The sequence below is a fragment of the Heterodontus francisci genome, chromosome 48 (genome assembly GCF_036365525.1).
Source record: "Heterodontus francisci isolate sHetFra1 chromosome 48, sHetFra1.hap1, whole genome shotgun sequence".
Lineage (NCBI taxonomy): Eukaryota > Metazoa > Chordata > Chondrichthyes > Heterodontiformes > Heterodontidae > Heterodontus > Heterodontus francisci.
This window is the reverse complement of record NC_090418.1, coordinates 13,345,736-13,417,824: the sequence shown is the minus strand read 5'-3', so window position 1 is coordinate 13,417,824 and position 72,089 is coordinate 13,345,736. Positions and strand designations below refer to the sequence as shown.

The following is a 72,089-nucleotide window of genomic DNA, read 5'->3' as shown; positions in this document are numbered from 1 at the left end:
AGACACCGCACTTTTAATTGTTCTCTTTCTGTGCCAGGGAGGTTGATGGGCAGTCATTCACAATAATCACCTTGCTGAAAGGGTACTTACGTTATTAAGTACAAGACTTAACTTTCTGTGATGTGTTTGATGGGTAATTAATGTGCAAATGCAGCCATTCCGGTTTTGGCCAAATTCTGGTCCACTGTTGGTCACTTTTAAAATTTCCTTTGACTATTTCTCCGTTGTAAAAATATTGGAGACGGGATAATAAAAATGGCATTTGACAGAGAATGCCGCATCGTCCATCCAATCAGGTAAGAAAGAGTCTCTTTACTGTCCAATCAGTGAGGAGAAGGGAGAGTCCTGCCAGGATTGACATGTTGTGCGGCCAATGGCAGGAGTGCTTGGGGGGCGGGGGGGGGGGTTTTGTTTGCAGTCAGTTGGTCAACCCTGGAGTGACATTAATCTTGAAATGCCATCTATTGCATGCAGGGGGATCTCAAGGGGTTTTGCAAAGCAGTGCTGAGCAAAAGGTCACCCATTGTCACTGCAAGCCATCCACCCATGTTGAGGCACAGCCTCAGGGGCCATGAGTTATGGCCCCTGACTAAACGAATTTGTGCGATTCGCTGTCACTGGTGAGGGATTCTGTTTACTCTGTGGGAACGAATAGTCCCTCAACCATTAAATGAGTTCTCGAATGAACAAGTGCGGCTGTCGGGTATTAAATGATAATAATCTATTCCCGACAGTGACAGTTCCTCCAATTTGCTGTGTCTGCAAAAAAATACATAGCCTGATAACTCTTTCGATTTTATTGCGTATATTCCACACTCCTTCAAGTCCTCAATGACTTTTTTTTTAATTCGTTCCTGGGATGTGGGCATCGCTGGCTAGGCCAGCGTTTGCTGCCCATTCCTAACTGCCCTTGAGAAGGTGGTGGTTGGCCTCTTCTTTGAACCACCATTCATGTAGCGATGATGCTACCACGATGGGGAAAAATTGTCGGATTTTGACCCAATGGTGAGACTGGCAGCAAATGGTCCAATACCCGGAGGGTAGCTTTGTCGTGATTAGGGGTCATCATAGAGTCTTATAACGCAGAGGGAGCCCATTCGGCCTATCTTGTCCGTGCTGGCACTTTGGTTGGGCTATCCAATTCATCCCAGTGCCCCATGCTCTTTCCCCATCGCCCGGCAATTATTTTTTTCCTTTTCAATTATTTATCCAATTCTCCTTTTGAAAGTTCCTGTTGAATCTGCTTCCACCTTTCAGGCAGCACGTTCCAGCTCACAGCAATGCACTGCGTACAAACACTTGCTCCGCATCTCCCCTAGTTCTTCTGCGAATTATCTGTGACCTCTGGTTAACAGCCCTTCTGCCCCTGCAAACCGTTTCTCCTCATTTACTCTCTAACTTTACAAAGTTGTACCAGATTCAAAGATTTGTGTCAAAGTCAATGAAAATGATAATCAGCAGAGACGTTCAGCGAGAGATTCATCTTTTTATGCCAGTGGCCCAAGACAAAATGAACCCCCCCTTGTGGTCCCATGGCTGCCCTTGACCTCCTTGCCAGAGTGAGGACATGGGCCTGGTAATCTAACCTGCGGAGCTGCTGCACTGCCTCCAGTAGATAGTACGTGTTGCAGCTTAATGGTGGTGATGCGTGAGAGGCGGTGGTGTAGTGGTATTGTCACTGGACTAGTAACCCGGAGACCCAGGGTATTGCTCTGGAGACATGGGTTCAAATCCCACCACAGCAGAAGGTGGAATTTGAATTCAATTAATAAATTTGGGATTAAAAGCTAGTCTAATGATGGCCATGAAACCATTGTCGATTGTTGTAAAAACCCATCTGGTTCACTCATTCCCTTTAGGGAAGAAAATCTGCTGTCCTTACATGGTCTGGCCTACATGTGACTCCAGATCCACAGCAATGTGGTTACTCTTACATGCCCTCTGAAATGGCCTAGCAAGCCACTCAGTTGTATCTAACCGCTACAAAGTCAATGAAAAGGAATGAAACCGGACGGACCACCCGGCATTGACCAAGGCACCGACAACGGCAAACCCAGCCCTGTCGACCCTGCAAAGTCCTCCTTACTAACATCTGGGGGCTTGTGCCAAAGTTGGGAGAGCTGTCTCACAGACTAGTCAAGCAACAGCCTGACATAGTCATACTCACGGAATTATACCTTACAGACACTGTCCCAGACACTGCCATCACCATCCCCGGGTATGTCCTGTCCCACCGGCAGGACAGACCCATCAGAGGTGGTGGCACAGTGGTATACAGTAGAGAGCGAGTTGCCCTGGGAGTCCTCAACATCGATTCTGGACCTCATGAAGTCTCATGGCATCAGGTCAAACATGGACAAGGAAACCTCCTACTGATTACCACCTACCGCCCTCCCTCAGCTGATGAGTCAGTACTCCTCCATGTTGAACACCACTTGGAGGAAGCACTGAGGGTGGCAAGGGCACAAAATGTACTCTGGATGGGGGACTTCAATGTCCATCACCAGGAGTGGCTCGGTAGCACCACTACTGACCGAGCTGGCCAAGTCCTAATGGACATATCTGCTAGACTGGGTATGCGGCAGGTGGTGAGGGAATCAACAAGAGGGGAAAACATACTTGACCTTGTCTTCACCAATCTGCCTGTCGCAGATGCATCTGTGGGCCATCAGCAGCAGCAAAATTGTACTCAACCACAATGTGTAACCTCATGGCCCGGCATATCCCCCGCTCTACCATTACCATCAAGCCAGGAGGTCAACCCTGGTTCAATGAAGAGTGCAGGAGGGCATGCCAGGAGCAGCACCAGGCATATCTCAAAATGAGGTGTCAACTGGTGAAGCTACAACACAGGACTATCTGCATGCCAAACTGCGTAAGCAGCATGCGATAGACAGAGCTAAGCGATCCCACAACGAAAGGATCAGATCTAAGCTCTGCAGTCCTGCCACATCCTGCCGTGAATGGTGGTGGACAATTAAGCAACTAACTGGAGGAGGTGGCTCCACAAATATCCCCATCCTCAATGATGGGGGAGCCCAGCACATCAGTGCGAAAGATAAGGCTGAAGCATTTGCAACAACCTTCAGCAAGAAGTGCCGAGTTGATGATCCATCTCGGCCGTCTCCTGAAGTCCCCAGCATCACAGATAACAGACTTCAGCCAATTCGATTCACTCCACGTGATATCAAGAAATGACTGAAGGCACTGGATACTGCAAAAGCTATGGGCCCTGACAATATTCCGGCAATAGTACTGAAGACCTGTGCTCCAGAACTTGCCACGCCCCTAGCCAAGCTGTTCCAGTACAGCTACAACTTTGGCATCTACCCTGCAATGTGGAAAATTGCCCAGGTATGTCCTGTACACAAAAAGTCCAACCCAGCCAATTACCGCCCCATCAGTCTACTATCAATCATCAGTAAAGTGATGGAAGGTGTCATTAACAGTGCTATCAAGCGGCACTTGCTTAGCAATAACCTGATCAGTGACGCTCAGTTTGGGTTCTGCCAGGGCCACTCAGCTCCTGACCTCATTACAGCCTTGGTTCAAACATGGACAAAAGAGCTGAACTCAAGAGGTGAGGTGAGAGTGACTGCCCTTGACATCAAGGCAGCATTTGACCGAGTATGGCATCAAGGAGCCCGAGCAAAACTGAGGTCAATGGGAATCAGGGGGAAAACCCTCCGTTGGCTGGAGTCATACCTTGTGCAAAGGAAGATGGTTGTGGTTGTTGGAGGTCAATCATCTCAGCTCCAGGACATCACTGCAGGAGTTCCTCAGGGTAGTGTCCTCGGCCCAACCATCTTCAACTGCTTCATCAATGACCTTCCTTCAATTATAAGGTCAGAAGTGGGGATGTTCGCTGATGATTGCACAATGTTCAGCACCATTCGTGACTCCTCAGATACTGAAGCAGTCCGTGTAGAAATGCAACAAGACCTGGACAATATCCAGGCTTGGGCTGATAATTGGCAAGTAACATTCGTGCCACACAAGTGCCAGGCAAAGACCAGCTCCAACAAGAGAGACTCTAACCATCTCCCCTTGACATTCAATGGCATTACCATCGCTGAATCCCCCACTATCAACATCCTCGGGGCTACCATTGACCAGAAACTGAACTGAGGTAGCCATATAAATACCATGGCTACAAGAGCAGGTCAGAGGCTAGGAATCCTGAGGCGAGCAACTCACCTCCTGACTCCCCAAAGCCTGTCCAAGGCACAAGTCAGGAGTGTGATGGAATACTCTCCACTTGCCTGGATGGGTGCAGCTCCAACAACACTCAAGAAACTTGATATCATCCAGGACAAAGCAGCCCACTTGATTGGCACCCCATCTACAGACATTCACTCCCTCCACCACCGACGCACAGTGGCAGCAGTGTGTACCATCTACAAGGTACACTGCAGCAACACGCCAAGGCTCCTTAGACAGCACCTTCCAAACCCGCGACCTCTACCAACTAGAAGGACAAGGGCAGCAGACGCATGGGAACACCACCACCTGCAAGTTCCCCTCTAAGTCACACACCATCCTGACTTGGAACTATATCGCTGTTCCTTCACTGTCGCAGGGTCAAAATTCTGGAACTCCCTTCCTAACAGCACTGTGGGTATACCTACCCCAAATGGACTGCAGCGGTTCAAGAAAGCAGCTCACCACCACCTTCTCAAGGGCAATTAGGGATGGGCAATAAATTCTGGCCTGGCCAGCGACGCCCGCATCCCATGAATGAATGAAAACAAAATGCCCCAACTTGGGACAGGAGCATCATGGGCAAGGCCAGCATTTATTGCCCATTCCTAATTGCCCTTGAGAAGGTGGTGGTGAGCCCCCTTCACTGCAATCCATGTGCTGTGGGTTTACCCACAACTGAGTGTCTTGCTAGGCCATCTGGGGTCGCATGTAGGCCAGACCAGGTAAGGATGGCAGATTTCCTTCCCCTGAAGGGCATTATTTATTTTAGTTATTTAGAGATACAGCACTGAAACAGGCCCTTTGGTCCACTAAGTCTGTGCTGACCATCAACCACCCATTTATACTAATCCTACATTAATCCCATATTCCTGCCACATCCCCACACCACCTACCCATACTAGGTGCAATTTATGATGGCCAATTTATCTATCAGCCTGCAAGTCTTTGGCTGTGGGAGGAAACCGGAGCACTCAGCAGAAACTCACATTGTCACAGGGAGAACTTGCAAACTCCACACAGGTAGTATCCAGAATTGAACCCAGGTCGCTGGAGCTGTGAGGCTGCGGTGCTAACCACTGCGCCACTGTGCTGTACCAGATGCACTTATTATGAGTTTAGTAGTCTCACAATTAATGAGGCTTGCATTTTACTTCGGATTTTTGAAAACTAATGACATTTTGGGGAGTCAGGAGGCGAGTTACTTGCTGCAGAATTCCCAGCCTCTGACCTGCTCTTGCAGCCAAGAAATTTATATGGCTGCTCCAGTTAAGTTTCTGGTCAATGGTGACCCCCAAGATGTTGATAGTGGGGGAATTCAGCGATGGTAATGCCATTGAACGTCAAGGGGCAATGGTTCGCTTCTCTCTTGTTGGAGATGGTCATTGCCTGGCACTTGTGTGTCGCGAATGTTACTTGCCACTTATCAGCCCAAGCCTGGATGTTGTCCAGGTTTTGCTGCACGAGGGCATGGACTGCTTCGGTCGCGAGCAGTCACAAATTGTTGAGAAAACTCAAATAAGAATCTGAGATCTACTTCTGCTATGTTGTACTAACTCAGTTCAACACTGCTGCCAGGAAAAGGTAGGAAAAGAGCATAAAGAATAACTTTATAACAGAAAGGGAGCCGATTAGTTAGTTGACACTTCAGGAGCAAAGGATTTGGATTCTGTCCCCAGAGGGGTATCCCCTTGGTGAGAGCAAGCACTGGCTAGCAAGCTTGTAACTTGTCTTAGATTTGTATCATAGAACTAAGATCTGTCTGTGAACATAATGTTTAATTAAGTTTGATTGCGTTTTGGACGGAATGAAGTTAAGCACTGTCTTGTGAGATTCCTGAATTACTGAGAAAGAAAGATTTGCGTTTATGTAGCGCCTTTCACTACAGCCTCAAAGCACTTTCCAGCCAATCAAGTACTTTTAACGTGCAGTCACTGTTGCAATGGGGGAAACGTGACAGCCAATCTGTGCACAGCAAGATGCCACAAGCAACAACATACTACTGGACAGATCAGCTATTTCGTTCTACTGTCGGCTGAGTGATATAGAGGGACCAGGACTTCATATCCGACTCGAAATGTCAACTCCGTTTCTCTCTCTCTACAGTTTCCGCCAGACCTGCTGAGTATTACCAGCACTTTCCTGGTTTATTTCAGACCCCCCCCCCCCACCCCCAGCCCTTCTCTTTGGCTCAATAGTGCCCTGGGATCGTTTGCATTCTCCTGCGAGGGAACGACAAGGCTGCATTTAAATATCTCATCTGAAAGACATCACCTCTCTCAGTGCACTGGGTCAGGCTGGATTACAGGGGGTAAGACTTGAACTGACACCCTGTGCGAAGAGTATGACCCACTAATGCATTCCTGGGCCAGGGGGCTGGGATAGGATAGAACAGAAATGCATTTAGTCTGGACATGTGCAAAGGAGATAGGAGGGAGAGGAACAGTGAGCAGAGGAGATTGAGAGCACAGTGGAGCTCAAGTCTTCTTTGGCCTCCTTGTCTCGCGAGACAATGGGTAAGCACCTGGAGGTGGTCAGTGGTTTGTGGGGATCAGGTAGTGGGGAGCAAGGTTCTTAGTGGGGGGGGTGGGGGGTGGGTACGATGAGAAATAGGGATTGAGAACATAACATATAATATATCCGATAGACCATTGGACATGGCAGCTTTTTGCATGGCAAGACTGTTAAGGGATAGGGAACCAAGGAGACTGGATGGAGTTAAGTACATATCAACCATGATCTAATGGGATGCTTGAAGGGCTGAATGGCCTCCTCCTGTCCCTTTGTTTTAGAACCCTTGCTGGTTGAACACATAGTAATAATGAATCCATTCATAAAATAAGAAATGAACGAAGACTACAGAAGGTTGAAAAGCAATGTGCAGGAATTAAGTTTATTATATTTTTGGTCATGGGGAAACTCAAATAAAGGACCGAGGAAACGTTAGCATTGGGAAAGGCCAGTGGAGTGAGGAAAATAGATACCAAATTGGGGAAAGCAGCGAGCAACTTTATTTAGTCATTTAGTTATTTGTGGGCTCATAGTATGGTTTAGATATAGAGTAAAGCTCCCTCTGCACTGTCCCCATCAAACACTCCCAGGACAGGTACAGCACGGGGTTTAGATACAGAGTAAAGCTCCCTCTACACTGTCCCCATCAAACACTCCCAGGACAGGTACAGCACGGGGTTTAGATACAGAGTAAAGCTCCCTCTACACTGTCCCCATCAAATGCTCCCAGATAAAGCATAGCAAAGGTCAGATGCAATATAAATCTTCCTTTAATCTGTTCCAACTGTCTGTACAAATTTATTTCATATGACTATACAAATTAGGAGTAGGAATAGGCCACTTGGCCCCTCGAGCCTGCTCCACAGTACAACAAGATTTCCTAAGTTGTGCGTTCCTCACTGCAGCACTGTGAACTGACGATTCACTCCTACATGGTATTTCTCATTTGCATGCTGCACCTTGACGACATCACCTGAAAACGCAGCGTGAGTTTCCACATGTACGCTGATGCTACACACTCCTGGACGGCCTCCCTACATCCACTCTCCACAAACCTGAGGTCATTCAAAACTCTGTTGCCGGTGTCCTAACTCACAACTGGCCCAGTCACCCATCACACCCTGTGCACTCTGACCTACACTGGCTCCCAGTTAAGCAAACATTTTAAAATATTCATCCGTGTTTCCAAATTCCCCCCCCCCCCATGGCCTCATCCCTCCTCCAGCTCCACAATCCTCTGAGATCTCTGCGCTCCTCCAATTCTGGCCTCTTGAGTGTCCCTGATTTTAATCGTTCCACCATTGTGGCTGTGCCTTCATTGGCTGCCTGGGCCCTAAGTTCTGGAATTCCCTCTGTGATGAAAACACCGCCTGCCAAGAATGAAGCACATTAATTTAATCATATAGAACATTAATTTCAAACTCTTACTGGACAGAAAACATGGCTGCACCTGCATTCTAAAAGGACAGTGACTGGAAATATTTGCATTCTAAAATACAGTTACCTGGAGAAGACAATGGAACTGCTCCCTGATTCAATTAACCAAATGGATTTTGATCAAAAGACAGTGAACTTGTGCAAGTCAGCATTCCAGCCCCTACCAAGGATGTCTACTAAGATTGAAAGAATCCACAAAACCTCGCCGGGCAGGTTGTCCTAAAAAAGGAGCTAATCACATGACTGGCCTGCTGGCCCAGGTTCGGTTTGAATTACGACATAGGTAAAAATCAGACTGCAACCGAACTTGAAGAGAGAGCATCTCTCCCTGTCTCTGTCTCTCTCCCACGAAAAGAAAAAAACTGCAACTGCATTTCAAGAAGACAGAAAGCCGTCGAGACGAGTTTGAAAGTGTGTACTGGGCCCCAACGAGACGGCAAGATTTAACTGCAACCAAAGACTTTACATTGAACTCAAAAGACAGCAAATGAACTCCAGCTGTTGCTTCAAACCTTTCCCCTTGATTCTTTCTCCTTTCATTTCTCTATCTGCGTGTGTGTTTATCGCGTGTGCATGGTTGTGTTGCGTATTTTTAGTAGTTTTAGAGTTAGAGTTTTAAGGTTAATAAACGTACACCTTTCTTGTTTAAATCTAAGAAAACGTGTCTAGTTGATTTCTTTGCCGTTACAGTTGGAGAGCAGTGAACAAGGATTCACTGAGGGGAAGCTAAAAACATGGTGTTTTAAAAATTAAACCCTGTTACGGTCAAACCAGGAAAAGGCTGAGACGGAACCCCTAGACCCCTTTCTCACCTGGTTGGACCACCTCCCTATACCTCTCCGCCCCCATTCTGCCTTTAAGGCACTCCTTGAAACCAGCCTCTTTGACCAAATATTGACCTGTCTCAATATCTCCTTATTCGGCTCGGTCAGATTTTGCTTTTTTAGTGCTCCCATGAGGCACCTGAAGATGTTTTATTATATTAAAGGCGCTATATAAATAGAAGTTGTTGTTGGTACCTGTACTGTTTCCATGTTTCTCAGTATCAGTTCCTGTACTGTGTAGAGTGCATACTGGGGTGTGAAATTGCATGGTTGATCCTCATTAATGCTGAATCGCAGAGATGTGGAGAGGAAGATAAAGGTTTAAATAAAGCACATGATTGTGAAAGGTTACCTGTGATCTCCTTGGGCATTGTATGCCCATACTGATGGTGACAAGGGTTCTTCAGTGTTTTAAGGAGATGCTGGCCTCCGCACTGAGAAATCCAGGAAGATTTTCACCTGTCCTATTTAGCTTGTCAAGAGCTCGCAGTAAGTGTTGCTCTGGTTCCTGTCACATGTCTAGTTTCTGTGTTCTTTGAAGGGCATTGCTAATTTGTGAATGTTGAATCGTTTTAATAGGCTGGCAACATGTCAGGAGAAATAATATTACGCAGAGTTATATTACACAGTGATCCAGAATGCACTGCCAGAGAGTGCAGTGGATTTGTGGTGTGGAATGCGGTGAGAATGAATAATAAAGTGTCAAAGGGGAATTGGATAAATACTTGAAAAGGAAAAAAGTTGCCGGGTTATGGGGAAAGAGCAGGGGGAGAGTGGGACTTATCGGGGGTCAGCGCAGGCACGAAGGGCTGAATGGCCTCTTTCTCTTTGCTGCAGTGTCTGCCGCGATGCAGTCAAATGCATCCAGCTGCTTTCGCACCCAGCAAGGGTCCGCCAAAGAGGAAACGTGAAACTCTGCTTTCGATGGCGTTGGGCCGGGGCGCGCCACTGACCAGGAAGCTGAGAAAACATTCCCAATTCTCTGGCGGCCGATGGCGTGGGAGGTTGGGGGGGGGTTGGTGGGGGGGGAGTGTAAACCGATTGGTCCACCTGAACCCACCCATCCCCACTATTACCGAGATGGCGGCCTAGTGGTGATGTCACTGAGCTGGTAATTCAAAGGCTCAGGCTAATCCCCGGAAAAAGGGGGGGGGGGGGGGGGGACACGGGTTCAAATCCCACCACAGCAGCAGATGGAATTTCAATTCAATTAATGAATAAATTCAACGAATTAACAACAATCTGGAATTGAAAGCTAGTCTCAGTAATGGTGCCATGAAACTATCATCGATTGTCGTGAAAACCCATCTGGTTCACTAATGCCCTTTAGGGAAGGAAATCTGCCTTCCTTACCCGGTCTGGCCTAAATGTGACTCCATACCCACAGCGATGTGGTTGACACTTTACTGCCCTCTGAAACAGCCTCGCAAGCCACTCAGTTATAAAGGGCAATTAGGGATGGGCAATAAATGCTGGCCTTGCCAGCGCCGCCCACATCCCATGAAAGAATTTATAAAAATTGTATCAGTGGCGACTTAGTGGGTAGAATTCTATTATTTGAGTCAGAAGGTCGTGGGTTCATGTGTCACTGCAGCCAACTGAGCTGAGAATCCAGGCTGACACAGCCAGTGTGGTACTGTGGGAGAGCTGCACTGTTGGAGGTGCTGTCTTTCGGATGAGGCATGAATGGGAGGCCCTGTCTGCCCCCTCAAGTAGACGTAAAGTAACCCGTGACACTAATTCAAAGTGGGGGAGGGAGGGGGGGGAGTTCTCCGAGGCATCCTGAAACGATTATCTGGTCATTATCGCTTTGCATTTTGTGGGATCTTGCTGTGCACAAATTGGCTGCCACGTTTCCTACATTACAGCGACTTTGCCAGAAAAAAAATGCCACAGTTATTTGGGACGTCCTGAAATCGGGAAAGGCTCTTATATAAATGCAAGTTTATTCTTGTTTCCATTCACCAGGCAGGTTAAGTCAAAACCCGGTCTCAAGTCTAGTGTCGTGTATTGGAAAAAGAAGTGAAGGATATAATTACTCAATGATTAGAGTTAAACTAGCTGGAGAAGAGATACAGCTATCATCCCGTATCAACTCTTCAAAAGGTTCAAACAATTTCTTAATTAAAAAGGAAAAAGAAAGACTAGCATTTCTATAGCATCTTTCACAACTTCAGAATATTGTTACTGACAGGTGGTAAGGGGTGTGGGTGGTTCCAATGTTCACCTCCAAACTGATCACAATCGTGTTTTGTTTAAAATGATGGATTAATCCCTGAATGTTTTACTTGCCAAATAAACAGACTGTGGCAGGTTTTCTTGTAGGATTAAAACAGAAGATTGACAATTTACTGAACAATATTCAGCCCCTAAAATGTTCGCAACACCACTCACACACACATTAACTCTCACATGCACTCTCAAGAGAAGTCAGATAGAAGGCCTAGGGCAAGGGTTGAAGGTGTGGTAGGTGTTCATGGTTTCCAGTAAACCTGTTGAATCTTCTAAGTAGAACAGCCTCTTTTTAAAGATGCAGGCCTGGATTGTTTGTAGTCTTGACTTGTTAAGGTGTTGTAGATTTCTGGTGGTTCAGATTTCAGATTGGAGATTGTGGTCACTTTCAGTTCCCTGCTGCACCAAGTTGAGGTGTAGAATTAGCAGCAGGGCTCCTTCCTTGCCTGGCTGGACTTCTTTCCACAGCCACTGACTGAACTGCTTTTCAGTGATGTTCTTGTGATCTCCCTCTCTCTCCAGCCAGAGGGTTACATTTTAAGGTCACAATTTAGCATTTCTGTGACCTGACACATGGTTTTTCTCCCCAAGTGTGACCACACAATGGGCCAGGATGTGGAATCTATGGCCATCCATTAATGTCTGGATGAATATAATCCTGTTATGATGTGGCTACTTCACACCTTCTTTGTTTCAGAAGAACCCATTCAATTTAAGAATGTCTCTTGATAGTTTCAGGATCGGTGTAATTGATACTTCTTAACCTGGAATGTATGCATTTTTCCTTAACAAGACAGTGAGACAGTATTCAAATACACAGGCTAGGTCATCTGACCTTCAGAGGCCATCTTTTGCAGCATTGTCCACCATTTTTTAAAAGGTAAAGTCCATTTTAAGGAGTCCATCTTGAATAAAGTCAGTATCTTGAAAGTAGGAATTGGATATGTCTTTACTTGGCCGGACAATAGCCAATGAAGTACTTGTGAAGTCATAATGTAGGAAATGCAGAAGTCAATTGTGCACAGCAAGCTCCCACAGACAGCAATGTGATAATGATCGGATAATCTGTTTTAACGATGTTGCTTAAGGGATAAATATGGACTTCAGTACACAGGGGAGAACTCTCCCTGCTCTTCTTCGAAATAGAGTCCGTGGGATCTTTCACCTGAGATGGCAGATGCGGGGGGGGGGAGGGAGGGGGGGGGAGGTGAGGGCCCTTAGGTTAATGTCTCATTCGAAAGACGGCAAATGAAAGGGGGCCTTGTTGCGGCATACCTTTTCACGACATATTAAAATTCTTACATCCGCATCCTGTCAATTTTGTTGTGATAATTTACGATGTCCATATTTATAATGGGAATTGCCCATGTAATCTTTTAGGGAACGATTTTCGATGGTGTGTTCAGGAGCTAAAGAGCCTCCAAGGTGGGCAAGATGAGCAAAAGTGCTGGTTTAGCCCCTGTTTAGTGCGTGACGCCATCTTGGTAAAGGAGTTGAAACTTTCACTAGGAATGGCTGCCCAGAGGCTTGACCTCGGACGAGGTCCTCCGAGAAATTCCTAAATAAATGTTGAAAGTGATGTGGAGTCTTGACAAAGTGTCCTAGAAAGACTCCCGATATGTTTCGAAAGTCCTCTTCATACCTCCAGGAGCAAACGAAGAGTAAACGGTGACATTCCTTTAAGTAGTACTCATAATCCTCAGCAACGACTAATTTACTTCTAATCGGCTGTTCACTGTTAGGAGAGGGTGTTAATAGAAGCTCTATCCAACAAAATGCCATGCAGCCGCTTAAATGAACGCTAACAGGCCAATTAAATGGCAATCAGCTGCTTAACATGCCTCCAGGCTGCTGTCCTAGTGCAAGCTTCAACTCCTTTACCAAGATGGCGTCTTGCACTAAAACAAGGGCTACACCAGCGTTTCGGCCCAAAACCATATCTTGTCCACCCTGAAAGTTCTTTAGTGTATAAAGTATCCGGGAAAAATAGCTCCCTTTGTAGAATAGAATTTGTTCATCCGGACCACTGTTACATGCTAATGTCCACCCAGTGGCCCTGTTATCAAATTGAGCGTCAGAAGAGAAACTGGCTCATAGTGTGATAGAAATGTTTAACATTATGAAAGGATGAGACGGGGTAGATAGAAGCAGTCTGCTTCCTGTAGTTGAGGGGTCAAGAAAGAGGGGCGATGGATACAAGATGAAATGGGGGAGACTTGGAACACAGGGCGGGAAACTTCTGAAACTTCCTCGTACAGAGTTGTAAGGCTGCAGCATTGACTTCCAGGATTAAAGGTTTGCACAGAGGCTATGTATCATTGTTCAGGGTATTGACAGATATGGAGCCAAGCCATACAGATACAGATCAGCCATTGGCAAGAATGGTAGAACAGGCTAGATGGGCTGAATGGCCTCTTCCTGTCCCTATGCTAACATACGAAAGCTAGGTCTCAGCTGGAGTTTTGTGTCTTTTTCTGGCCACCTCACTTTAGGAACGATGCCAAGGCCTTGGAGAGGGTGCGGAGGAGATTTACTAGAATTGTACCAGGGATGAGGGACTTAATGTGGAGAGGCTGCCGAAGTTGGGATTGTTCTCCTCAAAACAGAGCAGGTTAAGGGGAAATTTAATTGAGACGTTCAAAATCATGAAGGGCTTTGATAGAGTAAATAAGGAGAAACCGTTTCCAGTGACAAGAGGGTCGGTAACCAGAGGGACGCAGTTTTAAGATAATTGGTAAAAGAACCGGGGTGGGGGGTGGTGAGGAGAATTTTTTTAACGCAGGGAGTTGTTGTGATCTGGAACGCGCTGCCTGAAAGGGCGGTGGAAGCAGATTCAATAGTAACTTTCAAAAGGGGAATTGGGTAAGTACTCGAAGGGGAAAAATGTGCAGGGCTGTGGGGAAAAGCAGTGGGGGTGGGGAATGAGATGAATTGGATAACTCATGCAAAGAGTTGGCACTGGTACGATGGGCCGAATGGCCTCCTTCTGTGCTGTAAACCTCTATGATTCGTGATAAGGTGGGATATGTGAATGAAGAGAAAAGGGGTTGAAGAGGGTGGGAAAACATGCTTGGAACAATTTGCTCGCAGGGAGGGGAAGCAGCATACAGGATGGACTGAATGGCCTGATTTCCTCTCTCAACTTCTGCATGTTAAATCAGAATACTGCGAAAAGTAACGACGTTAATTTCAGGACAGAATGACCTCGGCGACATTTGAGATTGTATTTTGACCCGCTTTTGTGTTGCCAGGCCTGTCCGGTTGATTTCGTTTTCAGACGACACTTTCGGATCCCGGGCAGCATTGGCCACTCTTGCTGCGGCCTGGGGGAGATTGCGTCCTCTTCCTCCTCATCCTCCTCCTCCTCCTCCTCCTGCTTTCCTCAGCTTGCCTCAGCCCCAGCAGCTTCCCCGCGGCGGTCCTGTACTTGGCCGACATGAGGTTGTAGAGGACGGGGTTGATGGCGGCACTGAGGTAAAAGAGGGCGAAGGAGACGGCATGGAGGTACTGACGGACTGTGTACACCTCCGCGCTGCCCGCCGTCAGCAGAAAGAGGTTGTGCTCGATGTGGAACGGCAGCCAGCAAAGCACGAACACCAGGACGATGACAGCTGTGGCAAAACACACACCAGTTTACATCCTTTTCAGCAATTTCTCTCATGTTTTCATACTCCCCTTGTGAAGGTGATGGCTCTCCCAGTGTCCCACTGGTACCTTGACCTCCCCACTCCCCATCCCACCCTAGGGAAACCTCATTCCCATCCTGAGGTGCCATCCTGAGGCAACCAGGAGGCAGAATGATGTCCGATTCCCCCTCCCATGAGACAGGTACACTGGGCCCAGTTATAGTGCCCCTGGCAATCACCCAGAAGAGAGGAACTAACTTCGAATAATCTGGGACTTGAATAAGGTGCATCTCAGTAGGTTAGGATTTGAGCCCTGTTCCAGAGGCTTGAGCCCGTAAGCCAGGATGACACTCCCCGTGCAGTACTGAGGGAGTGCTGCACAGTCAGAGACGCAGTCTTTACTATGAGGCATTAAACCGGGGCACCATCTGCCCTCTCAGGTGGGGCATAAAAGATCCAATGGGCACTATTGGAAGAAGAGTAGGGGGGAGTTCTGCCTGGTATCCTGGGGGGGGCCAATATTTACCCCTCAACCGCCATCACTAAAACCAATGATCTGGTCAATATCACATTGCTGTCCGTGGGAGCTTGCTGTGCGCAAATGGGCAGCTACGTTTCCTACATTGCAACAGCGACCACACTTTTAAAGTACTTTTGGGATGCCCTGAGGTTGTGAAAGACGCTATATAAATGCAACTTCTTTCTTTCATTCTGGCTCGGATTCCCACCAGGCTTTGTGCTTACCTCAGACTGTTTAATGATCGAACATGAGATGAAGTGATAGTTACAGGCCGGGAGCTGACATGACCCAAATCTCCAGTCTGCACCCTCATTGCATTGCTCTCCGCCCTCCTTTTTGATACGGATTGCTCCAGTGCACGATGTTAGAGGGGGAACTGATAATACAAAGAGATGCAAGCCGTGGCATCATGGTCCATTTTGAGAGGGAGCAACATCAATTTTTGCAGAAGGTAGTTTTCTGAACGTCAAAGCCTGGAGTTTGATCATTTACAACGGGCCCTGCGCCCTCCCCCGACTTGTTTCCAAAGCTGGCTAGAGTATGGTCACAACGATTGCCAAAAGAAAGCTCCCGCAGGTTAATTTAACCCGTCACATTTGAAATCAGCTGAAGAACAGATGCGTCCCCAAATTTTATTTTGTGCTCATTGAGGTGAAAGTCGTGTTGCCAACTCCGGTTGGATGTATTCCGGGAGCTTTCATCACATGGTTATTCCACAGCCAAATCGCCCCGCCGCCCCCCCCCCCACCCCCCACAACGCTCCCTCACGCCCACTATTGGTTGCCCCACACGCCCATCCTCATGACGTCCCACCTTCTCATGGCCAATTGGACAGCGAGCAGGCTGTTACCCGATTGGACGACAGTAAAGAGAGTCCTATTAAACTGTCTTATATCAGATCATGTCAGGGGAGCAAGCCTGGCAAGAATAATTCCTTAGCTCAGGGTAAATCTCCTTTTGCATTTTGGCAGAAGGAATAGGGAGAGGCAAAATATACTTAATGGCAAAGTTCTAAAGAGTGTGCAGGAACAGAGAGCTCAGGGGGTGCATGTGTATCGATCTTTGAAGGTGGTAGAACATATTGAGAGAGTGGTTAGTAAAGCATATGGGATCTTGGGCTTCATAAATACAGGCAATTGAGTACAAAAGCAGCAAAGTCATGCTGAACCTTTATAAAGCTCCGGTTAGGCCCTAACTGGAGTACTGCGTCGAGTTCTGCTCACCACACTTGAGGAAGGAGTTGAGGGTCCTTGAGAGGGTGCAGACGAGATTTACCAGGATGGTTCCAGGGATGCAGGGGGAAATATGAGGAAGCACTTTTTTTTTTTTTACACAGCGGGTGGTAATGACCTGGAACTCTCTGCCCACAAGGGTGGTGGAAGCGGGGATGATCAATGACTTCACGAGGAAGTTGGACGGCCACCTGAGAGAAATAGGCTACGGGGATCGAGCCAGGGCGTGGGACTGACTGCACGGCTCCCGTGGAGAGCCAGCCTGGACCCGATGGGCTGAATGGACTCCTTCTGTGCTGTAATCGACTCAATGGACTGTATGGAGTATTTTAGTTGCAAGGTTCAGTTGGAAAAGCTATCTTTGCTGTCCTCAGAACAAAGGCGATTGAGGGGAGATTTAACAGAAGAGTCTACTCTATGACCTGCCTTGGAGACAGTGCAACGGAGATTCACTAGATTGGTTCCTGAGGTGGGAGAGTTGTCCTATGAGGAGAGATTGAGTAGACTAGGCTGATATTCTCTGCAGTTTAGAAGAATGGCCTATTCCAGCTTCTATTTCTCAAATTCTCCCTCCCCATCCCTCTTCCCTCCGAGCAGCCGCTGGCCAAACATCTGTTTAACTCGGTCCGCTCGACAGTGGGGGCCTCAGTGATTCTCAAGGAGGGGTGAAGGTGGGGTGGAGCGGGCAGAGAGGTGAGTGGATCCTGATCCACGCCCAGGATCTGGGCCGTGGTCGGTGTCAGCTATTCTTCGGGGTGGCCCAGGCTGAAAGCAGCTGGAGGCATTTCATTGAGGATGAAGATAAAGTTGGAAGTGACGACTTCTTTCATCAGCTGCAGTGTTGACGCTAAGAGAGAATGGCAATGGGTTGTTGACCATTAGTAACCCACCTTAGGTCTATTCAGCAGCTCTAAGGGGAACGGATACAGTGAAGGATCTTCTATTCAAGTGAATCTACATCTAGTGGGATAGGGAGGGGTTGAACTTGACCTGATGCGTCTACAGCTCCTGTAAGTCACCTTAATCCCCGTGCAGAACCACCTCGACTGACAGTATTGTCTAATGCTGTCCCTTTCCACAAAATAGGAACACAAGCAACGTGAGTAGGCCCTTTAATCCCTCAATCCTGTTCCCATGTTGCTGAATCTGCCCTGCTTTACCATGGGCTGAACGCAGCAGTCTTGTAGCCAAAGCAGTCAACAGTGAGGGAGATGGCAACAAACCTCGGGAGGGCATAGACTGATGAAATGGGCAGACAGCTGGCAGATGAAAATTAGTGCAGAGGTGGGTGAAGGGATGCATTTCCGTGGACAGAATGAGGAGAGGCAACGTAAACCCAAATGGTACCATTCCAAAGGCGGCGCAGGAGAACAGATACCTGGGGCGGGGAGGGTGGTGAATATGTACACAAATTGTTGAATGCTGGCAGAATCCATTGATGAAGCAGTTGAAACATACAGGATCCTGGGCTTTATGACGACAAAAGCAAGGAGGTTAGGCTAAACCTGTAAGATTCACTGGGTTAAGCCCCGGCAGGAGGAACACGTCCAGTTCTGGGCACCACACTTTCGGAAGGATGTCAAGGTGTTTGGAAAGGGTGCGGAGGAGATTTACTGGAACGGGACCAGGGATGAGGGATTTCAGCTCTCTGGAGAAACTAGGATTCTTCCCCTGAGAGCAGAGACAGTTAATGGAAAAATAGAGGTGTTTAATATTGTGAAGTGTTTTGACAGAATAAATAAGGAGAAAGTGTTTCCACTGGCAGGAGGAAAGGTAACCAGGGGAACAGATGTATGATCTAAAGCAGCCATGGTGGAGATGACTAATTAACTCCAGTACCATCAATCTTTGTTCAGTCGTGGAAGGACGTGCCACAATAGACACAGTGGCACAGTGGTTAGCATCGCAGCCTCACAGCTCCAGCAACCCGGGTTCAATTCCGGGTACTGCCTGTGTGGAGTTTGCAAGTTCTCCCTGTGTCTGCATGGGTTTCCTCCGGGTGCTCCGGTTTCCTCCCACATGCCAAAGACTTGCAGGTTTGATAGGTAAATTGGCCATTATAAATTGCCCCCAGTATAGGTAGGTGGTAGGGAAATATAGGGACAGGTGGGGATGTGGTAGGAATATGGAATTAGTGTAGGATTAGTATAAATGGGTGGTTGACGGTCGGCACAGACTCGGTGGGCCGAAGGGCCTGTTTCAGTGCTGTATCTCTAAACTAAACTAAACTAGACCAGTACTGTAGGAGGCTATTTGGCCCATCGAGCCTGTGCTGGCTCTTTCGCAGAGCACATTCTAGTTAGTTCCACTCTCCTGCTCTTTCCCCCAGGTCCCTGCGACCCTTTCTCCTTCAGGAATTCATTCAATTCCCTTTTAAAATCCACCATTGCATCTCTTTCCACCACCCTATTGTAGAACCATAGAATGGTTACAGCACAGAAGGCAGCCATTCGGCCTGTCAAGCTCGTGCTGGCTCTCTGCAAGAGCAATTCAGCTCAGCCTCCTCCTCCGCCTTTCCCCTGTAGCCCTGCAAATCTTACTTTTTCTGTGCTTATCCACTTCTTGTTTGAAAGTCACAATTGAATCTGCCTCCACCACACTCTCAGACAGTGCAGTCCAGATCCTAAACACTCACTGAACCTGCCTCCACCACACTCTCAGACAGTGCATTCCAGATCCTAAACTCTCACTGAACCTGCCTCCACCTCAATCTCAGACAGTGCATTCCAGATCCTAAACTCTCACTGAATCTGCCTCCACCGCACTCTCAGACAGTGCATTCCACATCCTAAACACTCAATGAACCTGCCTCCACCACACTCTCAGACAGTGCATTCCAGATCCTAAACACTCACTGAACCTGCCTCCACCACACTCTCAGACAGTGCATTCCAGATCCTAAACACTCACTGAACCTGCCTCCACCACACTCTCAGACAGTGCATTCCAGATCCTAAACACTCACTGAACCTGCCTCCACCACACTCTCAGACAGTGCATTCCACATCCTAAACACTCAATGAACCTGCCTCCACCACACTCTCAGACAGTGCATTCCAGATCCTAAACACTCACTGAACCTGCCTCCACCACACTCTCAGACAGTGCATTCCAGATCCTAAACACTCACTGAACCTGCCTCCACCACACTCTCAGACAGTGCATTGCAGATCCTAAACACTCAATGAACCTGCCTCCACCACACTCTCAGGCACAGCATTCAAGATCCTAAACACTCACTGAACCTGCCTCCACCACACTCTCAGACAGTGCATTCCAGATCCTAAATACTCACTGAACCTGCCTCCACCACACTCTCAGACACTGCATTCCAGATCCTAAACACTCACTGAACCTGCCTCCACCACACTCTCAGACAGTGCATTCCAGATCCTAAACACTCACTGAACCTGCCTCCACCACACTCTCAGACAGTGCATTCCAGATCCTAAACACTCACTGAACCTGCCTCCACCACACTCTCAGACAGTGCATTCCAGATCCTAAACACTCACTGAACCTGCCTCCACCACACTCTCAGGCACAGCATTCCAGATCCTAAACACACACTGAACCTGCCTCCACCACACTCTCAGACAGTGCATTCCAGATCCTAAACACTCACTGAACCTGCCTCCACCACACTCTCAGACAGTGCATTCCAGATCCTAAACACTCACTGAACCTGCCTCCACCTCACTCTCAGACAGTGCATTCCAGATCCTAAACACTCACTGAACCTGCCTCCACCACACTCTCAGACAGTGCATTCCAGATCCTAAACACTCACTGAACCTGCCTCCACCACACTCACAGGCAGTGCATTCCAGATCCTAAACACTCACTGAACCTGCCTCCACCACACTCTCAGACAGTGCATTCCAGATCCTAAACACACACTGAACCTGCCTCCACCACACTCTCAGACAGTGCATTCCAGATCCTAAACACTCACTGAACCTGCCTCCACCACACTCTCAGACAGTGCATTCCAGATCTTAAACACTCACTGAACCTGCCTCCACCACACTCTCAGACAGTGCATTCCAGATCTTAAACACTCACTGAACCTGCCTACACCACACTCTCAGACAGTGCATTCCAAATCATAACCACTCACTGAACCTGCCTCCACCACACTCTCAGACAGTGCATTCCAGATCCTAACCACTCACTGAACCTGCCTCCACCACACTCTCAGACAGTGCATTCCAGATCCTAAACACTCACTGAACCTGCCTCCACCACACTCTCAGACAGTGCATTCCAGATCCTAAACACTCACTGAACCTGCCTCCACCACACTCTCAGACAGTGCATTCCAGATCCTAACCACTCACTGAACCTGCCTCCACCACACTCTCAGACAGTGCATTACAGATCCTAAACACTCACTGAACCTGCCTCCACCACACTCTCAGACAGTGCATTCCAGATCCTAAACACTCACTGAACCTGCCTCCACCACACTCTCAGACAGTGCATTCCAGATCCTAAACACTCACTGAACCTGCCTCCACCACACTCTCAGACAGTGCGTTCCAGATCCTAAACACTCACTGAACCTGCCTCCACCACACTCTCAGACAGTGCATTCCAGATCCTAAACACTCACTGAACCTGCCTCCACCTCACTCTCAGACAGTGCATTCCAGATCCTAAACACTCACTGAACCTGCCTCCACCACACTCTCAGACAGTGCATTCCAGATCCTAAACACTCACTGAACCTGCCTCCACCACACTCTCAGACAGTGCATTCCAGATCCTAAACAATCACTGAACCTGCCTCCACCACACTCTCAGACAGTGCATTCCAGATCCTAAACACTCACTGAACCTGCCTCCACCACACTCTCAGACAGTGCATTCCAGATCTTAAACACTCACTGAACCTGCCTCCACCACACTCTCAGACAGTGCATTCCAGATCTTAAACACTCACTGAACCTGCCTCCACCACACTCTCAGACAGTGCATTCCAGATCCTAAACACTCACTGAACCTGCCTCCACCACACTCTCAGACAGTGCATTCCAGATCTTAAACACTCACTGAACCTGCCTCCACCACACTCTCAGACAGTGCATTCCAGATCCTAACCACTCACTGAACCTGCCTCCACCTCACTCTCAGACAGTGCATTCCAGATCCTAAACACTCACTGAACCTGCCTCCACCACACTCTCAGACAGTGCATTCCAGATCCTAAACACTCACTGAACCTGCCTCCACCACACTCTCAGACAGTGAATTCCAGATCCTAAACACTCACTGAACCTGCCTCCACCACACTCTCAGACAGTGCATTCCAGATCCTAACCACTCACTGAACCTGCCTCCACCACACTCTCAGACAGTGCATTCCAGATCCTAACCACTCACTGAACCTGCCTCCACCGCACTCTCAGACAATGCATTCCAGATCCTAACCACTCACTGAACCTGCCTCCACCACACTCTCAGACAGTGCATTCCAGATCCTAAACACACACTGAACCTGCCTCCACCTCACTCTCAGACAGTGCATTCCAGATCCTAAACACTCACTGAACCTGCCTCCACCACACTCTCAGACAGTGCATTCCAGATCCTAAACACTCACTGAACCTGCCTCCACCACACTCTCAGACAGTGGATTCCAGATCTTAAACACTCACTGAACCTGCCTCCACCACACTCTCAGACAGTGCATTCCAGATCCTAAACACTCACTGAACCTGCCTCCACCACACTCTCAGACAGTGCATTCCAGATCTTAAACACTCACTGAACCTGCCTCCACCACACTCTCAGACAGTGCATTCCAGATCCTAAACACTCACTGAACCTTCCTCCACAACACTCTCAGACAGTGCATTCCAGATCCTAACCACTCACTGAACCTGCCTCCACCACACTCTCAGACAGTGCATTCCAGATCCTAAACACTCACTGAACCTGCCTCCACCACACTCTCAGACAGTGCATTCCAGATCCTAAAAACTCACTGAACCTGCCTCCACCACACTCTCAGACAGTGCATTCCAGATCCTAAACACTCACTGAACCTGCCTCCACCACACTCTCAGACAGTGCATTCCAGATCCTAACCACTCACTGAACCTGCCTCCACCACACTCTCAGACAGTGCATTCCAGATCCTAAACACTCACTGAACCTGCCTCCACCACACTCTCAGACAGTGCATTCCAGATCCTAACCACTCACTGAACCTGCCTCCACCACACTCTCAGACAGTGCAGTCCAGATCCTAACCACTCACTGAACCTGCCTCCACCACACTCTCAGACAGTGCATTCCAGATCCTAAACACACACTGAACCTGCCTCCACCTCACTCTCAGACAGTGCATTCCAGATCCTAAACACTCACTGAAACTGCCTCCACCACACTCTCAGACAGTGCATTCCAGATCCTAAACACTCACTGAACCTGCCTCCACCACACTCTCAGACAGTGCATTCCAGATCCTAAACACTCACTGAACCTGCCTCCACCACACTCTCAGACAGTGCAGTCCAGATCCTAAACACTCACTGAACCTGCCTCCACCACACTCTCAGACAGTGCAGTCCAGATCCTAAACACTCACTGAACCTGCCTCCACCACACTCTCAGACAGTGCATTCCAGATCCTAAACACTCACTGAACCTGCCTCCACCACACTCTCAGGCACAGCATTCCAGATCCTAAACACTCACTGAACCTGCCTCCACCACACTGTCAGACAGTGCATTCCAGATCCTAAACACTCACTGAACCTGCCTCCACCACACTCTCAGGCACAGCATTCCAGATCCTAAACACTCACTGAACCTGCCTCCACCACACTCTCAGACAGTGCATTCCAGATCCTAAACACTCACTGAACCTGCCTCCACCACACTCTCAGACAGTGCGTTCCAGATCCTAAACACTCACTGAACCTGCCTCCACCACACTCTCAGACAGTGCATTCCAGATCCTAAACACTCACTGAACCTGCCTCCACCTCACTCTCAGACAGTGCATTCCAGATCCTAAACACTCACTGAACCTGCCTCCACCACACTCTCAGACAGTGCATTCCAGATCCTAAACACTCACTGAACCTGCCTCCACCACTCTCTCAGACAGTGCATTCCAGATCCTAAACAATCACTGAACCTGCCTCCACCACACTCTCAGACAGTGCATTCCAGATCCTAAACACTCACTGAACCTGCCTCCACCACACTCTCAGACAGTGCATTCCAGATCTTAAACACTCACTGAACCTGCCTCCACCACACTCTCAGACAGTGCATTCCAGATCTTAAACACTCACTGAACCTGCCTCCACCACACTCTCAGACAGTGCATTCCAGATCCTAAACACTCACTGAACCTGCCTCCACCACACTCTCAGACAGTGCATTCCAGATCTTAAACACTCACTGAACCTGCCTCCACCACACTCTCAGACAGTGCATTCCAGATCCTAACCACTCACTGAACCTGCCTCCACCACACTCTCAGACAGTGCATTCCAGATCCTAAACACTCACTGAACCTGCCTCCACCACACTCTCAGACAGTGCATTCCAGATCCTAAACACTCACTGAACCTGCCTCCACCACACTCTCAGACAGTGCATTCCAGATCCTAACCACTCACTGAACCTGCCTCCACCACACTCTCAGACAGTGCATTCCAGATCCTAACCACTCACTGAACCTGCCTCCACCGCACTCTCAGACAATGCATTCCAGATCCTAACCACTCACTGAACCTGCCTCCACCACACTCTCAGACAGTGCATTCCAGATCCTAAACACTCACTGAACCTGCCTCCACCACACTCTCAGACAGTGCATTCCAGATCCTAAACACACACTGAACCTGCCTCCAACTCACTCTCAGACAGTGCATTCCAGATCCTAAACACTCACTGAACCTGCCTCCACCACACTCTCAGACAGTGCATTCCAGATCCTAAACACTCACTGAACCTGCCTCCACCACACTCTCAGACAGTGCATTCCAGATCCTAAACACTCACTGAACCTGCCTCCACCACACTCTCAGACAGTGCATTCCAGATCTTAAACACTCACTGAACCTGCCTCCACCACACTCTCAGACAGTGCATTCCAGATCTTAAACACTCACTGAACCTGCCTCCACCACACTCTCAGACAGTGCATTCCAGATCCTAAACACTCACTGAACCTGCCTCCACCACACTCTCAGACAGTGGATTCCAGATCCTAACCACTCACTGAACCTGCCTCCACCACACTCTCAGACAGTGCATTCCAGATCCTAACCACTCACTGAACCTGCCTCCACCACACTCTCAGACAGTGCATTCCATATCCTAAACTCTCACTGAACCTGCCTCCACCACACTCTCAGACAGTGCATTCCAGATCCTAAACACTCACTGAACCTGCCTCCACCACACTCTCAGACAGTGCATTCCAGATCCTAAACACTCACTGAACCTGCCTCCACCACACTCTCAGACAGTGCATTCCAGATCCTAAATACTCACTGAACCTGCCTCCACCACACTCTCAGACACTGCATTCCAGATCCTAAACACTCACTGAACCTGCCTCCACCACTCTCTCAGACACTGCATTCCAGATCCTAAACACTCACTGAACCTGCCTCCACCACACTCTCAGACAGTGCATTCCAGATCCTAAACACTCACTGAACCTGCCTCCACCACACTCTCAGACAGTGCATTCCAGATCCTAAACACTCACTGAACCTGCCTCCACCACACTCTCAGGCACAGCATTCCAGATCCTAAACACACACTGAACCTGCCTCCACCACACTCTCAGACAGTGCATTCCAGATCCTAAACACTCACTGAACCTGCCTCCACCACACTCTCAGACAGTGCATTCCAGATCCTAAACACTCACTGAACCTGCCTCCACCTCACTCTCAGACAGTGCATTCCAGATCCTAAACACTCACTGAACCTGCCTCCACCACACTCTCAGACAGTGCATTCCAGATCCTAAACACTCACTGAACCTGCCTCCACCACACTCACAGGCAGTGCATTCCAGATCCTAAACACTCACTGAACCTGCCTCCACCACACTCTCAGACAGTGCATTCCAGATCCTAAACACACACTGAACCTGCCTCCACCACACTCTCAGACAGTGCATTCCAGATCCTAAACACTCACTGAACCTGCCTCCACCACACTCTCAGACAGTGCATTCCAGATCTTAAACACTCACTGAACCTGCCTCCACCACACTCTCAGACAGTGCATTCCAGATCTTAAACACTCACTGAACCTGCCTACACCACACTCTCAGACAGTGCATTCCAGATCCTAACCACTCACTGAACCTGCCTCCACCACACTCTCAGTCAGTGCATTCCAGATCCTAAACACTCACTTAACCTGCCTCCACCACACTCTCAGACAGTGCATTCCAGATCTTAAACACTCACTGAACCTGCCTACACCACACTCTCAGACAGTGCATTCCAGATCCTAACCACTCACTGAACCTGCCTCCACCACACTCTCAGTCAGTGCATTCCAGATCCTAAACACTCACTGAACCTGCCTCCACCACACTCTCAGTCAGTGCATTCCAGATCCTAAACACTCACTGAACCTGCCTCCACCACACTCTCAGACAGTGCATTCCAGATCCTAACCACTCACTGAACCTGCCTCCACCACACTCTCAGACAGTGCATTACAGATCCTAAACACTCACTGAACATGCCTCCACCACACTCTCAGACAGTGCATTACAGATCCTAAACACTCACTGAACCTGCCTCCACCGCACTCTCAGACAGTGCATTCCAGATCCTAAACACTCAGTGAACCTGCCTCCACCACACTCTCAGACAGTGCATTCTAGATCCTAAACACTCACTGAACCTGCCTCCACCGCACTCTCAGACAGTGCATTCCAGATCCTAAACACTCACTGAACCTGCCTCCACCACACTCTCAGACAGTGCATTCCAGATCCTAAACACTCACTGAACCTGCCTCCACCACACTCTCAGACAGTGCATTCCAGATCCTAAACACTCACTGAACCTGCCTCCACCACACTCTCAGACAGTGCATTCCAGATCTTAAACACTCACTGAACCTGCCTCCACCACACTCTCAGACAGTGCATTCCAGATCTTAAACACTCACTGAACCTGCCTCCACCACACTCTCAGACAGTGCATTCCAGATCCTAAACACTCACTGAACCTGCCTCCAGCACACTCTCAGTCAGTGCATTCCAGATCCTAAACACTCACTGAACCTTCCTCCACAACACTCTCAGACAGTGCATTCCAGATCCTAACCACTCACTGAACCTGCCTCCACCACACTCTCAGACAGTGCATTCCAGATCCTAAACACTCACTGAACCTGCCTCCACCACACTCTCAGACAGTGCATTCCAGATCCTAAAAACTCACTGAACCTGCCTCCACCACACTCTCAGACAGTGCATTCCAGATCCTAAACACTCACTGAACCTGCCTCCACCACACTCTCAGACAGTGCATTCCAGATCCTAACCACTCACTGAACCTGCCTCCACCACACTCTCAGACAGTGCATTCCAGATCCTAAACACTCACTGAACCTGCCTCCACCACACTCTCAGACAGTGCATTCCAGATCCTAACCACTCACTGAACCTGCCTCCACCACACTCTCAGACAGTGCAGTCCAGATCCTAACCACTCACTGAACCTGCCTCCACCACACTCTCAGACAGTGCATTCCAGATCCTAAACACTCACTGAACCTGCCTCCACCACACTCTCAGACAGTGCATTCCAGATCCTAAACACTCACTGAACCTGCCTCCACCACACTCTCAGACAGTGCATTCCAGATCCTAAACACTCACTGAACCTGCCTCCACCACACTCTCAGACAGTGCATTCCAGATCCTAAACACTCACTGAACCTGCCTCAACCACACTCTCAGACAGTGCATTCCAGATCCTAAACACTCACTGAACCTGCCTCAACCACACTCTCAGACAGTGCATTCCAGATCCTAAACACTCACTGAACCTGCCTCAACCACACTCTCAGACAGTGCATTCCAGATCCTAAACACTCACTGAACCTGCCTCAACCACACTCTCAGACAGTGCATTCCAGATCCTAAACACTCACTGAACCTGCCTCAACCACACTCTCAGACAGTGCATTCCAGATCCTAAACACTCACTGAACCTGCCTCCACCACACTCTCAGGCACAGCATTCCAGATCCTAAACACTCACTGAACCTGCCTCCACCACACTGTCAGACAGTGCATTCCAGATCCTAAACACTCACTGAACCTGCCTCCACCACACTCTCAGACAGTGCAGTCCAGATCCTAAACACTCACTGAACCTGCCTCCACCACACTCTCAGACAGTGCATTCCAGATCCTAAACACTCACTGAACCTGCCTCCACCACACTCTCAGGCACAGCATTCCAGATCCTAAACACTCACTGAACCTGCCTCCACCACACTGTCAGACAGTGCATTCCAGATCCTAAACACTCACTGAACCTGCCTCCACCACACTCTCAGACAGTGCATTCCAGATCCTAAATACTCACTGAACCTGCCTCCACCACACTCTCAGACACTGCATTCCAGATCCTAAACACTCACTGAACCTGCCTCCACCACACTCTCAGACAGTGCATTCCAGATCCTAAACACTCACTGAACCTGCCTCCACCACACTCTCAGACAGTGCATTCCAGATCCTAAACACTCACTGAACCTGCCTCCACCACACTCTCAGGCACAGCATTCCAGATCCTAAACACACACTGAACCTGCCTCCACCACACTCTCAGACAGTGCATTCCAGATCCTAAACACTCACTGAACCTGCCTCCACCACACTCTCAGACAGTGCATTCCAGATCCTAAACACTCACTGAACCTGCCTCCACCTCACTCTCAGACAGTGCATTCCAGATCCTAAACACTCACTGAACCTGCCTCCACCACACTCTCAGACAGTGCATTCCAGATCCTAAACACTCACTGAACCTGCCTCCACCACACTCACAGGCAGTGCATTCCAGATCCTAAACACTCACTGAACCTGCCTCCACCACACTCTCAGACAGTGCATTCCAGATCCTAAACACACACTGAACCTGCCTCCACCACACTCTCAGACAGTGCATTCCAGATCCTAAACACTCACTGAACCTGCCTCCACCACACTCTCAGACAGTGCATTCCAGATCTTAAACACTCACTGAACCTGCCTCCACCACACTCTCAGACAGTGCATTCCAGATCTTAAACACTCACTGAACCTGCCTACACCACACTCTCAGACAGTGCATTCCAGATCCTAACCACTCACTGAACCTGCCTCCACCACACTCTCAGTCAGTGCATTCCAGATCCTAAACACTCACTGAACCTGCCTCCACCACACTCTCAGACAGTGCATTCCAGATCCTAACCACTCACTGAACCTGCCTCCACCACACTCTCAGTCAGTGCATTCCAGATCCTAAACACTCACTGAACCTGCCTCCACCACACTCTCAGACAGTGCATTCCAGATCCTAAACACTCACTGAACCTGCCTCCACCACACTCTCAGACAGTGCATTCCAGATCCTAACCACTCACTGAACCTGCCTCCACCACACTCTCAGACAGTGCATTACAGATCCTAAACACTCACTGAACATGCCTCCACCACACTCTCAGACAGTGCATTACAGATCCTAAACACTCACTGAACCTGCCTCCACCGCACTCTCAGACAGTGCATTCCAGATCCTAAACACTCAGTGAACCTGCCTCCACCACACTCTCAGACAGTGCATTCTAGATCCTAAACACTCACTGAACCTGCCTCCACCGCACTCTCAGACAGTGCATTCCAGATCCTAAACACTCACTGAACCTGCCTCCACCACACTCTCAGACAGTGCATTCCAGATCCTAAACACTCACTGAACCTGCCTCCACCACACTCTCAGACAGTGCATTCCAGATCCTAAACACTCACTGAACCTGCCTCCACCACACTCTCAGACAGTGCATTCCAGATCTTAAACACTCACTGAACCTGCCTCCACCACACTCTCAGACAGTGCATTCCAGATCTTAAACACTCACTGAACCTGCCTCCACCACACTCTCAGACAGTGCATTCCAGATCCTAAACACTCACTGAACCTGCCTCCACCACACTCTCAGACAGTGCATTCCAGATCTTAAACACTCACTGAACCTGCCTCCAGCACACTCTCAGACAGTGCATTCCAGATCCTAAACACTCACTGAACCTTCCTCCACAACACTCTCAGACAGTGCATTCCAGATCCTAAACACTCACTGAACCTGCCTCCACAACACTCTCAGACAGTGCATTCCAGATCCTAACCACTCACTGAACCTGCCTCCACCTCACTCTCAGACAGTGCATTCCAGATCCTAAACACTCACTGAACCTGCCTCCACAACACTCTCAGACAGTGCATTCCAGATCCTAACCACTCACTGAACCTGCCTCCACCACACTCTCAGACAGTGCATTCCAGATCTTAAACACTCACTGAACCTGCCTCCAGCACACTCTCAGACAGTGCATTCCAGATCCTAAACACTCACTGAACCTTCCTCCACAACACTCTCAGACAGTGCATTCCAGATCCTAACCACTCACTGAACCTGCCTCCACCACACTCTCAGACAGTGCATTCCAGATCCTAAACACTCACTGAACCTGCCTCCACCACACTCTCAGACAGTGCATTCCAGATCCTAAAAACTCACTGAACCTGCCTCCACCACACTCTCAGACAGTGCATTCCAGATCCTAAACACTCACTGAACCTGCCTCCACCACACTCTCAGACAGTGCATTCCAGATCCTAACCACTCACTGAACCTGCCTCCACCACACTCTCAGACAGTGCATTCCAGATCCTAAACACTCACTGAACCTGCCTCCACCACACTCTCAGACAGTGCATTCCAGATCCTAACCACTCACTGAACCTGCCTCCACCACACTCTCAGACAGTGCAGTCCAGATCCTAACCACTCACTGAACCTGCCTCCACCACACTCTCAGACAGTGCATTCCAGATCCTAAACACTCACTGAACCTGCCTCCACCACACTCTCAGACAGTGCATTCCAGATCCTAAACACTCACTGAACCTGCCTCCACCACACTCTCAGACAGTGCATTCCAGATCCTAAACACTCACTGAACCTGCCTCCACCACACTCTCAGACAGTGCATTCCAGATCCTAAACACTCACTGAACCTGCCTCCACCACACTCTCAGACAGTGCAGTCCAGATCCTAAACACTCACTGAACCTGCCTCCACCACACTCTCAGACAGTGCATTCCAGATCCTAAACACTCACTGAACCTGCCTCCACCACACTCTCAGGCACAGCATTCCAGATCCTAAACACTCACTGAACCTGCCTCCACCACACTCTCAGACAGTGCATTCCAGATCCTAAACACTCACTGAACCTGCCTCCACCACACTCTCAGACAGTGCAGTCCAGATCCTAAACACTCACTGAACCTGCCTCCACCACACTCTCAGACAGTGCATTCCAGATCCTAAACACTCACTGAACCTGCCTCCACCACACTCTCAGGCACAGCATTCCAGATCCTAAACACTCACTGAACCTGCCTCCACCACACTGTCAGACAGTGCATTCCAGATCCTAAACACTCACTGAACCTGCCTCCACCACACTCTCAGACAGTGCATTCCAGATCCTAAACACTCACTGAACCTGCCTCCACCACACTCTCAGACAGTGCATTCCAGATCCTAAACACTCACTGAACCTGGCTCCACCACACTCTCAGGCACAGCATTCCAGATCCTAAACACTCACTGAACCTGCCTCCACCACACTGTCAGACAGTGCATTCCAGATCCTAAACACTCACTGAACCTGCCTCCACCACACTCTCAGGCACAGCATTCCAGATCCTAAACACTCACTGAACCTGCCTCCACCACACTCTCAGACAGTGCATTCCAGATCCTAAACACTCACTGAACCTGCCTCCACCACACTCTCAGACAGTGCATTCCAGATCCTAAACACTCACTGAACCTGCCTCCACCACACTCTCAGACAGTGCATTCCAGATCCTAAACACTCACTGAACCTGCCTCCACCACACTCTCAGACAGTGCGTTCCAGATCCTAAACACTCACTGAACCTGCCTCCACCACACTCTCAGACAGTGCATTCCAGATCCTAAACACTCACTGAACCTGCCTCCACCTCACTCTCAGACAGTGCATTCCAGATCCTAAACACTCACTGAACCTGCCTCCACCACACTCTCAGACAGTGCATTCCAGATCCTAAACACTCACTGAACCTGCCTCCACCACACTCTCAGACAGTGCATTCCAGATCCTAAACACTCACTGAACCTGCCTCCACCACACTCTCAGACAGTGCATTCCAGATCCTAAACACTCACTGAACCTGCCTCCACCACACTCTCAGACATTGCATTCCAGATCTTAAACACTCACTGAACCTGCCTCCACCACACTCTCAGACAGTGCATTCCAGATCTTAAACACTCACTGAACCTGCCTCCACCACACTCTCAGACAGTGCATTCCAGATCCTAAACACTCACTGAACCTGCCTCCACCACACTCTCAGACAGTGCATTCCAGATCTTAAACACTCACTGAACCTGCCTCCACCACACTCTCAGACAGTGCATTCCAGATCCTAACCACTCACTGAACCTGCCTCCACCACACTCTCAGACAGTGCATTCCAGATCCTAACCACTCACTGAACCTGCCTCCACCACACTCTCAGACAGTGCATTCCAGATCCTAAACACTCACTGAACCTGCCTCCACCACACTCTCAGACAGTGCATTCCAGATCCTAAACACTCACTGAACCTGCCTCCACCACACTCTCAGACAGTGCATTCCAGATCCTAAACACTCACTGAACCTGCCTCCACCACACTCTCAGACAGTGCATTCCAGATCCTAAACACTCACTGAACCTGCCTCCACCACACTCTCAGACAGTGCATTCCAGATCCTAAACACACACTGAACCTGCCTCCACCACACTCTCAGACAGTGCATTCCAGATCCTAACCACTCACTGAACCTGCCTCCACCGCACTCTCAGACAATGCATTCCAGATCCTAACCACTCACTGAACCTGCCTCCACCACACTCTCAGACAGTGCATTCCAGATCCTAAACACACACTGAACCTGCTTCCACCTCACTCTCAGACAGTGCATTCCAGATCCTAAACACTCACTGAACCTGCCTCCACCACACTCTCAGACAGTGCATTCCAGATCCTAAACACTCACTGAACCTGCCTCCACCACACTCTCAGACAGTGCATTCCAGATCTTAAACACTCACTGAACCTGCCTCCACCACACTCTCAGACAGTGCATTCCAGATCTTAAACACTCACTGAACCTGCCTCCACCACACTCTCAGACAGTGCATTCCAGATCCTAAACACTCACTGAACCTGCCTCCACCACACTCTCAGACAGTGGATTCCAGATCCTAACCACTCACTGAACCTGCCTCCACCACACTCTCAGACAGTGCATTCCAGATCCTAACCACTCACTGAACCTGCCTCCACCACACTCTCAGACAGTGCATTCCAGATCCTAACCACTCACTGAACCTGCCTCCACCACACTCTCAGACAGTGCATTCCAGATCCTAACCACTCACTGAACCTGCCTCCACCACACTCTCAGACAGTGCATTCCAGATCCTAAACACACACTGAACCTGCCTCCACCTCACTCTCAGACAGTGCATTCCAGATCCTAAACACTCACTGAACCTGCCTCCACCACACTCTCAGACAGTGCATTCCAGATCCTAAACACTCACTGAACCTGCCTCCACCACACTCTCAGACAGTGCATTCCAGATCCTAAACACTCACTGAACCTGCCTCCACCACACTCTCAGACAGTGCATTCCAGATCCTAAACACTCACTGAACCTGCCTCCACCGCACTCTCAGACAGTGCATTCCAGATCCTAAACACTCACTGAACCTGCCTCCACCACACTCTCAGACAGTGCATTCCAGATCCTAAACACTCACTGAACCTGCCTCCACCATACTCTCAGACAGTGCATTCCAGATCCTAAACACTCACTGAACCTGCCTCCACCACACTCTCAGACAGTGCATTCCAGATCCTAAACACACACTGAACCTGCCTCCACCTCACTCTCAGACAGTGCATTCCAGATCCTAAACACTCACTGAACCTGCCTCCACCACACTCTCAGACAGTGCATTCCAGATCCTAAACACTCACTGAACCTGCCTCCACCACACTCTCAGACAGTGCATTCCAGATCCTAAACACTCACTGAACCTGCCTCAACCACACTCTCAGACAGTGCATTCCAGATCCTAAACACTCACTGAACCTGCCTCCACCGCACTCTCAGACTGTGCATTTCAGATCCTAAACACTCAGTGAACCTGCCTCCACCACACTCTCAGACAGTGCATTCCAGATCCTAAACACTCACTGAACCTGCCTCCACCGCACTCTCAGACAGTGCATTCCAGATCCTAAACACTCACTGAACCTGCCTCCACCACACTCTCAGACAGTGCATTCCAGATCCTAAACACTCACTGAACCTGCCTCCACCACACTCTCAGACAGTGCATTCCAGATCCTAAACACTCACTGAACCTGCCTCCACCACACTCTCAGACAGTGCATTCCAGATCCTAAACACACACTGAACCTGCCTCCACCTCACTCTCAGACAGTGCATTCCAGATCCTAAACACTCACTGAACCTGCCTCCACCACACTCTCAGACAGTGCATTCCAGATCCTAAACACTCACTGAACCTGCCTCCACCACACTCTCAGACAGTGCATTCCAGATCCTAAACACTCACTGAACCTGCCTCCACCACACTCTCAGACAGTGCATTCCAGATCCTAAACACTCACTGAACCTGCCTCCACCGCACTCTCAGACAGTGCATTCCAGATCCTAAACACTCAGTGAACCTGCCTCCACCACACTCTCAGACAGTGCATTCCAGATCCTAAACACTCACTGAACCTGCCTCCACCGCACTCTCAGACAGTGCATTCCAGATCCTAAACACTCACTGAACCTGCCTCCACCACACTCTCAGACAGTGCATTCCAGATCATAAACACTCACTGAACCTGCCTCCACCACACTCTCAGACAGTGCATTCCAGATCCTAAACACTCACTGAACCTGCCTCCACCACACTCTCAGACAGTGCATTCCAGATCCTAAACACTCACTGAACCTGCCTCCACCACACTCTCAGACAGTGCATTCCAGATCCTAAACACTCACTGAACCTGCCTCCACCATACTCTCAGACAGTGCATTCCAGATCCTAAACACTCACTGAACCTGCCTCCACCACACTCTCAGACAGTGCATTCCAGATCCTAAACACACACTGAACCTGCCTCCACCTCACTCTCAGACAGTGCATTCCAGATCCTAAACACTCACTGAACCTGCCTCCACCACACTCTCAGACAGTGCATTCCAGATCCTAAACACTCACTGAACCTGCCTCCACCACACTCTCAGACAGTGCATTCCAGATCCTAAACACTCACTGAACCTGCCTCAACCACACTCTCAGACAGTGCATTCCAGATCCTAAACACTCACTGAACCTGCCTCCACCGCACTCTCAGACTGTGCATTTCAGATCCTAAACACTCAGTGAACCTGCCTCCACCACACTCTCAGACAGTGCATTCCAGATCCTAAACACTCACTGAACCTGCCTCCACCGCACTCTCAGACAGTGCATTCCAGATCCTAAACACTCACTGAACCTGCCTCCACCACACTCTCAGACAGTGCATTCCAGATCCTAAACACTCACTGAACCTGCCTCCACCACACTCTCAGACAGTGCATTCCAGATCCTAAACACTCACTGAACCTGCCTCCACCACACTCTCAGACAGTGCATTCCAGATCCTAAACACACACTGAACCTGCCTCCACCTCACTCTCAGACAGTGCATTCCAGATCCTAAACACTCACTGAACCTGCCTCCACCACACTCTCAGACAGTGCATTCCAGATCCTAAACACTCACTGAACCTGCCTCCACCACACTCTCAGACAGTGCATTCCAGATCCTAAACACTCACTGAACCTGCCTCCACCACACTCTCAGACAGTGCATTCCAGATCCTAAACACTCACTGAACCTGCCTCCACCGCACTCTCAGACAGTGCATTCCAGATCCTAAACACTCAGTGAACCTGCCTCCACCACACTCTCAGACAGTGCATTCCAGATCCTAAACACTCACTGAACCTGCCTCCACCGCACTCTCAGACAGTGCATTCCAGATCCTAAACACTCACTGAACCTGCCTCCACCACCCTCTCAGACAGTGCATTCCAGATCATAAACACTCACTGAACCTGCCTCCACCACACTCTCAGACAGTGCATTCCAGATCCTAAACACTCACTGAACCTGCCTCCACCACACTCTCAGACAGTGCATTCCAGATCTTAAACACTCACTGAACCTGCCTCCACCACACTCTCAGACAGTGCATTCCAGATCTTAAACACTCACTGAACCTGCCTCCACCACACTCTCAGACAGTGCATTCCAGATCCTAAACACTCACTGAACATGCCTCCACCACACTCTCAGACAGTGCATTACAGATCCTAAACACTCACTGAACCTGCCTCCACCACACTCTCAGACAGTGCATTCCAGATCCTAAACACTCACTGAACCTGCCTCCACCGCACTCTCAGACAGTGCATTCCAGATCCTAAACACTCAGTGAACCTGCCTCCACCACACTCTCAGACAGTGCATTCCAGATCCTAAACACTCACTGAACCTGCCTCCACCGCACTCTCAGACAGTGCATTCCAGATCCTAAACACTCACTGAACCTGCCTCCACCACACTCTCAGACAGTGCATTCCAGATCATAAACACTCACTGAACCTGCCTCCACCACACTCTCAGACAGTGCATTCCAGATCCTAAACACTCACTGAACCTGCCTCCACCACACTCTCAGACAGTGCATTCCAGATCTTAAACACTCACTGAACCTGCCTCCACCACACTCTCAGACAGTGCATTCCAGATCTTAAACACTCACTGAACCTGCCTCCACCACACTCTCAGACAGTGCATTCCAGATCCTAAACACTCACTGAACCTGCCTCCACCACACTCTCAGACAGTGCAGTCCAGATCCTAAACACTCACTGAACCTGCCTCCACCACACTCTCAGACAGTGCATTCCAGATCCTAAACACTCACTGAACCTGCCTCCACCATACTCTCAGACACTGCATTCCAGATCCTAAACACTCGCTGCATTTAAAAGGTTTTCCTGATGTTGACATTGATTCTTTTGCCATTCACTGTAAATTGCTGTGCTCGGCTTCTTGACCCTTCCACCGATGGGAACTCTGCTCTGTCTCGATCCCTGATGATTTTGAACACCTCTATCGAATCTCCTCTTAATCTTCTCTTCTCCAAGGAGAGCAGTCCCAGCTTCTCCAATCTGTCCACGTAACTGAAGTTCCTCATCCCTGGAACCATTCTCGTGAATCTCCAAGTAAATCTAGTATTAGTTTTCTAAAGGTTCATCGAAATTTCCTTGCTCACTCTATAACCTCGATGTATAAAGCACAGGATCCCGTATGCCTTTTTAACCACTTTCTCAATCTGTTCTGCCACCTTCAATGATTTATACACATATAGCCTGTCACAAAAGCATGCTCTGCCAAATGATGATTTTTTTAAAAATTCAACAGCTGGATACTTGAATATTTAAAAAAGAAAGGAAGAAAAGGAACAGATAAAGGGGGCACAGTGGCGCAGTGGTTAGCACCGCAGCCTCACAGCTCCAGGGACTCGGGTTCAATTCTGGGTACTGCCTGTGCGGAGTTTGCAAGTTCTCCCTGTGTCTGCGTGGGTTTCCTCCGGGTGCTCCGGTTTCCTCCCACAGCCAAAGACTTGCAGGTGATAGGTAAATTGGCCATTGTAAATTGCCCCTAGTGTAGGTAGGTGGTAGGAGAATGGTGGGGATGTGGTAGGGAATATGGGATTAATATAGGATTAGTATAAATGGGTGGTTGTTGGTCGGCACAGACTCGGTGGGCCGAAGGGCCTGTTTCAGTGCTGTATCTCTAAATAAAATAAATAAAAGGTGATTGCTAGCTGCTAAGATGGCCGCCACAATTTGCATCACTGTACCCTACATTCCAATGCATCGAGGTGGCCGGCTCAGTCCCCAGCCGGAATTATGACCTGGGAATTTTGAGTGAACTACCTGTCCTGTCCCCATTAACAAGACATTGAGGCAATCACCTGGGACATTAAACTGGTGTAGACGAATCACTCACACCTAATCACTTGAACAAAGAGACCCTGGTTGAGAGAAGGGAATTCCTAGACATGAACTTATTAAGTTGTAAGAGGGGATACTCACTGGGTGACGGTCATATGACAGGCCCACCATCTGTGTGTTTAAGCTGTCTTTTCTCTCTCTGCATATCAGATAAGCAAATAGACACTGACCAGAGAAGGCACAAGTGTGGTCCCTCTTTCTCTCTCTCTCTCTCTCCAGTCCACCTTACAAACTTCAAACCCTGCCTGCTGGCCGTAACCACTTAGGTCTATCACTGCTGCAGACAGAGACTCCATGAAGGAAATTATCTGCCTCGGTGTTCTCCACAAGAATTGTCCCCTTTATTTTATATTGCTTCTCCTCATTCTGCCAAAATCTATCACTTCACACTTCTCTGTAGTAAATGTCATCCACCACTTGTCCGCCTATTCCACCAGCCTATGTCTTGAAGTCTATCACTACCCTCCTCATAGTTGGCAATACTTCCAAGTTTTGTGTCGTCTGCAAAATTCTGAAATTGTGCCCAAGTCTAGCTCCTTAATATAGATCAAGGAAAGCAATGCTCCTAATACTGACTCCTGGGGAACCCCACTATATACCTTTCCCCAGTCCGAAAAACAACCATTCATCACTACTCTCTGTCTCCTGTCACTCAGGCAAATTTGTAGCCATGCTGCCTCGATTCCTTTTAATCCACGGGCTTCAAAATTGCTGGAAAGCCTACCGTGTGGAACTTTATCAAAAAGCCTTTTGGAAGTCCATATACACCACATCACCCTCATCAACCCTCTCTGTTACCTCATCAAAAAACTCCATTATGTCAGTTAAACACAATATGCCTGTAACAAATCCATGTTGCCTTTCATTAATTAATCCACATTTGTTCAAGTGACTGATAATTCTGCCCCAAATTATCATTTCTAAAAGCTTTCCCACCACCAAGGTTAAACTGTCTGGCCTTCAGTTCCTGGATTTATCCTTACATCCTTTTTTGAACTAGGGTGTAACATTTGCAATTCTCCAGTCCTCTGGCACCACCCTGCATCTATCAGGCAATGCATTCCAAATCCGAACCACTCATTGCGTTAAAAAAAAACTTTTTTCTCATGTCACCTCTGGTTCTTTTGCCAATCTCCTTAAATCTGTGTCCTCTATTGGAAATGGTTTCTCTTTACTTACTCTATCTAAACCCTTCATGGTTTTGAACACCTATATCAAATCATCTCTTAGCCGTCTCTGCCCTAAAGAGAACAACTCATGGATCCAGTCTATCCATGTATCTGTAATCCCTCATCCCTAGAAAAATGTTAGTAAATTTCTTCTGTATCCTCCTTTGCGTCTTTCCTAAAATGTGGTGTCCAGAATTGGATGCAATATTCTAGCAAATCATTTATGAGAACAGGGTGTGCTAGCTTCGTTGTTATGTTATTGGACTTGTAGTCTAGGGGCATGGAACATCTAATCTGTAAGATTGCTGAATATAGAGACATGTTGTCGAAGCTTTTCATCTTGCACTCTCCAGGACAATTCGCAAGAATACCAATGTAAGAGAAAGCAACAACTTACATTGGTATTCTTGCGAATTGTCCTGATGAGTGCAAGAGGAAAAGCTTTGACAACATGTCTCTATATTCAGCAATACTCCAGCTCTGCACCACTAAATCACAATCTGGTAGCTATGAGTTCAAATGGCAATTTGTGAATTGAATTCATTTAATTAAAGAAACTTGGAATAAAAAAAGCTTTTATTAGCAATGGTGACCGTGAAGCTAACTTTTCTTGTAAAACTCCTATCTGGTTCATTAATGCCCTTCAGGGATGGAAATCTGTCGTCCTTACCTGGTCTGGCCTACACAGAGCCACCTCAATGTGGTTTCCTCTTAACTGCCCTGTGAAATGGCCTAGCAAGCCACGAAAGCAGCTCACCACCACCTTCTCAAGCGATGGGCACTAAATGCTGGCTTTGCCAACGACACCCACACTGGGTGTATGAATAAATTAGAAAAAAGTTAAAATAAATTCCTCAGGTTTCAACAGGTTACCGATGACAATTGAGAGAAAGTTAACCAACGGAGGTTCACCCAAACTCATAGTGAACAATCCTGGCTTCAGGATGATCTGAATCTGACCCCGTTCAGTCAAAGGGCTTGTCAAATGGCTCGGTCTCCACATACCACTTCTCCTCAAGAATACATGTGAGAGGACCTTAGTTATCAACAAAGAGAGAATTTGCCCTGCTATAACATCTTTCACAATCTCACAATGTCCCAAAGCACTTTAAAGCTAACTAAGTACTTTTTGAGGCACAGTTTCTGCTATAATGTTGGAAACGCGGCAGCCAATTTGCGCACAGCAAGCTCCCACAAACAGCAATGGAGTAATGACCAGATCATCTGTTTTAGTGATGTTGATTGGGGGATAAATGTTGGCCAGGACACCAGGGGGGGGAAACTCCTTTGTCTTTCCTGGAAATAGTGGTCGTGATCATTTAGGTCCACCTTAGAGGCCAGATGGGGCCTTGGTTTAATGTCTCATCAGAAAGGCGGCACCTTCGACGGTGCCGCACTCCCTCGGTACTGCACTGGGAGTGTCGGCCTGGATTATGTACTCAAGTCTCTGGATTAGGGGCTTAAAAATACATACAGACCAAATGACAGGAGGAGCGTGTTCATCTAATGTGAGGTAAAGGTGTGAATTCATCGTCCAGGCAGGGAAGCAGAGTCTTTCAGGTCAGAAAAACACAGTTGGATGCTGGGTTGGGAAGAGCTAGAAGGATGGGCGGCAGTCGGCCCATGACCTTAACTTACATCCTTGACAGAACCAATCCTTAGCCTGTCCTCCCTCCATTTCTACGCTCCTAGAAACTGGCTTGCGCAGCACCTGTTTTTCAGGCACGACCTGGACTCCTAAGGCCCAAAGTGGGGGGCACAAAGCTCGCTTATATTTCTAGTCATAAGTGTGCCATCCTCCATACTAAGTAAGGGCAGTCTAGAGGCGTCCTTTACCCATGCCTGGAGTAGGCCTCAGATCCTTTGCATATGCTAATAGGGGGACCTACCGCTGTTTGAGGACCTCGTTCCAATCTTGGTCTGCCTGCGCCAGTGCCCGCACTAAGGGAAGCCAGCCCTAGTGCTTGCCTACAACAAAGAAGGGAGGTAGCTTACCTCTGAATGTCGAGTTGGAATCCTTGGAACTCGCCATCCCAGTGCGGGGATCAGATCCTGCAGTCCCCGCCAACCCCTGCGCCCATACATGGGCACGCCTGGATTTCTGGGTCCTACACTTTCCAGTTGGGACAGGGTTCGGGAATGGCAACTCCATGCCTGTTCTGTTTTCCGCCTTCCTAAATTCCTGAGTGTTCAGACCAATTACTCCCCTGGTTGGCCCTACACTCATCACGGGATTGGTCTGAGGAGTTCCTGTTTGGATACGATACAGGGGGGGCTGCTTGTTTCTGCAAAGTCATCAGGATTCACTGTGCTTATGATAGAGAAATAACAGACCTCAAAGCATGCCCCAAGCTGATAATGCAAGTTGGGACCAATCATAGAAAACGAGAGCAAACCGGCCAGGCTCCTTTCTCCTGTGGCTGAGGTCATAAGTTCAAGTCCTGCTCCAGCCCATATTCCAGGCGGACGCTCCCAGTGTAGTACGGAGGGAGTGCTGGGCTGTCAGAGATACAGTCTTTCGAATGAAAAGTTAAACTGAGGCCCTATCTGCCCTCTTGGATGGGTGTAAGAGATCCCATGGCCACTGTCAGAAGCAGAGCAGGGGAGTTTCCCCCTCGTGTCCTGGCCAATATTTATTGAAAACAGCGAAGGCCTTTGAGGAGTATAGAAAGTGTAAGGGGGGTACTTAAAAAAAGAATTAGGAGAGCAAAGAGGGGGCATGAAAAAACACTGGCGGGCAACATAAAGGAAAATCCCAAGGTGTTTTATAAGCATATTAAGGGCAAGAGGATAAGTAGGGAAAGAGTAAGGCCCATTAGGGACCAAAGTGGCAACCTGTGTTTAGAACCGGAGGATGTAGGTGAGATTTTAAATGATTACTTTTCATCTGTGTTCGCTATGGAGAAGGATGATATAGGTGTATAGATCAGGGAGGGAAATTGTGATATACTTGAACAAATTGAAAGAGAGGAAGTATTAATAGTTTTAGCGGGCTTAAAAGTGGATAAATCCCCAGGCCCAGATGAGATGTATTCCAGGCTGTTATGAAAGGCAAGGGAGGAGATAGCGGGGGCTCTGACACAAATTTTCAAATTCTCTCTGGCCACAGGAGAGGTGGCAGAGGACTGGAGGACAGCGAATGTGGTACCATTATTCAAGAAGGGTAGCAGGGATAAACCAGGTAATTACAGGCTAGTGCGTCTAACATCAGTGCTAGGGAAACTATTGGAAAAAATTCTGAGGAACAAGATTAATCTCCACTTGGAGAGGTAGGGATTAATCAGGGATAGTCAGCATGGCTTTGTCAGGGGGAGATCGTGTCTAACAAATTTGATGAATTTTTCAAGAAGGTGACTAGATATGTAGATGAGGGTAAAGCAGTTGATGTTGTCGACATGGACTTCAGTAAGGCTTTTGATAAGGTCCCGCATGGGAGATTGCTCAAGAAGGTAAGAGCCCATGGGATCCAGGGCAATTTGGCAAATTGGATCCAAAATTGGCTTCGTAGCAGGAGGCAGAGGGTGATGGTCGAGGGTTGTTTTTGCGATTGGAAGCCTGTGACCAGTGGTGTACCGCAGAGATCGGTGCTGGGGCCCTTGCTATCTGTAGTGTACATTAATGATTTAGACGTAAATATAGGAGGTATGATCAGTAAGTTCGCAGATGATACGAGAATTGGTGGTGTCATAAATAGTGAGGAGGAAAGCCTTAGATTACAGGATGCTATAGATGGGCTGGTAAGATGGGTGGAGCAGTGGCAAATGGAATTTAATCCGGAGAAATGTGAGGTGATGCATTTTGGAGGACTAACAAGGCAAGGGAATATACAATGGATGGTAGGACCCTAGGGAGTACAGAGGGTCAGAGGGACCTTGGTGTACTTGTCCATAGATCACTGAATGCAGCAGCACAGGTGGTTAGGAAGGCATATGGGATACTTGCCTTTATTAGCCAACGCATAGAATATAAGAGCAGGGAGGTTATGATGGAGCTGTATAAAATGCTAGTTAGGCCACAGCTGGAGTACTGTGTACAGTTCTGGTCACCACACTATAGGAAGGATGTGATTGCACTGGAGAGGGTGCAGAGGAGATTCACCAGGATGTTGCCTGGGCTGGAGCATTTCAGCTATGAAGAGAGACTGGATAGGCTGGGGTTGTTTTCCTTGGAGCAGAGAAGGCTGAGGGGGGACCTGATTGAGGTATACAAAATTATGAGGGGCATAGATAGGGTAGATAGGAAGAAATATTTTCCCTTAGCGGAGGTGTTAATAATCAGGGGGCATAGATTTAAGATAGGGGGCAGGAGGTTTAGAGGGGATTTGAGGAAACATTTTTTCACCCAGAGGATGGTTGGAATCTGGAATACACTGCCTGAAGGGGTGGTAGAGGCAGGAACCATCACAACATTTAAGAAGTATTTAGATGAGCACTTGAAACGCCACAGCATAGAAGGCTACGGGCCAAGTGCTGGAAAATGGGATTAGAATAACTCGGTGCTTGATGGCCGGCACAGACACGATGGGCTGAAGGGCCTGTCTCTGTGCTGCATAACTCTATGACTATGACTAAGTAGTTAATCAATTATGTAATCAATGGTATATTATTAATTGTGAACTTGTGTTTTTTCCAAACGCTTCTTCCTTTTGTGCCTGTGCTGGCCAGGCCAGGACATGCACAGTTGTTGTTTTATCTAAACTACAGTTTATCTAAACAACAGTTGCTTTCTCACTGTGTAAAGAGAAGTCAGTTCTTAATAGTATTTGATGACCCTTGAACTACAAGGCAGGACAATGAATTACCTTGCACATGGGGTTGTCTACTATGGTGTGGCATCAGAAGGTGGAGTTTAATTGATGGACAGTATAACCTAATTGATGGCAGGTGAGAGACATCATCAAAGGATGTGTCAAGAGCCTGAATGGCCTCGTCGTGCCTGTGGGAAGAATTTGATGAGGACTCCTGGTTGCTGGACCTTTGTTTTTGAGGATGGAAGCCTCGGGAAGCTGGATGGAGCCAGAAATTGGACGTTGGGGCTGCAGCCGGAGTGGACCAGTCAACCACTGAAGACTATAAGGAAGGGACGTTGACGGAGTGACTGATCGGAGAGTCCGCCCCGTGCAAGGTGCTCCGGAGGCTTGGTGATTTATTTATTGAGATACAGCACTGAAACAGGCCCTTCAGCCCACCAAGTCTGTGCTGACCAACAACCACCCATTTATACTAATCCTACATCAATCCCATATTCCCTACGACATTCCCACCGTTCTCCTGCCACCTACCCTTACTCGGGGCAATTTACAATGGCCAATTTACCTATCAACCTGCAAGTCTTTGGAGTTGGGAGGAAACCGGAGCAGCTGGTGGAAACCCACACAGTCACAGGGAGAACGTGCAAACTCCGCACAGGCAGTACCCAGAACTGAACCCGGGTAGCTGGTGCCAACCACTGCGCCAATGTGCCGCCCATATACCGAGGGGGAACGGTAACATTTTAGGGAGCAGTGTGCTGTAGGTTTATTTGGCTTTCTATACTCTTTTCCTTTATTTATTTTTAACAAAGTTATCTTTCATTCCTTTTTTTTATCATTAATAATTATTTAATTACTCAATAAATACTGTTTTTGCACATTATTTGATGTTGAGCCACTCGTTCCCTGTTACGTCTGGAGTATGACTCCGAACCCGAGAGAGACTCCGCAGGGGACGCCCCACACCCTGAACCAACAAATGGTACTGGCCGTTACGACATTGCTGTCAAGGGATCTTGCTGTGCATACGTTGGCTGCTGCGTTTCGTACCTTACAACAGTGACTGCACTTCGTAGAAAGTATTCCATTGGCTGTGAAGTGCTCTGGGGTGCCCCTACTTTGTGAAAGGCGCTATAGTAATGAAAGTTCTTTTATTTCAATGGTCTTAGTGGGCTATTATCTGGGGCGACCCACTCGGATCTGTCAGATTTAACATGCAAGCTTGAGAATCTTACCGTCCCTTCAGTCTAATAACCGATAACGGTTAGGCTTTGAGTGAGCATTGGGCTCCAATGGCTGGAATCTCTCAACCCGGCAATCCCTGAGCTAGGAGGAGCGTGTGGCAGCGCGGTCAGTAACGGGGGGGGGGGGGGGGAGGGGGTGCTTACCCAACATCTTGACTGTGTGCCTGCTACTCCTGTCCCCGTGTATCCTCTGCCTCCTCCACAGCTTCCGTCCTATCAGCCCATACAGGACGGTGAGACAGCAGGCCGGCACGAAGAAGTAAAGGCTGGACATCCAAAGCATCGCATTGAGCAGGCCTGAGCGCACGCCGTACTCAGTGCACTTGCACTCGCCCGTCTCGGCGGGATCCGTGCCGTTCTCGAACTCCACCCCCACCAGAGCCAACACCGGCCCGGCGCTGGCCAGGGCCGCCGTCCACAGGCCCAGAATGACCGCCTTGACCCTGGACCTGCTGACCAAGACCTTCGCCTTGAGAGGGAAGCAGATGGCCACGTACCGTTCCACGCTCAGGGCAGTGATGTGGAGGGCGGAGCTGTACGTGCAGCCCTCGCTGACGAACTGGGGCAGCTTGCAAAGGAGCTGGCCCAAGCTCCAGGGCCTGTGCTTCCAGATCTTGTACAGGTCGAGCGGCATGCCCAGGAAGATCAGGAGATCCGACAGGGCCATGCTGGACAGATACAAGTTGGTGGTGGTCTTCATCTCCTTATACCTGGACACCAAGAGGATGGTGATGACATTCCCCACCACGCCGACAGCAAAGAGCAGAATGCAGACTGCCATCACTCCGATCAGGACCGGCCGGGGTAAGAGGCCTTGGGGAGGGTCATAGAACAGGGAGGAGTTAGCATTTTTGAGGTAGGTGGGAAATGGGCTGTTCATGCTGTCGCGAATCACCTCAGGCGATGAGTCCATCTCCGCTGAACAAGCTGCTCCCAACCTACAGTCTCCAGCTCAACGACAGCCTGTGCATTATCTGAAGCCTAATCGAGAAGGCCCGGAATGATTAAGATCTGAAGAGGCAGTTTTGTTCCACGCTTTTCAATGCTGACACATCTCCGAACCCAGACACCATCCCCGGTTTAATTATCATTCTGCAGCCTTTGGTCTGTGAAGAGATTGTTTGGATTAACATATTATTAATTCAAAAACTAAATCTAGAAAATAATTGACGTGATTAATGATTTAGCGGGTTTTACAAAGTTTCCAAGAATATATATTAAAAAAATAGGCTTGCGAAACGAATTCTGAAACAGGAAGAATTCTATGGGACCATAATGAGATAGGAGGGAATCTATGGGTCAGTGTCTGTCAGTGATTGGACAGAAGGGTATCTATGGGTCAGTGTCTGTCAATGATTGGACAGAAGGGAATCTATGGGTCAGTGTTTGTCAATGATTGGACAGAAGGGAATCTATGGGTCAGTGTTTGTCAATGATTGGACAGAAGGGAATCTATGGGTCAGTGTTTGTCAATGATTGGACAGAAGGGTATCTATGGGTCAGTGTCTGTCAGTGATTGGACAGAAGGGTATCTATGGGTCAGTGTCTGTCAGTGATTGGACAGAAGGGAATCTATGGGTCAGTGTTTGTCAATGATTGGACAGAAGGGAATCTATGGGTCAGTGTCTGTCAGTGATTGGACAGAAGGGTATCTATGGGTCAGTGTCTGTCAGTGATTGGACAGAAGGGAATCTATGGGTCAGTGTTTGTCAATGATTGGACAGAAGGGAATCTATGGGTCAGTGTCTGTCAGTGATTGGACAGAAGGGTATCTATGAGTCAGTGTCTGTCAGTGATTGGACAGAAGGGAATCTATGGGTCAGTGTTTGTCAATGATTGGACAGAAGGGAATCTATGGGTCAGTGTTTGTCAGTGATTGGACAGAAGGGAATCTATGGGACTCTTTACACAGAGGGTGGTGAGTGCCTGGAACTTGCTGCCGGGGGAGGTGGTGGAAGCAGGTACGATAATGACGTTTAAGAGGTATCTTGACAAATACATGAATAGGATGGGAATAGAGGGATACGGTCCCCGGAAGTGCAGAATGTTTTAGTTTAGGCAGGCTTCAAGATCGGTGCAGGCCTGTTCCTGTGCTGTACTGTTCTTTGTTCTTTGTTCTATGGGTCAGTGTCTGTCAGTGATTGGACAGAAGGGAATCTATGGGTCAGTGTCTGTCAGTGATTGGACGAGAGGCACTCTATTTTCAGTCAATGGTGTGACAGGACACTCCGACCACTGACATTCCAGCTCATGGGCTGACTGGTGAAATGGGCAGACACACGGCAGGTGTTATGTAATGCAGATAAGTACGCACTGATCTACTTTGTGAAGAACAGCATGGAGAGGCAGCGTAATCTCAACGGTGCTATTTTGAGGGGGTGCAAGAGGTGAAGGACACGGGGCTGCTCACAAATCTTTAACGGCAGTCCAGCAGGTCAATAAGGCGGTTAAGAAAGTGTACTGGCAACTCGGTTTTGTAAACGAGGGCATTGAGCACAACAATAGGGAACCTGCACAAATCCCTGGCTAAGCCTCAGCTGGAGGACTGTATCCAATTGTGAAATACACTCCAGGAAAGATGTCAAGGCCTTGGAGAGCGTGCAGACAAGATTTACGAGACCGGGGGATGAGAGACTGCAGTAATTTGGAGAGACCGGAGAAGCTGGGATTGTTCTGCTTGGAGCAGGGAAGGTAGAGAGGAGATTTAATCGAGATATTCAGAATTATGAGGGGTTTTGATTGGGCATGTAGGGAGCAACTGTTTCCCCTGGTAACCAGAGATTATGCTTTTAGAATAAAGGAACTGGAGGGAAAATGAGGAGAATTTTTTTCATGCAGGGTCACTATTATCTGGAAGACGCTAACTGAAGGCATGGCAGTATCAATTTCCATTGGAACCTCCAAGATGCATTGAACAAGTATTTTCAGATTAAAAACCACCAGTTCTATTTTTTTCAGACAGCAGCTGCCGGTAGTGGCCCCGCTCTTGCCGTTTACACCTCCTCGAGACCCATACGAAAGCAAAACCAATCGGAAACAAAACCAGAAGATGTTGGCATTTGCTGACCCTCCGATTATCTCCGCTTCTCCCTCCCCAGATGCTGCCAGACCTGCTGAGCATCTCCAGCAGCCACTGCTTTTATTTTAGATTGACAGCATCTGCAGTACTTCGCTTTTGCGCAAAAAGAAGACTAATTTGCAGGGCTGCGCGGTGAAGCTGGGGTGTGGGTTGAATTGGATAGCTCGGCCAATGAGCTTGCACAGGCAGGATGGGCAGACTGGCCTCCTTCTGTGCTGTGTGAGTCCGTAGTTCTATGAGGAACTCGATGGCTGGAAGTTGACATTGGGCGGGTGGCCCCATCCTGCAGCCGAAACGTCGGTGGCGTGCCGGCCTCTGCCAGGCCTGGGGAGCCAGATTTGGATTTTTCGCTCCCCAGGCCTTTAATTGGAGCTGCCGGCCAATCAGCGGGTTCGGCGGCTCTTAGGCCCAGCAGCGCCAGCGGGAGCGGTGGCCACTGCTGGGACTGCACCCAGCCATCGCAAGCGAGATGAAGGATCGCCCCGGAATTAAGGCACGTTTCTTGAACCTCACCAGGGACAATCGGTCGGGCCCTGGCGAGACGGGGGTGGGGTCGGCTCGGGGGGGCAGGGGGAGTGTTGTGCATTGTGGGGGGGGCGTTGGGGCTTCGGGTGCGGCCACAGGGTGCCTGATCAGGATGTTAACCCTCCCACCAGCCCACAAGAAGGCCGGCTGGTTCCACCAGGCGAGGTTCTTAAGGCTTTTGCCGTCTGGCTGCCGAGGGTAAAATACCCACGGCAGCAGGCGGAGGCCCTTAAGCGCCAGTTAATTGGCCACTCAAGGGCCTTAATCGGCCTAGGACGGGAGGGCCATGTCCTGCCGCTGCCAGCCCGCATTTGGAGGCCTATGGCTCAGTTTCTGTCAGTAATAATACAGGAAAGACTATGAATTTTTGCTTTCAACCTTGTAAATTGACACAAACTGACTGGATGGATTAATGATGTCAAAGGTTAGAAGCCTAAACTGTCTGGCCTGCTTCAACTGCTCTATAAAGAAACTCAAATGCAGAATTAGTCATCAGCTCAAACATTAATCCCACACAAAGATCCAGGTAGGGTGAAAATCTTGCTTTGCTAATTCAGTGCCACTACAGTCATTTGCAGCAGCCCCCCACATCACTGCATCCCACTCGCCCTTTTTTTTGTGAATGGATGTGAGTCAATTTTGGGCACTTGAGTCAGTATCAAACACTCTCAGGACAGGTACAGCATGGGGTTAGATACCCTGAGGAATAAAGGCCCCCTCGACATAAAATATATGAATGGGGCCTGGAGTATAAAGGCCACCTTGTTAAATGATACGGCATTAGATACAGAGTAAAGCTCCCAAAAAAAAAAGAAAAATGGGGTTAGATACAGAGTAAAGCTCCCTCTACACTGTCCCCATCAAACACACCCAGGACAGGTACAGCACGGGGGTTAGATACAGAGTAAAGCTCCTCTACACTGTCCCCATCAAACACTCCCCAGGACAGGTACAGCACGGGGGTTAGATACAGAGTAAAGCTCCTCTACACTGTCCCCATCAAACACTCCCCAGGACAGGTACAGCACGGGGGTTAGATACAGAGTAAAGCTCCCTCTACACTGTCCCCATCAAACACACCCAGGACAGGTACAGCACGGAGTTAGATACAGAGTAAAGCTCCCTCTACACTATCCCCATCAAACACTCCCAGGACAGGTACAGCACTGGGATTGGCTGCTCTCTGATTTGGGAGCCTGAGTGCATCAACGAGGTGCAGCTGACTGTGGCTGTGTGCACAGGTTGGAGGCTGCAGGCTGTGTGACTGCTGTAAGAGGGAGACTCAAACTGAAACAAAAGTTTTTTCCAAATTTCAACAAAGGAAGGAAGGCGAAGAACTGGAAGCTCTTTTTGTGAGTTTGCTTGGTACTGAAAGTCTTTTTCATTGATTGTTGGGGGTGGGGAAAGAAGAGACCTGAAGACCTTGGGTGGGGCTGTATTGTTCAATAGGGAGCTCCTGTGTTTAACATCTTTGGATAGGGAGCTCCCTCCCCACCCCAACTACTAAGCCTGGGACAGCTGGAGCTGCCCAGGTGAAGAGACTTATTATCTGAACATCGAAGGAGGCGTGTGCCTGGGCAGCTTACAGCTGACCCAGGTGAAGACATCACCCCACCCTCCCAACTGGAAGACCAGCTACAGGGGCGATGCCACATTGGATTTGGTACTGGGTAATGAACCCGGCCAGGTGTTAGATTTAGATGTAGGTGAGCACTTTGGTGATAGTGATCACAATTCGGTTAGGTTTACCTTAGCGATGGGCAGGGACAGGTATATACCGCAGGGCAAGAATTATAGCTGGGGGAAAAGGAAATTATGATGCGATTAGGCAAGATTTAGGATGCGTAGGATGGGGAAGGAAACTGCAGGGCATGGGCACAATCGAAATGTGGAGCTTATTCAGGGAGCAGCTACTGCGTGTCCTTGATAAGTATGTACCTGTGAGGCAGGGAGGAAGTTGTCGAGCGAGGGAGCCGTGGTTTACTAAAGAAGTTGAAGCGCTTGTCAAGAGGAAGAAGAAGGCTTATGTTAGGATGAGATGTGAAAGCTCAGTTAGGGCGCTTGAGAGTTACAAGCTAGCCAGGAAGGATCTAAAGGGAGAGCGAAGAAGAGCGAGGAGAGGACACGAGAAGTCATTGGCGGATAGGATCAAGGAAAACCCTAAGGCTTTCTATAGGTATATCAGGAATAAAAGAATGACGAGAGTTAGATTAGGGCCAATCAAGGATAGCAGTGGGAAGTTGTGTGTGGAATCAGAGGAGATAGGGGAAGTGTTAAATGAATATTTTTCGTCAGTATTTACAGTAGAGAAAGAAAATGTTGTCGAGGAGAATACTGAGATTCAGGCTACTAGGCTAGATGGGATTGAGGTTCACAAGGAGGAGGTGTTAGCAATTTTGGAAAGTGTGAAAATAGATAAGTCCCCTGGGCCAGATGGGATTTATCCTAGGATTCTCTGGGAAGCCAGGGAGGAGATTGCAGAGCCTTTGTCCTTGATCTTTATGTCGTCATTGTCGACAGGAATAGTGCCGGAAGACTGGAGGATAGCAAATGTTGTCCCCTTGTTCAAGAAGGGGAGTAGAGACAGCCCTGGTAATTATAGACCTGTGAGCCTTACTTCGGTTGTGGGTAAAATGTTGGAAAAGGTTATAAGAGATAGGATTTATAATCATCTTGAAAAGAATAAGTTCATTAGAGATAGTCAGCACGGTTTTGTGAAGGGTAGGTCGTGCCTCACAAACCTTATTGAGTTTTTCGAGAAGGTGATCAAACAGGTGGATGAGGGTAAAGCCGTGGATGTGGTGTATATGGATTTCAGTAAGGCATTTGATAAGGTTCCCCACGGTAGGCTATTGCAGAAAATACGGAAGTATGGGGTTGAAGGTGATTTTGTGCTTTGGATCAGAAATTGGCTAGCTGAAAGAAGACAGAGGGTGGTGGTTGATGGCAAATGTTCATCCTGGAGTTTAGTTACTAGTGGTGTACTGCAAGGATCTGTTTTGGGGCCACTGCTGTTTGTCATTTTTATAAATGACCTGGATGAGGGTGTAGAAGGGTGGGTTAGTAAATTTGCGGATGACACGAAGGTCGGTGGAGTTGTGGATAGTGCCGAAGGATGTTGCAGGTTACAGAGGCTGCAGAGCTGGGCTGAGAGATGGCAAATGGAGTTTAATGCGGAAAAGTGTGAGGTGATTCACTTTGGAAGGAGTAACCGGAATGCAGAGTACTGGGCTAATGGGAAGTTTCTTGGTAGTGTAGATGAGCAGAGAGATCTTGGTGTTCAAGTACATAAATCCCTGAAAGTTGCCACCGAGGTTAATAGGGCTGTTAAGAAGGCATATGGTGTGTTAGCTTTTATTAGTAGGGGGATCGAGTTTCGGAGCCACGAGGTCATGCTGCATCTGTACAAAACTCTGGTGCGGCCGCACCTGGAGTATTGCGTGCAGTTCTGGTCACCGCATTATAGGAAGGATGTGGAAGCTTTGGAAAGGGTGCAGAGGAGATTTACTAGGATGTTGCCTGGTATGGAGGGAAGGTCTTACGAGGAAAGGCTGAGGGACTTGAGGTTGTTTTCGTTATAGAGAAGGAGGAGGAGAGATGACTTAATAGAGACATATAAGATAATCAGAGGGTTGGATAGGGTGGATAGTGAGAGTCTTTTTCCACGGATGGTGATGGCAAACACGAGGGGACATAGCTTTAAGTTGAGGGGTGATAGATATAGGACAGATGTCAGAGGTAGTTTCTTTACTCAGAGAGTAGTAGGGGCGTGGAACGCCCTGCCTGCAACAGTAGTAGACTCGCCAACTTTAAGGGCATTTAAGTGGTCATTGGATAGACATATAGATGAAAATGGAATAGTGTAGGTCAGATGGTTTCACAGGTCGGCGCAACATCGAGGGCCGAAGGGCCTGTACTGCGCTGTAATGTTCTATGTTCTATGTTCTATACTTGTGCAATATTAACAAAGACTGATTCCTCTTGGCCTTCCTCTCCCTCAGCCTCTTCCCCTGTGCTGCATCCTTTAAGTGTTACATTTTTGATTTATTGTATTTGCTCTTTTTTTTTGCTCTCAACAAAGTGCTTGTAACTCTTCCACCCCATGACTTCTCAGTCCTCTCCAGTGGCGGGGCCCTCCTATGCTGCAGCAGCTGCGACAGCTGCTCCTGTGGCCCCGTCACCATTTAAAATCTTAACATCAAAGCATGGGGTAAAGAGTTACACCAATCCTAAGATGACTATTGAGGCTTGTGTTAAGGCAATGGCCGTGGTTGTCGGCCCCTCGGCCATTGTTGCAGCCTCAAAGATGTATGGGCAGGCTGTGTTCTTCCTGAAGACCGAGCGGGCTGTGTCCCTCGCCCTAAGTACTGGGCTCACAGTGGGTGGGATTTTCCTGCCAGTGGACCCTCTGGGGGCCACTGCGCATCGGGTAATCTTGTCGAATGTCCCACCCTTCATTCCTGATGAGCTCCTCCTCCCCCACCTATACCATCTGGGGGAGGTGAGGTCAGGGATCACCCCAGTCCCGCTCGGTCTTCGGGAGCACAGCCTCCGACATGTCTACTCCTTCCGCCGCCAGCTATTCATGCAGCTGGCACGGGAGGAGGTCTTGGAGGGCCACTTCGGTATCGAGTTTCCGGGGACGGCCTACCGCGTCTTCTGGACCTCGGATGGAGCGCGGTGCCACGTCTGCAAGGGGGTGGGGCATGGTCGTAAGAACTGCCCCAACCTCCCGGCCGCCAGCTCCACCTCGGCAGCCCAGAGTGGTTCTACAGCACCTCCTCCCACTCCCCCCACACATCCAATAGACACCGCTCAGTCGGTTCCAGAGGCTGTGGTTTTCACAGCCTCTGGCGGGGAGGGGAGCGTCCGTCCGAGCGGAAGGAAGACGCGGGGAAAAAAGAGACATCATGAGGCGCGTCCCCTGGACACTTTGACACAACCCGAGCCTGAGCTCAGCCCAAAGCCCATTCCCATGGAATCCACCTGTCACAGGGCTGGGCTCAGGCCCAGGGTGACTAAAAAGGTAAAAAGGGTGCGGAGGCGGAGGCCTCTGATGACATGCAGGTCTCTGAGTCTCCGCGCCCTAGTGCGAAAAAGAGGAGAAGGCACCCCTCCACAGAAATAACACAGGGCCCTGAGGTGCAGGGCCCATCTGTTGGAGGGGAGCTGTCTCCTGTTTCGGGTCCTCAGGTTCCCCCTACCGCCACCACCAAGGCTACAAAGTCCGGGCAGGAGCTCCCTATTCCTCAGGATGGAGGGGAGGGGAAGGCTCCAGTTCATGAGGCCCCTCCTGAAGGAGTAAGTGGGGCCCTGCTTGTGGTGGGGGAGCCTGGGGACGCCGCCCATTCTGCCACTGCTACTGGGTCGGGTGCCCTAAATGAAGGGGAGGGCGACGCCCCAGAGGGTCATCCATCCCAGCCGGAGTCCACCACCAACCAGGAGACACCCAACCTGGTGAAAACTGAGAATGCTGCCCCATCTGCTGGACCTGTGGGTGCTGGCGGAGCGGGAGATGGCCTCCTCTCTCCGTCTCCGGTCTCGGCTCCGGCTGGATTTCCGGTCGGGATCTTATGTCTCTCCTGGACCACTCATTGCCCTGGGGACGGAGGTGGAGGGGGTTCCTGTGCTGCTGGTGCCTACAGGCACCAGTTTCACAATAGAACCCAGAGAGGACTCCTCCGCCATCGATCCTGGGGGTGCGATCGTGACGGAGGCGGGACCAGCTGGCGCGGCTGGGACGTCCGCCCCACAGTGTGTGGTGGATGTGTCGGCCGCTGGCGGTGACGACCCGGAGGAGGATGGGGATTCGGTGTGGGCCACGGAGGATGATCTTGATTCCATCGCCAGTGAGGTGTGGAGTCCCTCGTGCCTCCCACCAAATCTCCTCTCATCCCCACGGCGGAACTCCAGCATTTCCTCGCGGCTTGCAGGGGTTGCCGCGATAAAGTTCAGCTGGCCCTCCGCCGTTGGTCGAATCTGGCGCTGATCATACAGTCCGTCCGTGCCGCCCTTAAGATAGCGGGCAAGCGCGCGGACGTGAAACTGGTTGAGAGGCGCCGTTTTAATGTGTTCCACAATGGGTTGCTGGGGGAGTTGAAGGCCAGGTGCACTTCCACTCCCTCCTCACAGTGAGGTGTTGGTGACGGGTTTTAAGTACCTTTGACATGAAGATAACCATAGCCAGCCTCAACATCAACGGCAGCAGGGGGTCTCACCGCAGATTTCACAATCTCTCAGTCCTCAGGGAAGGGAGATACGCGGTGAGCTTTCTGCAGGAAACCCACACCGTTCCGGGAGACAAAGCCACCTGGCTCCTGGAGTGGCAGGGTGGGGTCTACATGAGTCACCTCACCCCTATTTCTAGTGGGGTGGCTACCTTGTTGGCCCCGACGTTTCAGCCAGAGATCTTGAGGGTCAAGGAGCTAGTGCCGGGCCGCTTGCTCCACCTTGCCGTTCGCCTGGGTAGCGTGCCGCTCCACTTTGTGAACGTGTACGCGCCCAGGCCCGGCGCGTTGCAAGCGCGCTTCTTTGAAGAAGTGTCCGCTCTCTTGAGCTCCATCGATAGCGGCGAGTGCATCATCCTCGGGGGGGGATTTTAGCTGCACCCTCGAGGTGGGGGATCGCTCCGGTCCCCAGCACGGCCAAGCGTTGGTGGAGAAGTTGAGTGGACTGATCAGCTCCCTTAACTTGGTGGACGTCTGGCGGAATCTCCATCCCGACTCCAGCGCCTTCACGTGGAGGTCTGGAGGAGGAGGGTCGTGAATCGACCGCCTCTGCATTTCGCAGGCGTACGTCTCCCGCGTCTCGGCGACCTCCATGTGGCTGGGGTACAGTACTTTTGCCAATTACCTTAAATGGGTGTCCGCTGGTTCTCGGCCGTTCTGCCAAGGGGAACAGTTTCTACCTACTTTGTCAAGATTTTGAACACCTCTATCAAGCCTCCTGTCAGCCTTCTTTTCTGTCAGGAGAACAGCCCCAGCCTCTCCAAACTATCCACAAAACACATGTCCCTCAAACCTGGATCTATTCTCGTCAATCGTTCTTTGCACCCTCTCTAAAGTCTTCATATCCTGACTCATTAGATCAGGATCAGCAGCGAGAGAACAGCAGTTTCCCAGCACTGAGGTCAATGATTGCACCTCATCATCTGAGGCCTGGCTGAGATCAGGTAACTGAGCGCAGGCCTGAGATCAAACCGGGGCCTACCGGCTCAGGCCCAAGCGGGAAGCAGAATGTCTGTTCAGGGGGGAGCTGAGTGCCATCGATTTGTTTATTTGTCGTTTGGATACATTGCTGAACCAGATGGAATCAGGGAGCTGGGCTATCTCCCAGAGGGATACAATCTTGGATTTCCCTCAGCGACAGATCCCTGGCATGGTAACATCCCAGGATGCTGACCCAGGCTGAAATTCCTTGCTCCCCCTTTCGATAGAGGGAAGTGCAGTGGTCTGAGTGGTTGCAAAAATTGGTGATTAATTGCACTGGATCTTATAAATTTTACATCCCACCAACCCTCGATCCGTTTCCATAGCAACACGGGGAATTCATGGCGTTCCCTCCCCCAATGGTACTATGGTGCCAGCGACATGATATGAAAGAAAAGACTTGTATTTATGTCGCCCCTTTCACCCCCTCAGTAATTTTGAAGTGTAGGCATTGTTGTAAATGCAGGAAATGTGGCAGCCAATTTGTGCACAGCAAGATCCCACAAATCGCAACGCGATAATGCCCAGCTAATCTGTTGTAGTGATGCTGATTTTCGGGATGGATATTGGCAAAGACACCAAAGAAAACACCAATAGCACCGTACGATATTCAGACCTTACCCAGAAGGGTAGATGAGGCCGCGCAGAGCTCCCTCACTACCGCACTGGGGAGCGCCGGCCGGGATTACGTGCTCAAGTGTCAGTTGTGCCATTTTAACACAGGACTTGGGCGGGAGCTGGCCACCGACGTAAAAGTTGGCGGCGAGCCCGCTTCCGCCTAGCCAGGGGATCTGTCCCACATTTTACGGGCTCCCCGGAGCGGTGGCCACGGCTGGGTCTGCAGCCCAGCCGAGGACATAGAGCCAGGACTGCAGGTAAGTTTGGGTTGCCTCGCTGGGGGGGTAATCGGTCGGGCTCTGGTGAGGCAAGGGTGGTCGTTTGGGGGGAAGTGGGGGGGGGGCATCTTGGGTCATGGGAGTGGTTGGGGAAGCGGGGGCAGCCTTCAATCGGGCACCCCCGCTAGGTCTCTGAGAGGCCGCCAACTTTCACCAGGCAGCCTTTCCCGGCTCCAGGATGCCCGTTTGCCACGGGTAAAATCCCTGTGGAGGCGGGCGAAGGCCTTTAACTGGCCGTATGCCTCAGAATTACAGTCAATGAAGTTGTTTTGAAGTGCTGTCACTGTTGTCATGTAAGGACACACTTCAGCCAATTTGCGCACAGCAAGCTCCCATGAACAGCAATGGGATAATGACCAGATAATCTGTTTTTTAGCAATGTTGATTGAGAGATAGATATCGGCCCAGGGAGAACTCCCCTGCTGTTCTTCACCATAGTGGCGGCAGGATCCTTTATGTCTGCCTGAGAGGGCAGACAGGGCCTTGGTTTAAACGTCTCACCCGAAAGGCAGGATGGTTGTGGGGGGAGGGGGGGGGAGGGGCAAGGATTTGAGCATGAGGGCGAGAATGTTAAAATCGAGGGCTAGCTGGACTGGGAGCCAGTGTAGGTCAGCGAGCACAGGGTGAGTTCAGAAAACGGGGCTACAGAATTTTGGATGAGCTCAGGGTTCTGGAGGGTACAAGGTAGGGCACCGACTGGCACAGAAGGAGGCCATTCGGCCTATCGTGCCTGTGCCAGCTCTTTGAAAGAGCTCTCCAAACAGTCCCACTCCCCGCACCCCCCCAACCCCGCTCTTTCCCCATGGCCCTGCGAATTTATCCGTTCGAACTCGACAGTCAAACCCACTCTGAAAGTTACCAGCGAATTTCCAGATCAGAACAGCACGATGGGGAAAAAGAAATTCTCCTCGTTTTCCCGCTGGTTTGCACTTGGGTCGCATTCCAGTTAAATCCAGTCGGGAATTCAGGAGAAACCCTTTCATCCAGAGAGTGGTGAGAATGTGGAACTCGCTCCCACAGGGAGTGGCTGAGGTGAATAGTGTCGATACATTTAAGGGGAAGCTGGATAAACACACGAGGGAGAAAGGAATAGAAGGATGTGGTGATAGGGTGAGAGGAAGTAGGGGGTGGAAGGAGGCTCGTGTGGAGCATAAACACCAGCACGGAGCAGATGGGCCGAATGGCCTGTTTCTGTGCTGCACACTTTACCTAATTCTATGTAAGTCATCGAAGTTTGATCGAGGTAAAAGCAGGAAATATAACAATGGCTCGCCACTGAAGGGTTAAAAAGCAAATCTGCCGTTGGAGCGCCCGACACCTTCAATCCTTACCTCCTCGGGTAATCCAGTCATTGTCCGAGTTACAATCCCCCCTCTCTGCCGCCACCAAGTTTAGCACTCAGGTCGCTTCATCCAGTCTGGGATCTTCCTGTGCGACGACGGAACCCCCCCCCCTGCGCCAGACACCTTTCTGTTTGTACTGTCCCGCCGCGCCCAGCTCCCGATATCCGTGTAAAGAGTTACAGGAGGGAGGAATCAGCTCCGGTTATGAGCACTGCTAATTCCCTTCAGCTTGTGCTGGGCACTGCTTGGAACATTTAGCATCTGTGACTGGCTCCTGCTTCAGCGCTGAACGCAGATACTTCTCAATGAACAGATTTAAAGAGACAGTACCCGTTTTCATTCCACTGCTCAGGGAAAGCGACTTTCCTTTCCCTAAATGTTTGCTATCTCTCCGAGTCCTCTATTTATGAAAGATTGACTTCTGGTGTTTGTCTCCTGCCCCTGTCTCTATCTAATCCCCTCAGGTGTGCCTCACTGTCAAGCAACTTGAGACGTGTTACTGCTTGTTACAGGAAAGAAAGAAGGTGGCGCATTTGTCCCCAAAGTGAGCTTCCGACCACATATCCCGGCCATCACTAAGACCACCTCAGTAACATCGCCCGGCTCCTCCCCTGCCTCAGCTCATCTGCTGCTGGAGCTCTCATCCGTGTCTTTTTTTGCCTCCAGACTTCACTATTCCGACGCTCTCCCGGCCGGCCACATTCTACCTTCCGTGAGCTTCAGCTCGTCCCGCGCTCCGCTGCCCGTGCAACGGGACTCGCACCGAATCCCGTTCCCCCCCCCCCCCCCCCCCGCCATCACCCCCTGTGCTCCCTGACCTACACTGGCTCCCGGTCAAGCAAGGCCTCCATTTTAAAATTCTCGGCCTTGTCTTCGTATCCCGTCCGTGGCCTCGCCCTCCTCTCTTTCTCTGTCATCTCCTCCAATCCCACAACCCTCCGGGGATCTCTGCGCTCCTCTAACTCTTGAGCATTGCTGATTTTAATCTCTCCACCATTGGTGCCTTCAGCTGCCTGGGGGCCCTAAGCTCTGGAATTCCCTCCCTAAACCTCTCCGCCTCTCTCTCTCCTCCTTTAAGACGCTCCTTAAAACCCACCTCTTTGAAAGCACCTGTCCTGAATATCACCTTATGTGGCTCGGTGTCAAATTTTGCTTTATATCGCTCCTGCGGAGCATCTTGGAATGTTTTGTTACGTTAAAGACACTATATAAATGCAGGTTGTTGTTGTTATTGTTGAAGGACGGAAAGAGAGAAAGGCTTACATTTCTCTAGCGCCTTCCACCACCTCAGGACATTCCAAAGTGCTTTACAGCCAATGAGCTGCTGTCGACGTGTAGTCACTGTTGTATTTGTGGGTGGGGAACGTCTCTCCCAGGTGATTGCAGAGCAACCAATGGGTGACAGCAATGGGACCATGTGGCTTGGGGAGGGGCCCAGTGCTGATGCTGCACTCTGATGCCAAGGATCGAGTTTGTCATGCTGTGAGACTCGAGGATTGGGAATTTGATTGCCCTGTTCACAGAGGTTAACGTAGCTTTGCCACAGTTCTGAATTTTAACCCCCCCCCAAAAAGGGTGGGGATCTGAAAATATTAAAATTCCCAAGCCCAACCTGCCTCAAACCCGCCCACGTCCAGTTTTAACAAAGTCAAACTGAAGAAATGCTGGACCAGTTTTTTTTTCGAGAGTCATCTAGGGGACGCTGAAAGAACTGGTTTGGCAACAATGTTTACTGGTTGTTACATGACTCAAGTTAAAAATAGAACAGAAACCCTGGTAACAGAGGAAGATGTGGGCAGAGAAGTGACAGGTGTCCTTTAATAGGACAAGCCCAGGAGCGCCCTGAGAGAGCAGCAAACTCACACGCTTTTGGTCGTAGTGTCAGTGTGTTTTACCTTCTGGAGTGAGATAAAGTTAGCTCCTGCTGCTGAGGAAGTGTCAAGGAAGGAGGGAAGACCACAACCCAGCTCATTTTCCAGCAACTCTGTAAAAGACCCTGAGAAGTCCACTGTGTCAATTCATCTTGTCTCCTGTCTCTGAAGAAAAGCCGACTCAATTAATTCTCTACACCGCCTGAAAAGAACTCAGTGACCCATCTACATGTAATCGAAAGTTAGACTGTATTCCAGTTTTGGAACACGATATGTCACATCTGCTGTTTGCTTCTGGAATGAGCCCAAGTGTTTTTTTTTTGTCTGTAATAGAGCTCTGAACCAAAAAAATCCCTTTTTTTCCAGCTAGAGAGAGTGTGTGTGTGTGTGTGTGTGTGTGTGTGTGTGTGTGTGTGTGTGTGTGTGTGTGTGTGTGTGTGTGTGTGTGTGTGTGTGTGTGTGTGTGTGTGTGTGTGTGTGTGTGTGTGCGTGCGCGAGTGTCAGGGGCTAAGGTAAAAAGGGAACTTTAAAATTTCAATCTGTGTGTTTATGCTTTGCTTCATTACTAGTTAAGACTTGTTCTATAATAAAATGATCATTTTGTTGTTCATTTAAGAAACCTGGTTCATGTGTTCTATTCTGTATTAGTAAGTGAAAACATTTAAATATATGTTGTGACCTGTGGGGAAGTGGGACGAGAATAAACAGTGTACTCCTCCCGCCTCAGTCGTAACACCCTCCCCAATCAGGCAGCCACATCACAATCGGACGTCCCCCCACAATCATTGTCCTGCCCCCACCCCCTGGTCACCCTCACTTCTTCCTCACAATCACCAAGCCCCCCCACCCCCATCCCCGATCTTCCCAGTACCTGATTTCCCCCAGCTCTCTCGCAACATTCAATGATCACCCCACACCCCGACCCTCCAAATCAAACTGCATCCGCTCCCTTGCACTCTCCACCCCGGCTGCAGGATCCCTACCTGTTCCTGGCCTCCTCCAGAGCGTTCCCTGCCCGAGTCAATCAGTCTGGGATCCTGTTTCAAAAAGGAAAACTCGCGATCAAACTCCACAACTTGCAGGGAAACTCAGAATTCCAGAGCAGGACTCCCATTTCTCGGCTTGGAAATCCCACCCCAGTAAAGATCGGAGCCGTTTTTAATCCATTCCCCTAGCTCTTAGCTCACTGCAGATTGGCAAGTTCAAAAAAAAAATGTCACTCAGTCCACAAGGGCTAGTGGGGCAATGGGAGGAGAATGTCACTGAGGGCGGGGCTTCTGTTCTGTGGTTGAGATGTGAGAAATTCGAGACATGGCATGTGTTGAGTGTAACATGCTTGGGAGGAAACAGTGACTGTAAGATCCCAAAGCTCTCTACCACTAGAGGTTTCCTCACCTCATGTCTGGGTCTGTTGTACACTGATTGATGGAGATCAATCACATGATGAGTCAACAACTCCATTATCGTTGTATCATGTGGCTGCCGGAATGGTAGATGGTGAACGAGGGGCACTTGGAGAGGCAGGGATTAATCAGGGATAGTCAGCGTGGCTTTGTCAGGGGGAGTTCGTGTCAAACTAACTTGATTGAATTTTTTGAGGCGGTGACTAGATGTGTAGATGAGGGTAAAGCTAATGATCCTGTGTGGAGTTCGACATGGACTTTTGATAAGGTCCCGCATGGGAGATTGGTTAAGAAGGTAGGAGCCCACGGGATCCAGGATAATTTGGCAAATTGGATCCAAAATTGGCTTAGTGGCAGGAGGCAGAGGGTGATGGTCGAGGGTTGTTTTTGCGAGTGGAAAGCCTGTGACCAGTGATGTACCACAGGGATCGGTGCTGGGACCCTTGCTGTTTGTAGTGTACATTAATGATTTAGACATGAATACAGGAGGTATGATCAGTAAGTTCGCAGATGACATGAAAATTGGTGGTGTTGTAAATAGTGAGGAGGAAAACCTTAGATTACAGGATGATATAGGTGGGCTGGTAAGATGGGCGGAGCAGTGGCAGATGGAATTAAATTCTGAGAAGTGTGAGGTGATGCATTTTTGGAAGACTAACAAGGCAAGGGAATATACAATGGATGGTAGGATCATAGGAAGTACAGAGGGACCTTGGTGTACTTGTCCATAGATCACTGAAGGCAGCAGCACAGGTAGATAAGGTGGTTAGGAAGGCGTATGGGATACTTGCCTTTACTAGCGGAGGCACAGAATATAAGAGCAGGGAGGTTATGATGGAGCTGTATAAAACACTAGTTAGGCCACAGCTGGAGTACTGTGTACAGTTATGGGCACCACACTATAGGAAGGATGTGATGGCACTGGAGAGGGTGCAGAGGAGATTCACCAGGATGTTCAGTTCAGTTCAGAGATACAGCACTGAAACAGGCCCTTCGGCCCACCGAGTCTGTGCCGACCATCAACCACCCATTTTATACTAATCCTACACTAATCCCATATTCCTACTGCATCCCCACCTGTCCCTGTATTTCCCTACCACCTACCTATACTAGGGGCAATTTATAATGGCCAATTTACCTATCAACCTGCAAGTCTTTTGGCTTGTGGGAGGAAACCGGAGCACCCGGAGAAAACCCACGCAGACACAGGGAGAACCTGCAAACTCTACACAGGATGTTGTCTGGGCTGGAGCATTTCAGCTATGAAGAGGGACTGGATAGGCTGGGGTTGTTTTCCTTAGAGCAGAGAAGGCTGAGAGGGGGGACCTGATTGAGGTATACAAAATTATGAGGGGCATAGATAGGGTAGATAGGAAGAAACTTTTTCCCCTTAGCGGAGGTGTCAATAACCAGGGGGCATAGATTTAAGGTAAGGGGCAGGAGGTTTAGAGGGGATTTGAGGAAAAGTTTTTTCACCCAGAGGGTGTTTGGAATCTGGAATGCACTGCCTGAAGGGGTGGTAGAGGCAGGAACCCTCACAACATTTAAGAAGTATTTAGATGAGCACTTGAAATGCCATAGCAAACAAGGCTACGGGCCAAGTGCTGGAGAATGGGATTAGAATAGTTAGGTGCTTGATGGCCGGCCTGGACACGATGGGCCGAAGGGCCTGTTTCTGTGCTGTATAACTCTATGACTATGACTCTATGACCTGTGCCTTCCCCCTTCTAGCAATTCCTATATTGCAATTACAATAACTTTTATACAGCCTCTTTCATGTAGTAAAACAGCCCAAAGCCCTTCACAGGCACATTATCAATAAAATTTGACCCTAAGCCACCTAAGGAGATATTAGGGACAGGTGGCCAAAAGCTGGCTCAAAGATGTAGGTTTTAAGGAGCATTTTAACTCGGGGGAGGGAGATTTGGGGAGGAAATTCCAGAGGTTGGGGCCCAGGCAGCTGAAGGCACGCCCACCAAGGGTGGAGCGATGGAAATCAGTGGGATGCACAAGCACTGGAGGAGCTCTTAAAGTTTTCTAGCACGGCCAGAGACTTCCAGGGAAAGACCGAGCACAGGAATGGACTCTGGTATGGACTTGATGGGCAGAATGGCCTCCTCCTGAGCTGTTACCGACTGTCGGATAGAAGCCCGATCCCTATACCCACATCAGGCATGGCCATTAGAATAATTTCTATGTCGGCAAATAGGGTCAGAGGGTAGAAGCAAAGTCCCTTGTCACTGCCTCAATACACAGTCTAAAGGCAATGGAGTGGGGCAGTCTCTGCAATAGCATGCACTGTACGGGGTTTGTGGTTCGGTTGGACATCACATAACAAGAAAAAAGACAGACTTGTATTTCTGCAGCAGATTCCGTGCCCTCAGCCAATGAAGCTTAGTCATTGTTGCAATGGAGGGAACATGACAGCCAATTTGCACACAGCTGGATCCCACAAGCAGCAATGTGATTACTGATGCCAGTTGAGGGATAAAAATTGGTTGCTGCACAGCAGGGAGAGCCTCCCTGCTCTTATCCCAATCGTCAGAATCAGATCTGGTGGGATCGTCTGTTTAATGTTGTATCTGAAAAACAGCACAGCTCTCCCTCAGTATTGACATTGGGAGTGTTGGCCTGGATTGTGGGTTCAGGAGTCCAGACCAGGACTTGAACTCACAACTTTCCTGACATAGAGGTGAAAGTGCTGCCCACTCAGCCACAGCTGACCTACACTGGTTAAACCCCGGTTTAACCATGTTGCTCACTAGTTCAGCGGTACTGAGGTCAATTGCAATGTCTCGATGCATGGATCCAGCACAGTCTGCGTATCAAGACTCGATCCTTCCCAATCCAGCAGAGACTCTTGATAATTCCCGATCCGGCAACCCCTCGATCTTAAAATTCTCATCCTTGTTTTCAAGTCCTCGCCCACTCCCTATCTCTGTCACATCCTCCAGCCCTGTAACCCTCCGAGATCTCTGCTGCTCCTCCAATTCCGGCCTCTTGCGCAGCCCCCGATTCCCATCGCTCCACCATTGGCGGCCGTGCCTTCAGCTGCCTGGGGGCCCTAAGCTCTGGAATTCCCTCCCTAAACCTCTCCGCCTCTCTCTCTCTCCTCCTTTAAGAAGCTCCTTAAAACTCTTTAACCAAGCATTTGTTCACTGTGACTCAGAGTTAATTATCTGACAACGCTCATTATCGAGTTGTTGTTGGTAAGATGTGGAACACATCACCTGAAAGGGTGGCGGAATCAGATTGCATGGGAGTTTTCCAAGGACAACTTGACAGGTACTTGCAGAGTTTCTTGGGGAAAAGGCTGGGATGTGAATTGGAAAACTCTTTCAAAGAGGAGGGTTGCCGGACTGGAGTAAGTTACAGAGATAAATTATATACAACCCTTTGTGCGAGAAAGATCCTCCTCCGTTCCCCTGTAGCTCTTTAACCAATTATTTTAAATATGACCTCTTGTTACTGATGCCACAGGAAACTGTTTCACCCAACTTGCTCTGTTGAAACCCCTTCATGATTTTCAACGCCTCTATTGAATCTCCCCTTAACCTTCTCTGCTCTGAGGAGAACAATCCCAGCTTCTCCACTCTCTCCACCTAACTGACGTCCCTCATCCCTGATGTCGTTCTGGTAAACCTTGTGCCTCGGGAACGTTGGAACAAGAGGAGGCCATTCGGCCCCTCGAGCCTGTGCCAGCATTCAATGAGATCATGGGTGATCTCGACCTTAAATTCAGCCACCTGCCCTAGCTCCCTCGTCTTTTATCTCCTCGTCGGGCAGAGGAAGTCTATCGATCTCAGTTTTGAATACACTCAACGAGTGAGCATTCTGCAACTCTCTGGGGTCGAGGATTCCAAAGATTTGCAACCCTCCGAGTGAAGAAATTTCTCCTCATCTCAGTCCAAAATGGCCGAGCCCTTATCCTGAGACTGTGACCCCCGACCCCTCTCGTTCTAGACTCTCCATCCGGTGGGGGGGGGGGAAACAGCCTCTCAGCATTGACCCTGTCAAATCCCTTCAGAATTGTACACATTTCAACGAAATCATCTCCCATTTTTGAAGCTATGGTGAACGGTTTGCACAGTGGTAATGTTACCGGACTAGTAGTCCAGAGGCCTCTTGTGGCATGAGTCCAAATCTCACCGCAGCAGCTAGTGGAATTTGAGCTCAATTCATTAATAAAGCTGGAATTGAAAGCTAGTCTCAGTAATGGTGAGCATGAGCCTCCCGGATTGTCGTAAAAAAAACCCCATCTGATTCACTAATGTCCTTGAGGGAAGGAAATCTGCCGCCCTTACCTGGTCTGGCCTACATGTGACTCCAGACCCACAGCTCTTAACTGCCCTCTGAAATGGCCGAGCGAACTAGTCAGGTTATATCAAACCGTGCCAGAATTGGGGATGCAAGCTACGAGACTGCAAGAGATGCAGACAGGTTAGGTGAGCGGGCGACAAGGCAGCGGATGGAGTATAATGTGGGGAAGTGTGAGGCTATTCACTTTGGTCGTCAGCAGACTATTTTTTTATCAAAGGCGTGCAACTTTTAAATGTGGATGCTCAGAGAGACTTGAGTGTACTTGTACAAGGAACATAGAAAGCTTGGACGCAGGTATCGCAAGCAATTAGGAAGGCAAATGGCATGTGGGCCGATATTTGAAGAAGACTGGAGTGCAAGAATAAGGAAATCTTGCTCCAATTGTGTGGGGCTTTGATGAGACCACCCCTGGAGTACAGTGCACAGTCTCCACATTTAAGGAGGCGGTGCAGAAAAAGTTCCCTGGATTGGTTCCTGGAATGAGAGGGTTGCCCTATAATGAGAGTCTGAGTATGTTGGACCTATACTCTCTGGAGTTTAGAAGAATGAGAGGTGATCGCGTTGAAACATACAAGATTCTGAAAGGGCTCAAGAGGGTAGACACTGAGGGGTAGTCCAGGATTTTCCTGGCATGGGATAAATCCTGACGTTGGGGACCACTGAGGGTGGGCAGCTGGACCGCAGCGGCATACTTCCCGGAGCTGACCAATTAAGGACGGTGTGCGACCTCGCCAAGTTGCTGGTCCAATCAGAGGGCTGGCAGCTCTGTAACCTCGACAGCGGCACCAATAGAGGAGGACCCTGCTGGGGCTGCAATATGGAGGGCAGGTAGGCCCCGGCGTTCGGAGGGGAGACCCCACCAGCGGTAGCCCCCTCCTCGGTCTATGGAGCCTCCGAAAACCCAGGCCTCCCACCGCTCCCCACCCTCGGGAAGCTGCTGGGAGGCTGCCTCCTTGTGGCAGAGGGCTGCTCTGCGGCTGTCAAAATGCCGTCAACTGGGCCGTTTAATTATTTAAATTGGCGCTCGCCTAGCTGTGCCGCTGCTGTTCCCGTGGCTGCGTGAATTGCCCAGAGGCAGGACTGCGTCGGGGAGCCCTCCCGATGCCACCCCACGCCATGTTCCCGCCCTTCTGGCCTCCGAGAATGAAATCAGAGCACGGACAAAATCCCGGTCTTTGCTCCCCCCGCTCCCCCCCCGCACCCCGGCTAAGGATTCTGCAACACTGGGGTCACAGTTTCAGGCGAAGGGGTCAATCTTTTAGGACCGAGATGAGGAGGAATTTCTTCACTCAAAAGGTTGTGCATCTTTGGAATTCTCTATCCCAGAGGGTTGTGGATGCTCAGTCATTGAGGATATATTCAAAACTGAGATTGATAGATTTTTTTATCCCTCAGGGAATCAGGGAATATGGGAGCGGACAGGAAACTGGAGTTGAGGTAGAAAATCAGCCATGATCGTATTGAATGACAGAGCAGGATTGAGGGGCCGAATGGTCTATTCTGCTCCTATTTCTTACATTCTTATGTTTGAGGGGCGCATGTACGTTAATGACTAAAACATAGTAATTAGAAACAAAAAATATTCAACATAATGGAATGCGGCCTTTATTGTCAGGAATCGATCGAGTGAAATCTCTCTCAGGCAAGTATATCCTTCCATAGGTACGGAGACCAACATTGCACACAGTATTCCAGGTGTGGTCTCACCTAAACCCTGTACAATTGCAGCAAGACTTCCTTATACTCCAATTCCTCTTGCAACAAAGGCCAACATGCCATTTGCCTTCCTAATTGCTTGCTATACCTGCATGTTAGCTTTCTACGTGCCTTCTTCAACTAGATCCAAATCCCTCCGAGCACCAACATTTAATAGTTTCTCACTGTTACGTTTACACTGGGTTACACTGGATTTAGTTTTGATATCCGATTTATCTCAGAGCAATGCAGATATCACGTTTCAGGTCAGTGACCTGCTGCCAGACCTGCTGAGTATTTCCAGCATTTCTTATTTTTATTTCAGATTTCCAGCGTCTGCAGTATTTTGCTTTTATTTTAATGCAGATAGTACACTTGTGTTAAATCACCAACTGGTTTATTTACAACACATTAACTATAAAAGTTCTTACACAATTTCTTCCAGAGCAGCCAGTGTGTGGATTCTGTACAAGATCCAACCTGTGTGTTTTTCACTTTCACTTTTGACTCTGTAGCCTTGCCCATAGGCTTAAGCAATCAAACACAGTGAACACAGATAAGTGGGCAGAATTATACAATCAAACCCTGATCAATCAAACACTACACTCACCATTTAAAACATATTCTGTTTTTCTCTGCTTCCTACCAAAGTGAGTAACCTCACATTTCCCCACATTATGCACCATCTGCCACCTTGTTGCCCACTCACTTAATCTGTCTATATCCGTTTGTAGACTCTTTGCATCCTCCTCGCAGCTTACATTCCCACCTAGTTTTGTATCATCAGCAAATTTGGGTACATTGCGCTCAGTCCCTTCATCTCAGTCATAAATGGCTAAGGTCCCAGCACTGAGCTTTGCTGTAAAGTACCTTGGAATGTTTTTATTGTGTTGAAGGCACTATATAAATGCACATTGCTGTTGTTGTTGCACTCCTCTGTCACAGGAACCATTTTGAATCTGGTACCTAATGGCCCCCGCTGGGCACTGTTAACAAATGTTGGCAGGAGATAGTTCAAGTTGCGGTGTTGGACTGCCACCCAGTGGCCGCACACAATAATGCCGATCTCTTTAAACAATATCCACGCAATATTGCAAAAAGAATCCTACAGCACAGGAACAGGCCATTCGGCCCATCTGCTCCGTGCTGGTGTTTATGCTCCACACGAGCCTCCTCCCACCCCCTGCTTCATCTCACCCTATCAGCATATCCTTCTATTCCTTTCTCCCTCGTGTGTTTATCCAGCTTCCCATTAAATGTATCGACACTATTCACCTCAACCACTCCCTGTGGGAGCGAGTTCCACATTCTCACCACTCTCCGGGGAAAGAGGTTTCTCCTGAATTCCCGATTGGATTTATTGGTGACTGTCTTATATTGATGGCCCCCTCGTTCTGGTCTCCCCCACAAGTGGAAACATCTTCTCTACGTCTACCCGATCGAAACCCCTTCATCATTTTAAAGACCTCTATCAGGGTGCCCCTCGGCCTTCTCTTTCCTAGAGAAAAGATCCCCAGCCTGTTGTTACTACTTTTCAGTTCCGGTATCATCCTTTATCGTATCTTCTCCAGTGCCTCTATCTGCTCGTCTGTGCACGGTGCTCCAAGTGTGATCGAACCAAGTTACAATATAACTTTTAAACATAAGTGCTCCGCTTTTGAATTCTATTCCTCTAGAACTGAATCCTCGTGCTTTGTTGCACATTTTATGACCTTGTTACTCTTTGTTGCTATGTTTAATGTCTTATAAATTTGTGCTTCCATTCCTTTTCTCCGCATTGTAGACACTTAATATAGCACACCTTTTAGCAAGTCAGGGCATCCCACAGACAATGAAGCACCTTTTAGAAGTGTGTTTACTTTTGTAACGTAGGGAAACATGGCAGCCAATTTGTGCACAGCAAGATCCCACCAACAGCAGCATGATGAAAATGATAAGATGATGTTGAATGAAAGATAAATATTGGCCAGTACACCAGGGGAGAATTCCCCTGCACATCTTCAAAACAGTGCCAATGGGATCTTGAGGGGACAAACGGGGCCTTGGCTTAACGTCTCATCTAAAAGACGGCACCTCCGACAGTGCAGCACTGGGAGTGTCGGCCTGGGTTATGCCTTCAAGTCTCTGAAGACTCGAGCCCACAAACTTCTGAATCAGCGACAATAAGGGGGGGGGGGGAATCTCTGGAAAATTTCTCTTCCACCTCCTCAGATGATTGAAACCAGTCCCAGGGGGGGGAGTCACACAGACCAAATGTTATCCAGAAAGGCCTTGTATATATTGTGATCTCTGCCCCAGTCAGGAACCAGTCCAGCTGTCTCTGAACATCAGCGAGTCAGTACCTACCCACACCAGCCAGCAACACATTTCAGAAGGCTCGTGGAATAGAAGGGTCAGTTTCAGCTTGGATAAGATAATTGGCTTAAGGACAGAAAACAGCGAGTTGTGGCAAATGGTTGTTTTTCAGACTGGACAATGGTAGACAGTGGTGTTCCCCAAGTGTCAGTACTAGGACCACTGTTTTTACTGATATATATAAATGATTTAGATATTGGAATATACAGTAAAATTTCAACATTTTCTGATGATGCAAAACTTGGAGGAATGGCAAACAATGAGGATGATACCAGGTGACGCAACAGGACACAGATAGGCTAGCAGAGCGGACAGACAAGTGGCAGATGGAATTTAATGCGGATCAGGGTGAGCTATTTCATTTTTGCAGCAGGGATAGAGAGAAGGAAATATACTAAATGAGACGGTTTGAAAGAGTGTGCAGGAACAGAGGGACCTGGAAGTTCCTGTGCATAGATTTTTGAAGGTGGCAGTGCATATTGAGAGAGTAATTAGCAAAGCATATAATCTTAGACTCATAGAGTAATACAGTTACACAGCACAGACAGAGGCCCTTCGACCCATCGTGTCTGTGCCGGCCATCACGCATCTATTCGAACCTATTTTCCAGCGCTTGGCCCGTAGCCTTGTATGCTATGGTGTTTCAAGTGCTCATCTAATTATTTCTTAAATGTTGCGAGGGTTCCTGCCTCTACCACCCCTTCAGGCAGTGCGTTCCAGATTCCAAACACCCTCTGGGTGAAATATTTTTCCTCAAATCCCTTCCAAGGTCACTATTATCACCTGTGAGTTTAAACCTCCTCCAGCCCAACAACCCTCCGAGATCTCTGCACTCCTCCACTTCCGGCCTCTTGAGCATCCTCGATTTCCACCGCTCCACCATTGGTGGCCTTGCTTTCAGTTGCCTGGGCCTCAAGCTCTGGAATGCCCTCCCTAAAGCTCTCCGCCATTACAGAGACATGGTTGCAAGGTGACCAAGGCCAGGAACTGAATATTCAATGGCATTTGGCATTTCGGAAGGATAGGAAGAAAGGAAAAGGAGGTGGGGTAGCTCTGTTACTAAAGGATGAGGTCCGTACAGAAATGAAAAATTATCTTGGCTCAGAAGTTGAAGACGTAAAATCAGTTGGGTAGAGATAAGAAATAGCAAGGGAAAGATGTCACTGGTGGGAGTAGTCTATCCCCTCCCTCCCCCCAACATTAGTTTACTGTAGGATAGAGTATAAATCAAGAAATAATGGGGACTTGAAAGTCATTGCAATAATCGTGGGTGACTTCAGTCATACAGATTGAACAAATCAAATTGACAAAAGGGTAGACTTGAGGATGAGTTCATAGAGTGTATTCGAGGCAAATTCTTATGGAACAGGCTATTTTAGATCTGGTAATGTGCAATGAGACAGGATTAATTAATGATCTCACAGTAAAAGATCCTCTAGGGAAGAATGATCATAACATGATAGAATTTCACATTCAATTTGAGGGTGGGAAACCTGGGTCTGAAACTAGTATCTTCAACTTAAATTAAAGCAGTTACAAAGGTATGAGACAGAATTGGCTAAAGTGGGCTGGGAAAATAGATTAAAAGGTAAAACAGTGGCAGACATTTAAGGAGATATTAAATAATTCTCAACAAAGATATTTTCTATAGAGAAAGAAAGACTATGAGAAGGATGAACCATCTGTGGATAACTAAGGAAGTTAAGGATGTTATCAAAATGAAAGAAAAGGTGTACAATGTTGTGAACATTAGTGGCAGGCCAAAAGATTGGGAACATTTTAGAAACTAGCGAAGAATGACTAAAAAAGGAGGTAGAAAATACATCATGAGAGTAAATGAGCAAGAAATATAAATACAGACAGTAAGAGTTTCTACAAGTATGTAAAAAGGAAGAGAGTAGCTAAAGTAAACATTAGTCCCTGAGAAGTTGAGACTGGGGAAGTAATAATGGGAAACAAGAAATGGCAGAGACTTTGAACAAATATTTTGTATCTGACTTGATGGTAGAAGACACCAAAAGCATCCTAATAGTAGTAGAAAATCAGGGGGCAAAAGGGAGGGAGTAACTTAAAACAATCACTATCACTAGATAAAAAGTACTAGGAAAACTAATGGAACTAAAGGCTGACAAGTCCCCTGGACAAGATGACCT

At 48.9% G+C, this 72,089-nt stretch overlaps 1 protein-coding gene across 1 annotated transcript; it reads right to left on the bottom strand.

Annotated features, from left to right (window-relative positions):
• Positions 1-14,477: 14,477 nt before the first annotated feature.
• Positions 14,478-46,204, bottom strand: LOC137357475 (growth hormone secretagogue receptor type 1-like). The gene is made up of 2 exons (XM_068023820.1): positions 45,386-46,204; positions 14,478-14,815 (listed from the first exon to the last, which is right to left on the bottom strand). The coding sequence occupies exons 1-2, from the start codon at positions 46,152-46,154 to the stop codon at positions 14,478-14,480; spliced, it is 1,107 nt and encodes a 368-aa protein (XP_067879921.1). The 5' UTR covers positions 46,155-46,204.
• Between the last annotated feature and the right edge of the window lie 25,885 nt (positions 46,205-72,089).

Coding starts and splice junctions, on each gene's coding strand:
- LOC137357475 (XM_068023820.1), bottom strand. CDS start 46,154: ATGGACTCATCGCCTGAGGTGATTCGCGACAGCATGAACAGCCCATTT. Junction 14,816..45,385: donor GCACACAGTCAAGATGTTGG/GTAAGCACCCCC, acceptor GTTTTGCCACAG/CTGTCATCGTCCTGGTGTTC.